The sequence below is a fragment of the Bidens hawaiensis genome, unplaced genomic scaffold (genome assembly GCF_021521415.1).
Source record: "Bidens hawaiensis isolate Kalapana, Puna unplaced genomic scaffold, B.hawaiensis_p1.1 tig00032427_1, whole genome shotgun sequence".
Classification (NCBI taxonomy): domain Eukaryota; kingdom Viridiplantae; phylum Streptophyta; class Magnoliopsida; order Asterales; family Asteraceae; genus Bidens; species Bidens hawaiensis.
In genome coordinates, this window is record NW_027495521.1 from 173,997 (window position 1) to 246,085 (window position 72,089).

At 38.1% G+C, this 72,089-nt stretch overlaps 3 protein-coding genes across 3 annotated transcripts; 1 reads left to right on the forward strand and 2 right to left on the reverse strand.

Annotated features, from left to right (window-relative positions):
• Positions 1 to 28,804: 28,804 nt before the first annotated feature.
• On the forward strand, positions 28,805 to 30,954 carry LOC143583493 (protein ABIL2-like). Its single transcript, XM_077065786.1, has 9 exons — positions 28,805 to 28,961; positions 29,040 to 29,122; positions 29,192 to 29,342; positions 29,436 to 29,535; positions 29,624 to 29,716; positions 29,799 to 29,841; positions 29,921 to 30,005; positions 30,165 to 30,347; positions 30,619 to 30,954. Exons 1-9 carry the CDS (start codon positions 28,857 to 28,859, stop codon positions 30,790 to 30,792), a joined length of 1,017 nt encoding a protein of 338 aa, XP_076921901.1. The 5' UTR covers positions 28,805 to 28,856; the 3' UTR covers positions 30,793 to 30,954.
• An 8,410-nt stretch (positions 30,955 to 39,364) lies between these two features.
• On the reverse strand, positions 39,365 to 42,910 carry LOC143583491 (importin subunit beta-1-like). The gene is made up of 3 exons (XM_077065783.1): positions 42,894 to 42,910; positions 40,178 to 42,610; positions 39,365 to 40,088 (listed from the first exon to the last, which is right to left on the reverse strand). Exons 2-3 carry the CDS (start codon positions 42,586 to 42,588, stop codon positions 39,890 to 39,892), a joined length of 2,610 nt encoding a protein of 869 aa, XP_076921898.1. The 5' UTR covers positions 42,589 to 42,610; positions 42,894 to 42,910; the 3' UTR covers positions 39,365 to 39,889.
• Positions 42,911 to 68,434: 25,524 nt separating this feature from the next.
• LOC143583492 (acyl-CoA-binding domain-containing protein 2-like) lies at positions 68,435 to 70,072 on the reverse strand. Its single transcript, XM_077065784.1, has 6 exons — positions 69,921 to 70,072; positions 69,507 to 69,612; positions 69,069 to 69,160; positions 68,869 to 68,903; positions 68,721 to 68,803; positions 68,435 to 68,629 (listed from the first exon to the last, which is right to left on the reverse strand). The coding sequence occupies exons 1-6, from the start codon at positions 70,070 to 70,072 to the stop codon at positions 68,489 to 68,491; spliced, it is 609 nt and encodes a 202-aa protein (XP_076921899.1). The 3' UTR covers positions 68,435 to 68,488.
• Between the last annotated feature and the right edge of the window lie 2,017 nt (positions 70,073 to 72,089).

A 72,089-nucleotide genomic window follows, 5' to 3' on the forward strand; every position in this document is an offset into this window, starting at 1 on the left:
TTGCATTATATAATACACACTATTGAATATATGCAAATACAACACTAATAATTGTATGCAATACACACTATCGCATATATATAATACAACACTAATGCATATATGCACTATATCAATTTTTTTTATTTTTGTATATAATATAACACTATTGCACATATACAATACAAACAATTGCATATATACTAATCAACACTATTGCACATATAAAAATACACATTAGTGCATATATGCATTAAGAAAAACCTGACGTATTGCATATATGCATTATAATGAGTTTTTTTTTAATTTTTGTTATTTTTATATTTTTTGTGGTTAAGAATAACAACATATAAGAAGGATGAAAGAAAAAAAAATTAAAAATATTTTTTTTAATTACATTAAAAATACTTTATTATTAGTTCTCTAGTTCTCTCTCTAAAAAAGAGTTATCTCTTGATCTTTTCCCTAGTTTTATATATATACTAAATTAACCAAAAAAATAAGTGGATAGATTTAAATCATATATTTTTAATTTAATTATTAAAAAAAGTACTTTGTAAGATGAAAGCATACTAGAGTTTTTATTTTTATTTTTTTTATTTACAATCTTCAACAATATGTCACACCCCAACCTAAGACGGAAATGTCAGGGCGTGAGCTGATTGCTCACAGCTCTCAATGTACTATCATACAATATTTAAAAGTGAAAATATCTATTTAATTCGATTAAATGATTCAAACAATTCAAGTACAAAATACAACTCATTAAACAAATAATAAATACAAATCAAAATTTTGATTATAATTTGTAAGGCCCCGTACCGGTGTCTCACTTCGGACGTTGGATTTACTCTTAAACACAGTTCTAAATATTAAAGTTAATTAAAAATTTTCACGGAATATAAAACTTCAACCATAATCCATTAAATAACTTTCAAATATTGTCTTAACAAACATTCATAGTCGTTTAAAAGAAAATCATAGTCTTTGAAACATCATAACATTTCCTTGAGATGCCAGTATCTTCAATTCCATGTCATGTGTCATCATCAAGCGAGCTACCTCATGCTACTCACTTGCGTGTATACTAAAAGTCAGCTACGTTGAGTGAGTTCTAATTAATCAAATAACTTACTTTACGTACCCATATACGTGCCCGAAGGTACGCATTGCATACTTATCCTGTTCATCATTCTTCCATATTCATTCATAACTAACCTTACATTATAAAGAACATTTCACCCTACATACCTCGTATATTGTTAGGGTCCGGTACCCTCCATCCTAGGATATTATCAGGGTCCGGTCTCCCTTCTTCCTCAGATATTAATAGGGTCCGGTACCCTCCATCCTCGGATATTATTAGGGTCTGGTCTCCCTTTCTTCCATACCACCATACCAAACCTTTCTATACGTATATAATTATAAGTTTCATACGTACATACATCATTCATTCATCATATACAACAATCATATCATCAACTATCACCACGCGGTACATGCAATATCCGAAGATCATTCACGCACCGTCAAGCAATCATTTATACAATAATCATACGAGGCATACACTTACCACTTAAGGTAAGTGTATTAACTAATCATATCGAGTATGTACACATCCCCGAAAACATAACAAGGAATGTGCTAGAAACTCACCTGGATTTTGTTTCGTTCTCCGTTAATCGTTAATCCTTTCCTTAGCTGAGCTCGGCTAACTGTATATTAATCACATGTATCAATACTCGCCCTATTCACATTATTCAAGTTCGGCCAAAATGGCTAAGTCTGGACTAATCTAATGGTCTTGTTTTATATTACAATCTACTTATAATATTTCATCCTTAAACCCTAATATATTTGAATACAAGATATTCCATTGTTTTAGTATTCTTTCTTTCTTTCTTTCTTTCTCTCTTTCTTTCTTTCTTTCTTTGGTATTCTTTTATTTTGTATGAAGTGTTCGGGTTACTCAACTCATTTGAATATATGTATAAGGTATTTAAATCACTTTAGGTCGGGTTGTATATATGCATGTGTATCACATGTGTCAGATCATGCAATGTAATCAAACCTTTTGATTGTATTCGAACGAGTCCCTTGTAATCGATCACATTGTAATTGAGTTGGTTCATTGTATTCGAACTAGGCTCGTGTAATCGAATCCATGGTGTAATCGACCTTAATGAATGTATTCGAACCATATGGGAATTCGAATACCACCTTTGTATTCGAGTCTCTTGATGCACGAGAGTAGATGCCTTGTATTCGAATAGTGTAATCGAATGTATGTGTGTATGCGACTTAGTCGATGTAATCGAGCATCATGTAAGGCCCCGTTACCGGTACCTCACATTTGGACATTGGATTTACTCATTCACATAGTTCTATTCATCAGAGTTAATAAAAACATTCGCGGAATATAAAAACTTTCATAAAACAATTCTTAATAATCCAAAACTTGTCTTAAACAAACAAATTGTATTTCAAAAACTAAATAATTAAAACATAACACGTCTTGAGTCTTCCGATGCCAGCCTCTTATTCAATGCCACGTGTTCCCCTCAAGCGAGCTGTCTCATTCTACTCACCTGCGTGCATACTAAAAGTCAGCTACGCTGAGTGAGTTCTAGTTAATAACATAACATACTTTACATACATACATACGTACTTTCATTCATACTTTCATAATCAAATTCTATTTTAATCTATCTTATTCTGCCTCGGATATTATTAGGGTCCGGTCCCTTTTTCTGCCCTGGATATTATTAGGGTCCAGTCCCTTTTCTGCCTCGGAAGTTATCATGCTCTGGTCCCATTTCTGCCTCGAGATTATTAAAGGGCTCGGTCCCTTTTCTGCCTTGGATATTATTAGGGTCCAGTCCCTTTTCTACCTTTCTATCTCTTACTTTCATATCATACATACATATCATCTATATCTCATACATAGCATTACCACTTGACAGCATGTGCAATATCCGAAGATCGTTCACGTACCGACAAGCAATCGTTCTTACAATTAACATAATCACATAAAGCATACACTTATCACTTAGGATAAATGTATTAATAATCACATCGAGTATGCACACAGACCCGAAAACATAACATATAAATGGGGCTAGAAACTCACCTGAATCCTGTTTCTTTCTCCGTTTATTGTGATTCCCTTCTTTAATTGTGCCCTGCTAACTGTATATAGGGTACATGTATTAATATCCGTGCTAAGTCTGGAGTAATCTATGGGCGTTGTATTACTTAGCTTATTTTATACAAATCCTAGTGTATACGGCTTTAAATATTTAATATCCCTTTTCCTTTCTTTAATATTTTAGCTTACCCCTTAGATTATCCTTTTGACGTATAATGACGTGGGTACGCGTATGCGTATATTTATACACACATATCTAACTCATGGGTAGTTATATGTAAATATAATGTATACGTGTCTTAATGTGATCGGGGTTTCTATTATTGTTAGTTACGTTATAAATAACCCAAGGCATTGTAAACGAGTTCGACTATCTATTTTGCGATCGATTTCATATGTTCTAAGTGTTATAGGGTTCGGGTTTATATTCGGGCCTGGTTAGAAATCGGTTTTGTAAGTGGGCTTGGTTAGGGCATTTGGGTTTGTATTTGGCCTTAGCTAGGAAATTTGGGTTTGTAGATGGGCTTGAGTTGGTGTTTGGGCCTTGCATCAAATAACAGCCCAACCTCCTTGCCTTAATCAAATATTAGATCTCAGACTATCTTCTTCTTCCTTCTTCATTTCTTTTTATCCTTTTTACTTTCAGCCGATCCAAAGTAATAGATTCTCCCAAAATCGATTACAATGTAATCGAGTATAACAGTGTAATCGATTAGCTGTTGTATGCGAGTCAGGTGTGTATGTATACGAGTCAAACAAACAGCTCCAAGGTATACAGTCTCTATTGTAATCGATTCCTATTGTAATCGATTGTATCTTTGTGTTCGAGGTTGTTATTGTAATCGAGTTTAGGTGTTAATGAACACAAAGTAATCGATGGGACTACTGTAATCGAGTATAGGGTTTGTAATTGAGCTCAGATTGTATGCGAGTTCCAGGTGTATGTATTGTATTCGAATGTTACGTGTAATCGAGTTTCAGATCTGCGATTGATTGTAATCGATTTCAATAATTGTAATCGAATTCCTCTAGGAATCGACTACAATTGTAATCGAGTGTGTATGTATAATGTAAACGAGTTTATATGTAGTCGAGTTTTGTAATCGGGTTCCATATTAGCGAATTGTATATATGTAGTAGTTGTGATTGTATGCGATAATCGAACCCAGGAGTAATTCAGGTCTGAGATCTAAGCGAGTCTTCAAAGTAATCGAGACTGTGGTAGGCTTGGCTGCGATGTAGTTGGTCTGAGGGTCCACTGAATTGGGTTTGGGCTGGGCAAATGGATTTTGGTCCACCCACTTCCCATTTATCCTCATTATTATTATTATTATTATTATTATTATTATTATTATTATTATTATTATTATTATTATTATTAATCATATAAACCTTTAACATGAATCCATCTTTCCCCTTAAACGCTTTTGTAACCATCTCCGGGTAAGACTTGACTCGGGAAAATCATAAAGTTTGGATCTTTAAGTTGAAAATGTTTAAAACTAGATCTAGGGTTTCTTAAAACGAGCTATATCCATTTTCGGGTTCGTTACATTCACTTTAACATCAAGTTTACAACTTTATGTCTCGTTTAGACCCGATCTACTCTAGATTCAAGTTTCAAGACTAATCTTTTATTAAAACATAAACTTTAAGATCAAGAACATACCTTTATGGGTTCGTTTGGTTTCGGCTAGCTTGATTATGAATCTTAAACCTTGGATATAACTTGTATATAGAAGATCTAGTAATAGTTAGCTTGATTTGGCCTCGGATCTCTTTCTTTCTCTCTTGGCCTTTTATGTATAATAAGGAAGGTGTGTGTGTGTTTGGAGTGTGTGTAGAGATTATGGAAAGGATGGAATGAGAGCTAGGGTTTTGGAATGGTTTAAGGGGTATTTATATCCCCTTTAAGCTCATGGACTCTAAGCCCATTCATCATCTTAATCCATTTTAATTAATCTAAGTCCATGATCCTTTCTTTATTTAATATTAAAATATTTATTTAACACACGATAACTTAACGAAATCTTTATTTAATATTATAATTTAACATTATAATATTTGGGATGTTACAAGTCTTCCCTCCTTAAAGAGGTTTTGTCCCCGAAACCTAACTATTACTTAAACAGATTAGGGTAGAACTTGCGCATCTCATCCTCAGCTTCCCAAGTGGCATCTGATCCTTTGCGATGCTTCCATATCACCTTCACTAAAGGTATGACTTTGTGACGAAGCTGCTTCTCCTTGCGATCAACAATCTCTATCGGTTGCTCAATGTAGTTTAGTTGTTCATCAACCTCGATGTCCATCAATGGCACGTGAGACGTGTCATCAGCTAGACATTTCCTTAGATGAGAAACATGGAAGGTTGAATGAATTCCTTCTAATTCATAAGGTAAATCCAACTTATAAGTTACTTCACCCACACGATCTAAAATCTTAAACGGTCCAATATACCTCGGACTCAACTTTCCCCTCTTCCTAAAACGAATGATACCTTTCCAGGGCGAGACTTTGAGCATCACATTGTCTCCAACGTTAAACTCAATCAGCCGTCGTTGCTTATCAACATACGACTTTTGGCGATCTTAGGCCGCTTTCATTCTCGCCTTAATCTGATCGAACTTTGAAGATGTTTCTTGAACCACTTCTAAACTCCCCATTTCTTTCTGGCCAATCTCACCCCAACACACCGGGGTTCTACATCGTCTACCATAAAGCATCTCAAACGGTGGCATACCAATACTTGAATGGTAACTGTTGTTATAGGAGAACTCTGCCAGATGCAGGTGATCATCCCAACTTCCACAAAAGTCTAAACACAAGCACGTAGCATATCCTCAAGGGTCTGGATCGTCCTTTTGGATTGTCCATCTGTTTGAGGATGATATACCGTACTGATGTTTAACCTCGTTCCCATAGCTTCATGGAACTTCTTCCAAAATCTCGAAGTAAATCGAGTATCTCTATCTGACACGATCGATAACGCTACTCCTGTTTAGTCACAACCTCTTTAATGAACAAGCTTGCTAACGTTTCTGACGAGATAGCCTCTCGTATGGGCAGAAAGTGAGCACTCTTGGTCAAAAGGTCCATAGTCACCCAGATGGTATCATGTTTCTTAGCTGTACGAGGTAGCTTAGTTATGAAATCCATAGTGATGTGTTCCCATTTCCATTCAGGTATCTCAAGCGGTTGCACTTTCCCATAAGGTTTCTGATGTTCGGCTTGACTTGTAATCAAGTTAAGCACTTACTAACATAATCCAGTACATCATTTTTTTATTTCTGGACACCAGTAGTCTCTTTTCAAGTCTTGATACATTTTTGTAGCTCCAGGATGAATCGAGTATCTTGACTTATGAGCTTCATCTAAGATTCGACCTCTAAGATCACCATGGCGTGGGATCTACATACGGTCAAACCTAATCTTAACACCATGCGTGTTTTCCATCAACTCATCTTGTTGGCCGTAAATTCTTTCTTTCTTCACTAGCTTATCATCTACTAACACCTCTGACTACACTTTGATGATTTCTTCAAAAAGACTTGAATTCATAATCAGCTGATATGACTTTACTGTTGCAAGGACTTCCTCATTCTTACGACTTAGCGCGTCAGCGAACATATTAGCTTTCCCAAGGTAGTACTTAATTTCGCAGTCATAATCCTTAATCAACTCCAACCATCTCCTCTGTCTTATGTTTAATTCCTTCTGTTCGAAGAAGTACTTTAAACTCTTATGATCCGTGTAGATGGTACATTTCGTCCCATACAGATAGTGCCTCCATATCTTGAGAGCATGTACTATTGCTGCTAGTTCTAAATCATGTGTCGGATAAGTACTCTCGTGAACTTTCAACTGTCTGGACGCATAAGCTATCAGTTTTCCTCGTTGCATCAACACGCAACCTAGTCCTTGATGCGAAGCATCAGCACAAACAACTAAATCCTCTTTACCATCGGGCAAAGCAAGGATTGGAGCTTGCGTGAGCCTTTTCTATAATTCCTCAAAAGCTTCCTCTTGATACTTACCCCAACTGAATACGACCGACTTTCGGGTCTTACCGGTCAATGGTGCGGCTATCTTGGAGAATCCTTCGATGAATCTCCTATAGTAGCCAGCTAACCCTAAGAAGCTTCGTATCTCAGTCGGATTCTGCGAAGTCTTCCAATTCGTTATCGCCTCAATATTAGCTGGGTCCATGTTAATCCCTTTAGGATTAATCACGTGACCTAGAAATTGCACTTCTCGCAACCAGAACGCGCATTTTGAAAGCTTAGCGTATAACTTCTCTTTCTTCAGAGTTTCCAATACTTCTCTCAGATGCTCAGCATGGTCAGACTCGCTCTTTGAATAAATCAGTATATCATCGATGAAGACGATAACTGACTTATCCAACATCGGCCGACACACACTATTCATCATGTCCATAAATGCTGCAGGAGCATTCGTTAGACCGAATGACATCACGAGGAACTCGTAGTGTCCATACCGCGTACGAAACGTTGTTTTAGGGATGTCTGCCTCTTTCACCTTTAGCTGATGATAGCCTAATCTGAGATCTATTCGTGAGAACCAACTCGAACCTTGCAGTTGGTCAAATAGATCATCAATCCTTGGCAAAGGATATCTATTCTTTACCGTAAGTTTGTTCAACTCACGATAGTCTATGCACATTCTCATGCTTCCATCCTTCTTTTTCACGAATAACACTGGTGCGCCCCACGGGGAAACACTTGGTCTACTAAAACCTTTGTCGAGGAGTTCTTGCAGTTGAGACATCAGTTCTTTCATCTCGGACGGTGCTAGACGGTAAGGTGCTTTCGGGACGGGCTGGGCTCCTGGTACTAAATCTATCTGAAATTCTATCTCTCGCTCTGGTGGCAACCCCGGAAGATCCTCAGGGAATACTTCTGGGTAGTCACGCACGATAGGAACATCTTTCAATTCCTTCGTCTCGGCCGTAGCGTTGACAACATACGCCAGGTAGGCACCGCACCCTCGCCTTAACAAACCCTCGGCTTTTATCATCGAAATGACATTAAGCCCAGAACTTTCCTTATCACCATAAACCGTCACCGCACTACCATCCAAGGACTTTTACCTTATCATTCTACTCTTACACACTATTTGAGCCTCATACTCAGACAACCAATCCATTCCCAAAACCACATCGAACCCTCCTAAGGTCATAATATACAAGGTAACAGGGAACTCATGTCCCTCTAACTCTATCTTACAGTCCTTAACCATTTTCATTATTTTAACCGAAGTGTCACTAGCAGTTTCTACTATAAAAGTTTCAGACACTCGGAAATATTTCATTTTAGCTAATTTACTAAAGGGCGGGCTACGAAACTTTTGTTCGCACCATAATCAAATAACACAGAAGCGGAAACACCGTTTACTAGAAACGTACCTGTGACGACATCGGGAATCTGCTTGGCTTGTTCTTGAGTCAGCATGTAGGCTCTGGTCTTTGGCCTTGTTGGTTCAGCATCCTTCTTCCCACTTCCTCCAGTTTCACTCTCAGTACATTCCCTTGCAAAGTGACCCGTCTTACTGCATTTGTAACATGCGGACTTTGCAGTACAATCGGGAGCGTAATGCCCCACTTTTCCGCACTTGTAGCAAGCATTCGTACCAAACTTGCATTCACCAGCATGACTCTTCCCACACTTATAACAAACATCCGAACCCTTACCCCACCTGCACACACCACTGTGTGCCATGCCACAAGTCTTGCATGACTTGTTCCCCAAGACTCTAGGCTGCTTGTTCTTAGGGTTCCACATTTGGGTGCCGGGTCGTTTAACAGGAGCGACCCATTTCTTCTCTTTCTTCTCGTCTTCCACCACTACATCATCCGCATCCAGGTCTGCATAAACCATCTCTGCGAGTTCGACAGCAGAGTCAAAGGTAGCAGGTTTACTTGCCCGGACTAGTATACGGACTTTCTGTGGCAATCCCCTCACATAGCACTTGATTCTCTTAGCCTCAGTATTGACCATATCGGGCACAGCCTAGACATTCGGTTGAACTCGGTGGTGTACTCACGATGTGTCATTTTCCCAGCTTTCATGTTCAAGAACTTCATCTATGCCCTCTCCATCTCGGCGTCAGCACAGAATTTCTTCATAACCAGTTCTTTCAGATCCTCCCATTTCATTGCCTTAATTTCTTCTCGACTCTTCCTCTGCTCAATCGATTCCCACCAGTACATCGCCTCATCTTCAAACGATTGGGTGGCATAACCGACAGCTTGATCAGGACGACACTCGCTAATGCGGATAACCTTGTCCATAGTGGTTACCATTGGAGAGTAGCGATTGCGTCTCCCAAACCGGTTAGCTTTGGCGGGTCACATCATTTGAAGGACTTGTAGTTGCACCCGCCTCGGCCTCTCTTTCTATTATCAATTTTCTCAGACTTATCCCTACTCGAGGCCTCTCTCTCTATTTCATCATCTCTTCCACCATCACCACCTGCCCCTTCAGCAGTTCTTTCACGGCTTCCAGCAGACCATCCAGGAGTCACATTCTTCACAGCAGTAGCTACATCATGAACAATAGCTGCTTGAATCGCGGGATCTAGTTGAACCCCTTCGTTGTTGTTCGCGTTTCCTCCGGCTGTGCTTCCTTCATCTCCGGTGTTGGAAGCTGTTTCGACTGAAGGTCGTTGGGCACGACGAGGCCTGCCACAACGTCCAGTGCGACCTCCTGCACCAACAACTGCTCTAGATCCAGCCATCGTATTCTTGAAGAGAAAACACAAACGTCATCACTCAAGAAACTGTTTAGTCCAAGGATAGTAAGGCTAACAGGTAATAACAATGGCCAGTTGTGATTAGCTGATCACGTTACTTTCCATGTCCTATACACTTCCTCTTATGAGTCTATTTGTGCCGATCTAATCTTAAGCAGTTAAACAATCAAACAATCAAGAAATCCTATCTCTATTACCCACATATCCTTTCTCTAGCAATTAACATATACTTTTACCTTTACTGAGCTTGCTTGAGTGACACATGGCATTTTTGAACTCGCATCTTCTTACTTAAATCCCATTCTCTGTTCGAGTCTAAGCATGTAGTATGCTTAAATATCTCAAAATTTGCTCTGATACCAACTTGTAAGGCCCCCGTTACCGTACCTCACATTTGGACGTTGGATTTACTCATTCACATAGTTCTATTCATCAGAGTTAATAAAAACATTGGCGGAATATAAAACTTTCATAAAACAATTCTTAATATTCCAAAACTTGTCTTAAACAAACAACATGTCTTTCAAAAACTAAATAATTAAACATAACACGTCTTGAGTCTTCCGATGCCAACCTCTTATTCAATGCCACGTGTTCCCCTCAAGCGAGCTGTCTCATTCTACTCACCTGCGTGCATACTAAAAGTCAGCTACGCTGAGTGAGTTCTAGTTAATAACATAACATACTTTACATACATACATACGTACTTTCATTCATACTTTCATAATCAAATTCTACTTTAATCTATCTTATTCTGCCTCGGATATTATTAGGGTCCGGTCCCTTTTTCTGCCCTGGATATTATTAGGGTCCAGTCCCTTTTCTGCCTCGGAAGTTATCATGCTCTGGTCCCATTTCTGCCTCGAGATTATTAAAGGGCTCGGTCCCTTTTCTGCCTTGGATATTATTAGGGTCCAGTCCCTTTTCTACCTTTCTATCTCTTACTTTCATATCATACATACATATCATCTATATCTCATACATAGCATTACCACTTGATAGCATGTGCAATATCCGAAGATCGTTCACGTACCGACAAGCAATCGTTCTTACAATTAACATAATCACAAAAAGCATACACTTATCACTTAGGATAAATGTATTAACAATCACATCGAGTATGCACACAGACCCGAAAACATAACATATAAATGGGGCTAGAAACTCACCTGAATCCTGTTTCTTTCTCCGTTTATTGTGATTCCCTTCTTTAATTGTGCCCTGCTAACTGTATATAGGGTACATGTATTAATATCCGTGCTAAGTCTGGAGTAATCTATGGGCGTTGTATTACTTAGTTTATTTTATACAAATCCTAGTGTATACGGCTTTAAATATTTAATATTCCTTTTCCTTTCTTTAATATTTTAGCTTACCCCTTAGATTATCCTTTTGACGTATAATGACGTGGGTACGCGTATGCGTATATTTATACACACATATCTAACTCACGGGTAGTTATATGTAAATATAATGTATATGTGTCTTAATGTGATCGGGGTTTCTATTATTGTTAATTACGTTATAAATAACCCAAGGCATTGTAAACGAGTTCGACTATCTATTTTGCGATCGATTTCATATGTTCTAAGTGTTATAGGGTTCGGGTTTATATTCGGGCCTGGTTAGAAATCGGTTTTGTAAGTGGGCTTGTTTAGGGCGTTTGGGTTTGTATTTGGCCTTAGCTAGGAAATTTGGGTTTGTAGATGGGCTTGAGTTGGTGTTTGGGCCGTGCATCAAATAACAGCCCAACCTCCTTGCCTTAATCAAATATTAGATCTCAAACTATCTTCTTCTTCCTTCTTCATTTCTTTTTCTCCTTTTTCTTTTCAGCCGATCCAAAGTAATCGATTCTCCTAAAATCGATTACAATGTAATCGAGTATAACAGTGTAATCGATTAGCTGTTGTATGCGAGTCAGGTGTGTATGTATACGAGTCAAACAAACAGCTCCAATGTATACAGTCTCTATTGTAATCGATTCCTATTGTAATCGATTGTATCTTTGTGTTCGAGGTTGTTATTGTAATCGAGTTTAGGTGTTAATGAACACAAAGTAATCGATGGGACTACTGTAATCGAGTATAGGGTTTGTAATTGAGCTCAGATTGTATACAAGTTCCAGGTGTATGTATTGTATTCGAATGTTACGTGTAATCGAGTTTCAGATCTGCGATTGATTGTAATCGATTTCAATAATTGTAATCGAATTCCTCTAGGAATCGATTACAATTGTAATCGAGTGTGTATGTATAATGTAAACGAGTTTATATGTAATCGAGTTTTGTAATCGGGTTCCATAGTAGCGAATTGTATGTATGTAGTAGTTGTGATTGTATGCGATAATCGAACCCAGGAGTAATTCAGGCCTAAGATCTAAGCCAGTCTTCAAAGTAATCGAGACTGTGGTAGGCTTGGCTGCGATGTAGTTGGTCTGAGGGTCCACTGAATTGGGTTTTGGCTGGGCAAATGGATTTTGGTCCACCCACTTCCCATTTATCCTCATTATTATTATTATTATTATTATTATTATTATTATTATTATTATTATTATTATTATTATTATTATTATTATTATTAATCATATAAACCTTTAACATGAATCCATCTTTCCCCTCAAGCGCTTTCATAACCATCTCCGGGTAAGACTTGACTCGGGAAAATCATAAAGTTTGGATCTTTAAGTTGAAAATGTTTAAAACTAGATCTAGGGTTTCTTAAAACGAGCTATATCCATTTTCGGGTTCGTTACATTCACTTTAACATCAAGTTTACAACTTTATGTCTCGTTTTGACCCGATCTACTCTAGATTCAAGTTTCAAGACTAATCATTTATTAAAGCATAAACTTTTAGATTAAGAACATACCTTTATCGGTCTGTTTCGTTTCGGCTAGCTTGATTATGAATCTTAAACCTTGGATATAACTTGTATATAGAAGATCTGGTAATAGTTAGCTTGATTTGGCCTCGGATCTCTTTCTTTCTCTCTTGGTCGTTTATGCATAATAAGGAAGGTGTGTGTGTGTTTGGAGTGTGTGTAGAGATTATGGAAAGAATGGAATGAGAGCTAGGGTTTTGGAATGGTTTAAGGGGTATTATATCCCCTTTAAGCCCATAGACTCTAAGCCCATTCATCATCTTAATCCATTTTAATTAATCTAAGTCCATGATCCATTATTTATTTAATATTAAAATATTTATTTAACACACGATAACTTAACGAAATCTTTATTTAATATTATAATTTAACATTATAATATTTAGGATGTTACACATCACATTGTATGCGACTTTAATCAATGTAATCAAAAATCACATTGTCTGGGACTTTAATCAATGTAATCGAAAATCACACTGTATGCGAATGTTAACAGTTTAATCGAACACCATCATTGTATATGAATAAGGGCTTTGTAATCAAAGGGCAACATGTACGCGAATGAGCTGAACAGCTTGGGCTCGTATATCACCATATTTATTATATTTCAAGACATTAATACCTTCTTATTGCTCGGTACTAACCCATAAACATTCCTTTTACCATTTTCGGCAAAAACTTGACCCGAGTGACCATAAAGTTTGGATCTTTATGGCTAAAACGGTCAAACTAGATCTAGGGTTTCTTTAAACGAGTCGTTCATAACCATAAGTTCATTAAGTCCATTTTAAACGTCAAGTTTTTTACTTTATGGTTCGTTTATATCTGATCTACTCTAGGGTTTGGTCTTATTGCAAACCGTTCATAATAACATAACCTTTAAAGATAAAGAACGTACCTTTTCTCGTATTTTGGTCACGATTTAGCTTGGTTATGAGCTACTATCTTGTATCTTGCTTGTAGGGTTAAGATTTATCAAGATTTAGGTTAGGTTTGATCTTGGTTCTTCCTCTTCTTTTCACGGCTATGTATAGAATGCTATGTGTGTGTTTTAGAGTGTGTAGAGAATAAGATGGAGAGAAATGAGGGTTTTAGGGAGGTTTAGGGAGTATTTATACTCTCTTAAATCCCATGGACCTATGACCCATTCCCACCCCTTTAGTCCATCTTTCATTCCAAGTTCATACTCCTTATTACATTTAATCTTAATCAAATATGAACATGCACTCACAAAACATAAATTTCTTTATTTAATATTATAAAAATTTAAGATGTCACAAGTCTTCCTTCCTTAAAGAGATTTCCTCCTCAACTTTCCACGTAGCGTTTAATCCTTTGTGATGCTTCCATGTCACTTTCACTAAGGGTATAACCTTATTACGAAGTTGCTTTTCCTTGTGATCAACGATCTCTACAGGTTGCTCTATGTAGTTCAGCTGCTCATCAACTTCAATATCCACCAATGGCACATGAGATGTGTCATCAGCTAGACATTTTCTTAGATGAGAAACATGGAAGGTTGAATGAATTCCTTCTAATTCCTCAGGTAAATCTAGCTTGTAATCTACTTCACCCACACGATTCATAATCTTAAACGACCCAATGTACCTCGGAATCAACTTACCTCTCTTCCTAAAATGGATAATTCCTTCCACGGCGAGACTTTGAGCATCACATTGTCACCAACGTTAAACTCAATCGGCCGTCGCCGCTTATCAGCATACGACTTCTAACAGTCTTAAGCAGCTTTCATTCTTGCCTTGATTTGATCAAACTTTGAAGAAGTTTCTTGCACAACTTCTAAACTTCCCATCTCTTTCTGACCAATCTCTCCCCAACATACCGGGGTTCTACATCGTCTACCATAAATCATCTCAAACGGTGGCATAACAATACTTGAATGGTAGCTATTGTTATAGGAGAACTCTGCCAGGTGCAGATGATCATCCTAACTTCCTCCAAAGTCTAAAACACAAGCACGAAGCATATCCTCAAAGGTTTAGATCGTTCTTTCAGACTGTCCATCTGTTTGAGGATGATGTGTTGTACGGATGTTCAACCTTGTTCCCATAGCTTCATGGAACTTCTTCCAGAATCTCGAAGTAAACTGAGTATCTCATGCTTAGATGCAACCTCCTTGATGAACAAACTTGCTAACGTTTCTGACGAGATGGCCTCTCGTATAGGCAGAAAGTGAGCACTTTTGGTCAAACGGTCCACTATCACCCAAATGGTATCATGATGCTTAGCTGTACGAGGTAGCTTAGTTATGAAATCCATGGTGATGTGTTATCAATTCCATTCTGGTATATCCAAAGGCAGCATCTTCCCATAAGGCTTCTGGTGCTCTGCTTTTACTTGTAAACAAGTTAAACAATTACTAACATAATTTACTACATCATTCTTCATCCATGGCCACCAGTAATCTCTTTTCAAGTCCTGGTACATCTTAGTGGATCCTGGATGAATTGAATACCTTGACTTATGAGCTTCATCTAAGATTCGACCTCTGAGATCTCCATGGCGTGGAATCCACATAGGGTCAAACCTAGTCTTAACACCATGAGTGTTTTCCATCAACTCATCTTGCTGACCGAAAATCCATTATTTCTTCATTAGCCCTTCATCTACCAGCACTTCTGACTGCACCCTGATGATTTCTTCAAAAAGACTTGAGTTCATAATCAACTGGTATGACTTCACTGTTGCAATGACCTCCTCATTCTTGCGACTTACGTGTCCGCGACCACGTTGTCTTTACCATGATAGTACTTAATGTCGCAGTCGTAATCCTTTATCAATTCTAACCACCTTCTCTGCCTCATGTTTAATTCTTTCTGCTCGAAGAAGTACTTTAAACTTTTATGATCCGTGTAAATAGTATACTTAGTACCATACGGATAATGTCTCCATATCTTAAGAGCGTGCACTACTGCTACTAGCTCTAAATCGTGTGTCGGATAAGTACTCTCATGGACTTTCAACTATCTAGACGCATAAGCTATCACTTTTTCTCGTTGCATCAACATGCAACCTAGGCCACGATGCGAAGCATCGGTACAAACAACCAAATCCTCGTCACCGTCGGGTAGAGCAAGGATTGGAGCTTGCGTGAGTCTTTTCTTAAATTCCTCAAAAGCTTCTTCTTGAAACTTACCCCAACTGAATACTACCGACTTTCGGGTCATACCGGTCAACGTTGCGGCTATCTTGGAGAAGCCTTCGATGAATCTCCTATAGTAGCCAGCTAACCCTAAGAAGCTCCGTATATCAATCGGGTTCTGCAGAGTCTTCCAATTCGTTATCGCCTCAATATTAGCTAGATCCACGATAATCCCTTCAGGATTTATCACGTGACCTAAAAAATGCACTTCTCGCAACCAGAATGCGCATTTCAAAAACTTAGCATACAACTTCTCTTCCTTTAGAACTTCCAATACTCCTCTCAGATGTTCGGCATGATCAGACTTGCTCTTTGAATAAATCAATATATCATCAATGAAAACGATAACTGGATTGTCCAACATCGGCCGACAAACCCTATTCATTATATACATAAATGCTGCAGGAGCATTTGTTAGACCGAATGACATCACGAGGAACTCGTAGTGTCCATACCGTGTCCGAAACACTGTCTTAGGGATGTTCGCCTCTTTCACCTTTAGCTGATAATAGCCTAATCTGAGATCTATCCGTGAGAACCAACTTGAACCATGTAGGTGGTCAAACAGATCATCAATCCTTGGCAAAGGATATCTATTATTTATCGTAAGCTTGTTCAACTCGCGATAGTCTATGCACATTCTCATACTTCCATCCTTCTTCTTCACGAACAACATTGGTGCGCCCCACAGGGAAACACTTGGTTTTATAAAACCTTTGTCGAGGATTTCTTGCAGTTGGGACATCAATTCTTTCATCTCGGGCGGCGCTAGACGGTAAGGCGCTTTCGCGACGGGCTGGGCTCCTCGTATTAAATTTATCTGGAATTCTATCTCTCGCTCTTGTGGCAACCTCGGAAGATCCTCGGGGAATACTTCTGGGTAGTCACGCACGATAGGGACATCTTTAATTTCCTTCGTCTCTGCATTAGCGTTGACAATATACGCCAGGTAGGCACCGCACCCTCGCCTTATCAAACCCTCGGCTTTTATCATCGAAATGATATTAAGCCCAGAACTTTCTTTATCACCATAAACCGTAACCGCACTACCATCCAAGGACTTTAACCTTATTATCCTACTTACACATTATCTGAGCTTCATACTCAGACAACCAATCCATTCCCAAAACCACATCGAACCCTCCCAAGGTCATAACATACAAAGTAACAGGGAACTCATGTCCCTCAAACTCTATCTTACAGTCCTTAACCATTTTCATTATTTTAACGGAAGTGTCACTAGCGGTTTCTACTATAAAGGTTTCAGACACTCGGCAACATTTCATTTTAGTTAATTTACTAAATGGTGTGGCTACGAAAATTTTGTTGGCAACTGAATCAAATAATACGGAAGCAGAAATACCGTTTACTAGAAACGTACATGTCACAACATCTGGAATTTATTTGGCTTGCTCTTGGGTCAGCATGTAAGCTCTGGTCTTTGGCTTAGCTTGTTTTGTATCCTTCTTCCCACTTCCTCCAGCTTCACCCTCGGTGCACTCCCTTGACATATGACCCGTCTTACTACATTTATAGCATGTGGGTTTCGCATTGCATTCGTTAGCATAGTGCCCCACCTTCCCACACTTATAGCATGCATTTGTCCCAAGCCTGCACTCTCCACCATGATCCTTTCCACATTTGTGACACGCATCGGAACCAGTACCCCACTTGCACTTGCCACCGTGCACCTTTCCACATGTCTTGCATGTCTTTCTCTCCCACACCTTCTGTTTCTTGTCCTTAGGGTTCCATAACTGAGTACTTAATCGTTTGACATGAGCGACCAATTTCTTATCCTTCTTCTCTTCCGCCACCACATCATCTGCCGACAAGTCGTCATAAACCATTTCTGTAAGCCCTACAGCAAAATCAAAGGTAGCAAGTCTACTAGCCTTGACCAAGACACGAACATTCTGTGGTAGTCCCCTGATGTAGCACTTAATCCGTTTGGCTTCAGTGTTCACCATGTCTGACACCAACCAAGACATGCGGTTGAATTCAGTGGTGTATTTGCGGCGTGTCATCTTACCCGCCTTCAGACTCAATAACTTCATTTCAACCCTTTCAACTTCCGCATCAGCACAAAACCTCTTCATCACCAATTCCTTCAGATCACCCCACCTCATGGCCTTAATCTCTTCCTGGGTCTTCCTATGTTCCAAACTTTCCCACTAGTACATAGCTTCATCACCGAAGGATTGGGTAGCATAACCCACAGCTTGGTCAGAACGGCATTCGCTAAGTCGGATAACCTTGTCCATCGTGGTTATCCATCGGAGAGTAGCGACTGCGTCTCCCAAACCAGTTAGCTTCGGCGGTCGCAACCTTTGAATGACTTGTAGTTGCACCCACCTCGGCCTCTTCCCTCTATCATCAACCTTCACTGACTTAACCACACTCGAGTCCTCATTCTCGCTTTCATCATCTTTCTTACCCTTCTCTGCCGACCCTTCAGCCGTTCTTCCATGGCTTCTAGCAGACCCTTCAGGACTCAAGTTCTTCACAGTTGCGGCTACAGCTTGAACAATGGCTGCCTGGACTGCTGGGTCAAGTTGATACCCTTCGTTGTTGCTCGGGTTTCGCCCAGCCGCACTTCCTTCTTCCCTAGTGTTAGAAGCGGATTCTACAGAAGGTTGTCGGACTGAGCGTGGCCTGCCACGACGTCCCGTGTGACCTCATGCTCCAACTACTTGCCTAGCTCCAGCTACCGTATTCTGGAAGGGAAAACACAAACGTCATCACTCAAGGAACTATTTAGTACAAGGATAGTAAGGCTAACGGGTAATAACAGTGGCCAGCTGTGATTAGCTGATCACGTTACTTTCTGTGTCCTATACACTTCCTCTTATGAGTCTATTTGTGCTAATTCTACTTTTAAACAGTTAATCAACCAAACAATCAATTTATCCTATCCCTAAAATTCACATATCCTTTCCTAAGCTAGCATTAACATACATTATTTCACCATACACTTTACCTACACTAAGCTTGTGTAACATCCTAAATATTATAAGGTTAAATTATAATATTACATGAAGATTTCGTTAAGTTGTCGTGTTAAATAAATATTTTAATATTAAATAAAGAAAGTTACGTCTAGTGATTCCGCGTTAATAATTAATTAATATCAAGTAAAGAAAGGATCATGGACTTGGAATAATTAAAAGGATTAGAGAGTAATGGGCTTTAGGTCCATGGGCTTTTAAGAGTTATAAATACCCTCTTAAACCATTCTAAAACCCTAGCTCTCATTCCATCCTTTCCATCTTAATCCCTACACACACTCAAAAACACACACATATCACCATACATACGGCCGAGAGAAAAGAGTGAGATCCGAGCTCAAACGAACGTTGGGTTTTGATAAATCTCTAATATACAAGATATACTCAAGATTTAAAGTTCATCAACAAGCTCACAAAACCAAACAAATTCAAAAGGTATGTTCTTGATCTTAAAGTTTACGTTTGTATAAACGGTTAGCCTTGAAACTTGAATCTAGAATAGATCGGCTCTAAACGAACCTTAAAGTAACAAACTTGATATTAAAAACGAATGAAACGAACCCGAAAATGGATATGGCTCGTTTAAGAAAACCCTAGATCTAGTTTTGAACATTTCAAACCTAAAGGTTTAAACTTTATAATTTCTCGGGTTAAGTCTTAGCCGAATGCGGTTAGGGAGGCGTTGCGAGATGAGTTAGGACCACAATGAAAATATATATGTGTCACATACTTGTATATGCTAATAATAATAATAATAATAATAATAATAAAAGGAGAAAAAGAGAAAGAAAGACGAACAGTGGCTTGGCCATTTATATTATATATACACACTCACATAACTCGATTACAGTATATAAGTCGCATTCAACACATAGAAAATATATGTCCACCTAACAATCGCATACAACCAGGCCGCCATGTGACTCGCATACAAGCCCATAGCCAGGTATAGAAGACATCGCATACAATTACACCCAAATTCGTTTACAAACTCCAGAATCGATTACAATACTGTTCGCTTACAATGTGTAGGAACACATACAAACTCGCATACATTGTATTCGATTTCGACAGCGCTCGATTAAAATTGGATCTAGAAATGAACAACTCGAATACAATAACTCGATTACAACCTGAATTCGATTACACTAGCACTCGATTATAATTGTAATCGATTCATAGAGGAACTCGATTACAAATGTTCAAATAGATTACAATCAGATCTGCTCGAACCCGATTTCAGTGCAAATGATATACGAGTCGATTACAATTATTCTCGCTTACAAACTCCAAAATCGATTACAATACTGTTCGCTACAATATGTATGAATACATATATACAAACTCGCATACAAATCTGAGATTCGATTACAATAGAACTCGCTCACAAGCAAGGTCGATTACAAGAACTAAATCGATTACAATACATACACAGTCGCATACAAGGGAGGATCGATTACAATGAGTTTGTCCTTATAATCAGTTGATGTCATCATTATCGATTACGTTGTAATCGATTCAGGAGAGGGGGACTCGTTACTGGGAATGGCTGTCAGGAAGAACAAAAAAAATAGAAGAACAAAGAAGGAGGGTGAACAGATAAGAGAGGATTGGGCCTTATAATGTTTATATGTCATCCTTACACGGCCCACTTTCTAGCCCAAACCCAAACACTAGCCCAAGCCCAATTTACAAACCCGAACCCCATTACACTCCGAACACTCGATCACACCGCCACTCAAACACTTAGACTTGATCACAAAATGGATAGACGAACTCGTTTACAATGCCTTGGGTTATTCATAATGTAATTCACAATAATAGAAACCCGAACCCGTTAAAACTCGAATACATTATATTTATATATATATATATATATATATATATATATATATATATATATATATATATATATAAGTACCCCGCGAGTTAGATATGGATGTATACATATACGCATACGCGTATCCACGTCATTATACGTCAAAAAGGAGAATCTAGGGTGTTAAAATAAAATATTAAAGAAAGAAAAAGTAATAGTATTAATTAAAAGCCGTATACCTTGGATTTATACAAAATAATCTAAGTATAATATAATCTAAAACAATGCCCATAGATTAATCCAGACCTAGTACGAATATTAATACGTGTATCCTATATACAGTTAGCAGGTCACAATTAAAGAAGGGAATTACGATAAACGGAGAAAGAAACAGGATCCATGTGAGTTTCTAGCCCCATTTCCTTGTTACGTTTGCAGGGCTGTGTGCATACTCGATGTGATTGTTAATACATTTATCCTAAGTGATAAGTGTATGCCTTATGTGATTATGTGAACGGTAAGAATGATTGCTTGTTGGTATGTGAACGATCTTCGGATATTGCACGTACTATCAAGTTATAATGCTATGTATGATATATGAATGATATGTATGTATGTTATGAATGAATGTAAGAGATAGCAAGATAGAAAGGGACCGGACCCTACTAATATCCGAGGTAGAAAAGGGACCGACCTCTTTTAAAAATCTCGAGGCAGAAAGGGACTGAGCCCTAATAATACTCAAGGCAGAAATGGGACCGGACCCTAATAATATCCAAGGCAGAAAAAGGGACCGGACCCTAATAATATCCGAGGCAGAATAGAATAAAGTAAAGTAGAATTTAAATTATGAAAGTAAGAATGAAAGTATGTAAGTACATATGTAATGTATGTTATGTGATTAACTAGAACTCGCTCAGCGTAGCTGACTTTTAGTATGCACGCAGGTGAGTAGGATGAGGAAACTCGCTTGAGGGGAACATGTGGCATTGAATAAGAGGCTGGCATCGGAAGACTCAAGACGTGTTATGTTTTAATTATTTAGTTTTTGAAAGACAAGTTGTTTGTTTAAGACAAGTTTTGGATTGTTATGAAATGTTTTATGAAAGTTTTTATATTCCACGAATGTTTTTATTAACTCTGATGAATAGAACTATGTGAATGAGTAAATCCAACGTCCAAATGTGAGGTACCGGTAACGGGGCCTTACAGCTTGCTTGAATAACACATGGCTATCTTCAACTGGCATCTTCTTTCTTTTCTTACTTAAATCTCATTCTCTGTTCGAGTCTAAGATTGTAGTATGCTTAAATCTCTCGAACTTTGCTCTGATACCAACTTGTAAGGCCCCGTTACCGGTGCCTTACTTCGGACGTTGGATTTACTCATAAACACAATTCTAAATATCAGAGTTAATTAAAACTTTATGCGGAAAATAAAACTTCAACCATAACCCATTACATAACTTTCAAATATTGTATTAACAAACATTCATAGTCGCTTAAAAGTAAATCATAGTCTTTGAAACACCATAACATTTCCTTGAAATGCCAGTATCTTCAATTCCATGCCATGTGTCTTCATCAAGGGAGTTGCTTCATCCTACTCACCTGCATGCATACTAAAAGTCAGCTACGCTGAGTGAGTTATAGTTAATTAAATAACTTACTTTACGTACCCATATACGTGCCTGAAGGTACACATTACATACTTATCATGTTCATCATTCTTCCATATTCGTTCATAACTAACCTTACATTATAAAGAGCATTTCGCCTTACATACCTCGGATATTATTAGGGTCCGGTACCCTCCATCCTCGGATATAATTAGGGTCTGGTCTCCCTTCTTCCTCGGATATTAATAGGGTCCGGTACCGTCCATCCTCGGATATTATTAGGGTTCGGTCTCCCTTTATTCCATACCACCATACCATACCTTTCAATACATATATAATTATAAGTTTCATACGTACATACATCATTCATTCATCATATACAACAATCATATCATCAACTATCACATGGCGGTATATGCAATATCCGAAGATCATTCACGCACCGTCAAGCTTTCAATCATACAATAATCATACGAGGCATGCACTTACCACTTAACTTAAGTGTATTAACTAATCACATTGAGTATGCACACAGCCCCGAAAACATAACAATGAATGGGGATAGAAACTCACATGGATCATGTTTCGTTCTCTATTAATTGTCAATCCTTTCCTTAACTGAGCTCGGCTAACTGTATATTAATCACATGTATCAATACTCGTCCTATTCACATTATTCAGGTTCAGCCAAAATGGCTAAGTCTAGACTAATCTAATGGTCTTGTTTTAGATTACAATCTACTTAGAATATTTCATCCTTAAACCCTAATGTATTTGAGTACAAGGTATTCCATTGTTTTAGTATTCTTTCTTTCTTTGGTATTCTTTTCTTTTGTATGACGTGTTCGGGTTACTCAACTCATTTGAATATATGTATAAGGTATTTGAATCACTTTAGGTCGGGTTGTATATATGCATGTGTATCACATGAGTCCGATCTTGCATCAAACATTTTGATTGTATCCAAACCAGTCCCTTGTAATCGATCACATTGTAATCGAGTTGGTTCATTGTATTCGAACTAGGCTCGTGTAATCAAATCTATGGTGTAATCGAACTTAAGGTATGTATTCGAACCATACGGGTATTCGAATACCACCTTTGCATTCGAGTCTCTTGATGCATGCGAGTAGATGCCTTGTATTTGAATCCAGATATTGTAATCGAATGTATGTGTGTATGCGACTTAGTCGATGTGATCGGGCATCACATTGTATGCGACTTTAATCAATGTAATCGAAAATCACATTGTATGCGACTTTAATCAATGTAATCGAAAATAACATTGTATGCGACTTTAATCAATGTAATCGAGAATCACATTGTATGCGAATGTTAATAGTGTAATCGAACACCATCATTGTATACGATAAGGGTTTTGTAATCGAAGGGCACCATGTAAGCGAATGAGCTGAATAGCTTGGGCTCGTTTATCACCATATTTATTATATTTCAAGACTTGAATACCTTCTTATTGTTCGGTATTAACCCATAAACATTCCTTTAACCATTTTCGACCAAAACTTGACCCGAGTAACCATAAAGTTTGGACATTTATGGCCAAAACATTCAAACTAGATCTAGGGTTTCTTTAAACGAGCCGTTCATAACCATAAGTTCATTAAGTCCATTTTTAAACACCAGGTTTGCTATTTTATGGTTCGTTTATACCCGATCTACTCTAGGGTTTGGTCTTATTGCAAACCGTTCATAAAAAAATAACCTTTAAAGATAAAGAACGGGCCTTTACTCGTTTTTAGGTCACGGTTTAGCTTAGTTATGAGCTACAATATTGTATCTTGCCTGAAAGGTTAAGATTAAGATTTAGGCTAGGTTTGATCTTGGTTCTTCCTCTTCTTTTCACGGCTATGTATAGAAGGTTATGTGTGTGTTTTAGAGTGTGTAGAGAATAATATGGAGAGAAATGAGGGTTTTAAGGAGGTTTAAGGGAGTATTTATACTCTCTTAAGCCCATAGACCTAAGGCTCATTCCCACCCCTTTAATCCATCTTTCATTCCAAGTTCATACTCCTTATTACATTTAATCTTAATTAAATATGAACACACGCTCACAAAACATAAAATTTCTTTATTTAATATTATAAAATTTAGGATGTTACATAATTCTTCTAACTTAAATTATTTACTAAGTCTTCACCAAATCTTGCAACTAGTTCAAACAATAACATGTATATGCGTATAAAATAGAAAGGTTTGTCAACAACATATATTGAGTGAGTAAAACATCAGTTTAAGACACAACAATAATAATTTATAATAAATAAAGAAATATGCAAATTGTTTCTGTGAGAATAAACAGTTAAGCCATATCACATAAACAATCAATCAAACCATAAAGAAAGAGCTCAACTAATTCCATATAAGTGGACATTGGTTACCAAGTAAGGACCAAACTGTTGCCATAAAAATGGACATCGGTTGCCGAAGAAAGTCGTATGATCATAAGGATTAAACAGTTGCCAAAATGCATTCAACTATAGCAAGTTAGGCATAAATATACACACAAGGATTAAACAGTTGCGGTTTTGAATAATAGATAATATATAAATACTGTAAATACTCATATGTCCCCAAAAGGATTTAAAATAAGTAAAAAGGGGAGTGATTACTCACATTAACAAGTAAGCAAGAGTAAAAGTACGCGATAAGAATGAAGATATAAGAGACGTCACGCTTGCCGAGATGTAGCAAAGACAATCCTAACAAGTGTAATAACGAGGAATACGACGTATCAATTACTATTCTAATAAAGAAACGAGATATGGACGGGTTTTAAGGGTATAAATTAATTTATTTAAAATTTATTATTAAAAAGGATTTCTTATAAATTAAATTCTATAAAATATAATTGTTTATGAATATTTGAACTTATACTATTAAATGTATAGAAATATTTATAAAAATTACCTTTGGTTTATAAAATACCTAACCAAATAATTATTTATAATAATAATAAGGTATATTTTCTATTTTAATTATGAATTTTAAATAAACAAAACCTTTTTAAATGTTTATTATATAAACCTTTATTAATTTTTAATAAGTTCTATATATACATACATACATATATATATATATATATATATAAAATTCTAACCGAGATTCGAAAAACTACGAGTTCATATGTCGGTTTTAGTAAAATACCGGCTTTAAGAGGGTTCAGGATACCACTCCAAACACGACGAAAATATAATTAATTACGGGGTTAAGAATGGCGAGGGTTAAGTGAATGAATCTGGAAGATTAATTGTGTTTATATAATCGTTTATATGTATAACTACTTAGGGTTAGGGTCGGCTCGAATAAAATGAGTAAGCAGGATCCTTTTGATCGAATTAACGTAATTACATAGACGGTTAGGCCGAAAATAGCGTGTACAATCCACACCTTGATATAATTTCCATAAGAGTGACGAGAATTAAGATTCAAGACATTCCAATTGTAATCGGGTGGGTAAAACGGGTTTGGATCGGATCTTGGTCAAGCGGGTATGGTGATGAAATAACAATAATTATATTTTGGTCCTTGTGGTTTGAAGGGGGGAACACGTTTGAACAATAGTTTAATTTTTGGATGATTTTTGCCAAAGTAAGAAAGTTATATATATGTTTTATATAATTAATTAAATAACAATATAATAATAATTTATCTTCTCGATAAATACGATAAAAATAACCCAAACGTCAAAACGGGTCGGCTATTTAATATAAAATATTAATTCGAAAAGCCCGAGTTGTTACACAATATATATAGTATAATATGTTAATGATAACATTTAAAATTATATTTTTTTTAATCTTTAACAAACACGATTTGTTGTTAATTTTTGGATTTCACCAAATATGTTATAAAACATACTCTAACAACGTATGATGGTATAATATATAAATATTTATTTTTTAAAAGTGTATAGTTATAATATAAATAGAGTTTAAAGACAAACGAATAATTTAATATAAATTGAGTGTAAAAGGAAAGTGAATAATTATTCATATATGACATACTAGTTTTTATCCCCCGTATTACGGGGGTTGTTTTATATTGTTTGTTTTAATATTTATTTATTTTTTGAATTTATTTTTTTTTATTGTATGAAAATTAATGATATACTTATGGTTTGATGATAAATTGTTTCACAAATAAATGAGATGTTATAACCCGGTTTAAAAGCTATATGGTTTTGATGAGACCCAAGACCCGTTTATTTTTTAATATAAAATTGGTTTTTTTAATTATAAATAATATTTATGAAAGTTAATAATATACTTATGGTTTGATGAGACCCAAGACCCGTTTATTTTTTTACTATAAAATTGGTTTTTTAATTTAAATAATATATATAGTTTATTTAAAATAACTAAGATATTAATTTTTAGTATATCCTATTTTATAGGATTTTTACATCAATAATTTGGTGAGAATATTTTTTTATTTAATGAGATGTTATAACCCGTTTAAGGAATATCTGGGTTTGGTAAGACCCATACCCATGAATTTGGGTCAAATGCATGAGAAGCCTCCATTTAAAAATCAAGCAAATCTAGCGACTCCAAAAAAATGGAGAGCGACCACATCGTGACACGTAGGATTTTTATGTTTTCGTTTATATATATTATAGATAGATATATTAGTTTGGAGAGAACAAAATTATGAAAATTAATCACAAAGGGATACGTGTCTATAATTGTTTTATTAGAATAGGTAGATATTTATTTAAAAAAACAATCAGATCTAATTAACCAAACTATATTGTTAGATTCATCAATTAAAAATAACTGAATCCGTCAACATACAAGGTCTACAATTAACCAAACTATATTTTTCAATAACTGAATTATTACTCAAATCATTTATAATCGAAACGGACTGATTATTAAAATTTAAAAATCAAAATGTTAGTTATGTAAGAAGCCGAAATCACAACAAATACATAAATTATTGAGTCCTGTGACACATGTTATTTTTAATTGTTATAAATGATGCAGTCCTAAACGCATGCTAATTTTTTATTTACGTGATTCAGCCGATAACGAAAGAGACGTAATTTGTTATTTGTTAGTAGTCAAATTTAGACGAACTGTTTATGTCTAAAATTCTTTATTAAAAAGTAGCGAGGTTAAATTTGTGTGATGCTACCTAAGTAAAGTTTTGTCGGTTTCAATGTACTCGCTATAGCAAACGAAAAATGGTAACTCAAATTTATAGTCTAAGTAGTATAAATAGATACCAAAGGACGTTCATTTTGTTATTTTTTATTTTGTAACGTCAAACTCACGGTATTAAACCCGAGTTGTAACGGATACCAACGAAATATAATATCTAAAAATACGTGTACGGTTAATTGATAACTTAAAAATATGTGAGTTAATTGACTAAAGAAGAAAAAAAGTAATAACAAATCAAAAGGTAATTCCTTATCATATAACAAAACCGCGCGTTGCGACGAGTATCAATCGAAAGATTAAATCCAAAAAATAAATCATATTTGTTAACTGGTTAGTAGGGTCTGGAGAATATGGGATATAGCTAAATGCGTACGTCAATTACGAAAGAAATAGAACTAATAATGATTCAAAAAGTAATCTAGAAAAAAAATACAGAAAATAAAAAAGAAAGATTGCATAAAATAAAAACATAATATTTTAAAGTCAAAATATCATTTTGAAAATAAACATGTTATGCGATGTCTCTCTCTCTTGTTGTTCCCACTTTAAAGTCTTAATCTTCAAGTTTTCTGCTTTTCTTGAACTCCACAATCGCATACATACCCCAGCTGAATAATTGTTATACTGTTTTAGTCAAATTCCCTTTTTAATGTTATTATTCTCTGCTAAATAAATGCAATGCCCTTCATATTCTCATTTGCCAAATTTAAACATCCGTTACTAATAATTCTAATTCTTTAGCCGGCTGGCTCTTCTACTTCTACTCTTAGTTCTAATCATCAGGTCAGACAAATCTTTTAATTCTAATTCTTGTGAAATTGTGTAAAAGTTTGAATCTTTATGCAAGAATTGTAATGGGTGTTGGTTTTTTAGTCTGTTCTTGGTGATTTTGTTCTTTTTCAAGTGTAATGTTATAAGTTTTGATGTTTTGGTGGTGGGTTTTTGTTGGTTTGCTGAGAAGTTGAAGAATTATTATGTTTTTCAAGAATCTATAGGGAAAGATGCAAACTTTTTTGTTTCTGTTAAGGAGTCTACATTTGCTGTCTTTTCTTTATGATATTCTGTTCTTTGTTAAATATATTATTATTTTTCTTGAAATGGTTCAGTTCTTCAGCTGTTTTAACTTTTAACAACCAAATCTTTACATAGTGTTTTATTAACTATAAATTGGAAAATGGCCACTAGGAACCTTAAACAACATCAGATGTTGGTTTTTCAACTTTTTTTGAATTTGTGTATTTGGTTTGAAATTTGAAAACTCAGTATTTTGTATTGTTTTAGGGAATGGAGACACTAACATCGTCTGATGCGTTGACGGTCCCACACGAACCAGCCAACTTCGATGAGATAGCGATGCAGCAGAGCTTATTATTTTCTGACAGTCTCAAGGCAATTTCATCATATCATATTTATAGATTTATCATTTTTATACAATATTAAAATATCATATGATTATATGTGTTACAGGATTTGAAGAATCTGAGAAAACAATTGTATGCAGCTGCTGAATATTTTGAATTATCCTACACTAATGATGACCAAAAACAACTGTAAGTATTTAGTTAAAGAAAGTAATAATTTGGTTTGTACTTGTAATTGCATCTTTGTTTTTACTGCAGAGTGGTTGATACATTAAAAGATTATGCCATCAAAGCTCTGGTCAACACAGTTGACCATTTAGGGGCAGTGTCCAGTAAAGTTAATGACTTGTTAGGCGAAAAAGTTAATGAAGTATCCCAAACCGAGCATCGCGTGTCATGTATTCAACAGGTGTGTTACAAACTTACAATTCCATTATTATTTAAGCGTGCGTGGCATTTGGATTGCTGTTTTAAAGTATTTACAAGATTATTTGTGTTTCAGAGACTAGGTATATGTCAAGGGTGTTTTGATCACGAAGGTCTTGCACAGCAGTCTTCGTTAATTAATGTTCCCAAGTACCATAAAAGATACATTTTGCCAGGTAATTAACATTTGTTTTTTTATTTTTTTTTATGGTTATGAAACGAGGTAATGAATTAATTATTGTTGAACAACAATAAACACTTCAGTTGGAGAGACTATGCAAGGTGGGATTAGGACTAAATCAAAGTACCAAGGGTGCAGTTTGGATGATGAAGATGATTGGCATGAATTTAAGAATGGTAAATAAATAATTTTATTTTACAAAATAATTAAATATGCCAAATGTGCTTATTTTTTCGGTTTTTGGTTGTTGATGTCTAGCTGTTCGGGCTACAATCAAAGAAACACCTCCATCTTCATTTAGGTAAATATATGTTTTTCTTTCACTTGTTTATTATATTCAAGATTCAACTTATTTTTAATATTTTAAAAAAAAAATGTAGAAAAGGGCGGTCCCTGTCACCGTCTCCACGAGGGTCCCACCAACCTGGATCGTTCACCTTTACAGGCGCGGTGACCAGAAAAGATTAGGTATGAATGTTTTCATTAAGAATTATCATAATAGAACGAATAACAAAATTGGAATATGTTTTATCTAAATATTTAAAGCTTATTATAATTGGTTTCTAAAGAAAATTCAAATGCCCTTTTACCGATGAATCTAGCTGATATTATTTGGATGATGAATCAGAAAAGAGATCGGTTACACCACGAAGATTCTCTCTGCTGCGTATTGGATCTTTGTCGAGGCCCACAACGCCCAATTCACGAGGAAATACAAGGCCAACAACGCCCAATTCACGAGCAAATTCAAGGCCAACAACGCCCAATTCCCGTAGGCCCATGACGCCTAATTCAGTTCAACAAAAGGTAATTCTAATACTTTGGTCAAACATTCTAAACTCAACAGTAAACACTCGAACGGATTCCGGTATAAATTGTATAATAAAATAATTTAATCAGTTTCAATGGTCTAAGATCATAGTTACTTTTTAGTAGTTATGAAATACTTGTTGAAAACCTAAGTAATGTTACTAATTTTGAAATTGGAAAGTAGCCCGTTTGACCTCAGAAGTGAACCATTTTTTGTTATGAAGCTGGAAGTAGTAATCATTTGAATATAACGGTTGATTTTGTGTAGTTTTCGGAGTCTCCAAAATCAGTTTCGATGCGTGTTATTAGCGATAGAGATAGATATAAAGAGAGCGATCAGAATCAGATACCAAGTAAAAGTAAACGTTTACTCAAGGCATTGCTAAGTAGGCGCAAGTCCAAGAAAGATGACACGCTTTACACTTATTTGGATGAATATTGAATCTTATCTATCATCGCATGAAGAAGAAAGTCGGGTCCCCTTTACATTATCAGAGGGTAAGTGATGCCCGATCGGTTTTGTAAATGATTTCGTTATGGTTCAATTTACATGTTAAGTTTTCTTGGTAACTGTAGAGCATATGTAAGATGTATTTGTTATATTTATATTGCAATATGTGTATCTTGGTTGTTAGAATAGACATGCACAAACAAATAGTCTCAAATGGAATCTTGAAGCTTTGGTTTACTCAACAAGCATGGGATAAGTATATACTAACTGATAAAATACTTTTTAAGGGGATGTGTTTAATACAAAATAACTTTTTAGTCAAATAAACATACAAGTGTAATGCTTGATAGTAGAAATATAAAGAGTGGATTATGTGGTTATAATCACTATACATTCAAACAATAGGTAAAGTGTACACATATAAGTTTCTTATTTAAAATAAAGAAATTATAGTTAAACCATAAAGGTCACTGCAACTCAATTATGAGTGTTTTCATTTAAGAGGCCAAATTACTGATCACCCATATTGTATACAAATATGTGAACTTTTCACTAAGTTAGTTGGAAACAAAATGATGACAAATAAAGCCAAGCTTTAAGTGCCCTTTTCTTTATATAGAAATAGAGTGTAATAATACCTCAAGCATGAATTAAACCTAATCATATCTGTTTGGTAAGAATATCCTATAAACATATTTTTGGTGTTCGGGAATGTTGGTTCAACATAGCCATGTCTTGACGAACGAGAACATTCGATAAAATTAACCATGTTGGTGATGATGGTGGTGTTGTATCATGCTAGTTCCACAGTTCAAAACTGCTTTGAGTGACTGTGATGTTGATATTGCAATTATTCAATTGTGCGCCACTTGTCTCAGAAGGTCAAAAGAGTTGGTAGTTATTGTTAGGAATGTTCAGTGGCTTGGTCCAATGGCTCCTACTAATTGATGGACAGAATATTTAATATGTATGACCTTAATAATGACATTTAGTGTATGGCTGGTTAAAGGTTAACAAAGAAAGCTCACAATTAATTACTTGTTGCCCAAGTGTGATTTTTTCAACACAAATTGCAACCAAGTGATCTTAGGATCAGATCACCATCCTGGTGACAAAATTAACTCTAATTAACTCAAAATAATCTATAGACATCCAATTTATACCTTATTGTAGATTTTAGTTTAAACAACTTAATTGTATAATTATAGACAAGACAACTCGTTATCACAAAAACTATTAAGATGTGTTTGGGCATCTTCCATACCGATATAAGTTATTTAACTAAAAACCATCATCCTTTATATTTATATATCTAATTTTCCAGAAACCTCCCACATCCCATTCCTTATTTTTATCTTTATATTCATTTTTTTTCTCTTTCTTCCATTTACAATTTAAACTATCAAGTATATTGTCTTGTTATCATTTACTTCTAAAATTGATATTTAATAAATTTTATTGAAGTTTTGACTATTTGATTTTTGGGTCATTTTGCATATAATTGGTTCGGGTTAGGACGGGTTCAGATCGAGGCTAGTCCATTGAAGAAACACTAACCGGACCCCGGGCAGGTTACTGGTAACCTGGGGGTTGGAGAGATGTTTCCCACGAGGGGTTAGACCCTTGGAAGATGGTTCTTCTGATAACCTGCAAAACAGACACCGTGAGCTCGTCACTGAGAAGGGGGGGGGGTTCCTCCTTGTGACCACCCTCCGGCGTGAGAATCAGACTAGATTGCTCTTTAAATATAAAAGTATATTAAGAGATTGCTAGAGCAGATATCAGGTATAATATGATGATAATGTAGTAAGATATGATCATACCATTTGTGGTATTTATAGCCGAAGGTAGGTTTCCAAGGGGTTTAGCCGGCCCAACACGCTACCAACTGTAACCTATGCACGTGCCCTGCCTGTGAGTGGTGGATAGGTAGCGGCTGACACAGAGCAGGCGTGTCGTGCACTCTTCCTCTTCTGCCAACTACAGGCTAGGCACGTGGTATGGCAGGAGTTGGTGGGTAGGCGGCGGCTATTGGTCACAGTGCTGTGGCGTGCTGTCTGCCATGCTGCTGTCAGTGAGCTGTCGCATCTCTGATCAGATCTTTTGCCCATACCTCGTCAGGTACAGTAAAAGATCCTTCAGTATACGGACTGGCTTATTTGGGCGGGAGTATTCCCCCTCCCGCCTCTGTGCGGGATTGCTCCCGGCTTGGCTCATTCCTTCAGGTGACACTGAACGATTGAGAGCTAAGTGCCTTGTGCGTGTAGCCATGCTGCGCGGGTGGCCTTCCCTAATGGCTTGTATCCGAGGCTGCGGGGACAGGCGGAGTCCTTCACCATTGGGAGGCATTTCCTGCGGGACCAGCTTGCGTACTGCGCGTAAGGACGTCACGTCTCTGAGCATGGTTGGTCCTGCGGATCCATTTGGTCTCTGCGCAGACGTCCCTGTTTAAGGTGAGTCTTGCGGGTCCAACTGGGCTCTGCTGGGACCTACCTCTTCAAGTCCCCCCAGTCCAATGTTCTTCTCATGAGTGTTTAATGAAGTGAGGTGAACTTTTGGACTTGAGCAAAGGGTTTTGAAAAGGGTTTTGTAAGGTTTTCCATGGGGATTCTTTCCGCGGAAGTCCTTGTCACTTGCAGAAATGCCCGAGTTTCCTGCTTGGTCTTTGGGTATGATGCGGGTAGGTCTGTAACCTCCTCGCTAGTCAGGAGCATTGAGTCCCAGTTGTATGTATTTTCCATGAGGTTTTGGTAGTTTTGAACATAGTGATCAATTATGTTAAGACCACCAATTCCATCCTGGAGCTTCAAACAACGTAGTTCTCGATGTTCCCGCTATGCGGGGATGCTATTTCCGTTTCCGCAAGCATTGCCCAGAAGATCCTTCTTGGTTTCAATTCCCAGCGGAGCGCTAGGTATGTGAAGGGTTTTGCCTTAACACTGTACCTGCGCTCGTCTTACGGTTACTTTACTCTCAAGGTATTCCTGGCGTCAATTCCCTGCGGGTGTTAGGTATGTGAAGGGTTTTGCCTTAACACTGTACCCGCATCCGTCTTACGGTTACTTGTTCACCAAGGTTCTTGGCTTCAATTCCCTGCAGGTGCTAGGTATGTGAAGGGTTTTGCCTTAACACTGTACCCGCAGCCGGCTTACGGTTACTTGTTTGCCAAGGTTTATTTGGCTTCAATTCCCTGCGGGTGCTAGGTATGTGAAGGGTTTTGCCTTTACACTGTACCCGCATCCGTCTTACGGTTATTTGCTTGCCAAGGGGTAAGGGGTATTTTCCCGCTTACTTTTTAATACTTTCGAATTTTGAATTTTGAAATTTGAAGAGTTGGTGAATGGATAAGAGCAATCCAATACCTCAAACGTCGTGCGACGGTTTCTTCTGACTGTGTCAGGACGTGCAGGAAGTTATGGTGACGTGACAGAACATGGTCATTCTAGTCGCTTTTTCAGGCGCGTGGGAGCGATTTTTCGGGCGCGTGGCCGCGAAATTACTGGCACACGTCCTTTCAACAGCTGTTGCCAGCTTGCTTTTTGCCACGTGTCATAGTTTCATTGCACATTTGATTTCTCTCTCCTCCGCATTAAATTCACCGCATTAATTGCGATTACTATATAAAGGGGGAGAGGGTTATTTGCAATTCACACTTTCCACTTTCATCTCTTCTTCTCAAGTAATTTCCGGCGAATTTTTCTGTTCAGTAAAGCATTACCCTGAAATCTCTTTTCGTCTTTCTTCCACCATGTCTTCTCATGATACTGATGACCAGAAGACTGCTGGCGAATGCCAGTGCTCTCTTCCTGTCGATCTGTACCAGTATATCATCAGGAAGTTCATGCTCGAGTCTCTCGAGCCTGAGTTTCCTGAACCCCACCATACTGTGTACGATGCCCCTAGTGGCAAGTTTTGACTATTTGATTTTTGGGTCATTTTGCATATAATTGGTTCGGGTTAGGACGGGTTCAGATCGAGGCTAGTCCATCTAAGAAATGATCACTTTATCTAGGGGACTAGACGTGTACAAGATTCATTTATTGGCAAATTTTCGAGTTAAAAGATTCATTGTTCGGGCTGCTATATAATAGTTTGTTGAATTGAATATTTGAGATGCCCCACACAAATATATGCGTGTAATTCAAGCAATTTGTAATAGGTACATGACAAACTAGAAAAGAGATGTAGACTGAACTAATTTTCACGTGTCAAACAATCTGCAGCAGATTTATGTAGTTCAGAATTACAAATGTAACCTTCTTAACCAAGTGATTGCAATCTATAGTAGCTTCTTAAAAAATTACTATGACTTTCATTGACTTTTGTGATCATTTTCAAATTAATCCTCAAGCAATCAATCTAAATTCCACTGTATGGCCAATTTACCTTCAAATTGCCTCTTGTACCACAAATTGCAATTTTTTCTGTTAACTCATAATCAACACCACAAATCAGCTTACTTATTTAATCCTTTCGCAAAACTACTTAGTGATTTAATTAACCTTTTTTTTATTGGTTTCTAATCCTAACCAAGGATAGCATGATCAACTTGCATTATCTGAAGTAGGCATGTTCAAAACGGTTTGGGGCTAGGAACCGGTTCCTATATTCAAAATCTCCTTCTAAACCGGTTCCAGGCTCGAACCGGTTCTCCCACCCTCGGACCCCTAACCTATCTAACCGGTTCTTACCGGTTCCTAACCCGGTTCCTGTACTGTAACCAGTTCCAACCGGTTACAGTGTAAAAATTTTTTTTTTTTTTTTTCGTTTTCCATTTGCGATTTGGATTCTAAACTACGATTCGTATTTGTATAACATGAAAAATAAAAAAAACAATTAACATAAAAATAAACAATTAACTGATGAAGAAAAGACAACTACTGAAGATGTTTGCCACTGAAGACAACTACTGAAGGTTGCCACTGAAGACAACTACTTAAGGTTGCCACTGATGACAAGTTGACAACTACTGAAGGTTGCCACTGATGATAACTACTGAAGGTTGCCACTGATGACAACTACTGAAGGTTGCCACTGATCACAACTACTGAAGACTGCCACTGATGAAAAATACTCATCAGTGGGAAAGCTACCACTGATGAGGAATACTCATCAGTGGGAACAGTCATCAGTTGAATCAGTGGGAAAGCTGCCACTGATGACAACTACTGAAGGTTGCCACTGATGAGGAATACTCATCAGTGGGAACATTCATCAGTTGCGACTTCTTCCTCGGAATTACTTGTAGAAATGCCTTCTTGTTCGTCGTGCACTCGAACATCAAGTGGTGTTTCATCTTCGAGACTGGTTACGTGTTAAATACGATCGATTGAGTCCAAATGATCCTTTAAGCAAATGCACATCTCCACCGACTCCGAATTTAGTCTTGTTCTTCTCACCGATATTACCCTGCCACTAAGAGAAAAAGCGGATTCCGAAGCTACCGTAGAAGCTTGGACGGTTAGTAAATCACGAGCCATGGTGGCAAGAATCGGAAACTCGGTTTCCTTTACCTTCCACCAAGCCAAAACATCAAAAGTGGCATATTCCTCTTCGGATAAACCGGTAGAGTAATCATTTGCACTATACCTTCCTAGTTCGCTTGAAGGGGTGTTACCCCTTTGTTTTTTAGCCGTTACGTTGCGAACGGTGTTCATAAGGCTAATCATGGGATCTCGTACTCTAGTAGCACTTGAACTTGATGAAGACCCCCCCGGCATAGGCATGTATATGTTTGACCCATATTTATTTAAATAAAAGTCATACATAAATTTAAAATTTAAGTTAAAATCATTTTTTGCCTCTATTGAAAAGTTTGGGTCAACTTCATGCATATCTAAAGATGAAAAAATTACGTCTATCACACATTCAACCCCCGTAACATTTAACATTGGGTTCGGCGGCGCAAGTAAAAACCGGTGGCAATTCAAGAAAGTATTTTTTTAATTTAAACTTCATTGGTAATATGATGTTTGAAAACATTGGACTTTTATTTTCAAATTCTTTAAGATTGTTAACGATTAAAAATAACTCCGAAAGAACCAAGGGACTTGTCGGATAATACGTTCCCGATAGTTTCGTAGTTGATGTTTTAAAAACTTCAAGAAAAGTCGATAAGTCATTGATAATTTCCCATTTCTCATTTGAAAAGGGGATTGCCAAATCATTCTCGGCAAGACTAGAATGAAATATTTGTAAAGTTTCTCTTTGTTTCAAAGCACTTTGAAACATTATGCAAGTGGAATTCCATCGATGAGGTAGATCCCAATTAGCTCCCAAAGCTTTTCTTCCCGTATCTTTACAAAATTTTCTATATTCCATTTGTCTTTTTTTACTTTTCTTAAAAACTTCATGTATCATTAGTCTAAAATCGTTTATAACCGATGTAACCTCATCCGAAGCAAGTCCGTCTTGCACGATTAAATTAATGATATGTGCAACACACCTTGAGTGAAAAAATACACCATTGCAAATCGGCGTATTTTAATTTTAATTTATCAACCGCCGATGTATTTTTCGACGCGTTATCAAATGCCATTGAAAATATTTTATTTTCTAGTTTATAAGTTTTTATAACATAATCTAAAATTTCAAACAAATTATCTCCCGTATGTGGATACTCAAAGAGTTCGAAAGCAATGGTTTGTTTCATCATTTCCCACGATGACGGGTCTACCCAATGAGCGGTGACACAAAGATAAGATTCGGGTAGACCATGTGGAGCCGACCAAACATCACTAGTTAAGTTTATTCCCGTATTTATATTTTCAAAATATGCAATTAGTACCTCTTTGGCCTTCTTCCACAATTTTAAACAATAACGTTTAAGAGTATGACGACTTACGTGAGTGTATTGTGGTTGAAGCGTATCTCGAATCATGGCGGTTAAGCGAGGGTTGTCGAAGTGGCTAAACGGCAAAGCTTCTTGAATCACAAACTTCGCCATACGATCTTGAACTCGATCAATTTGGTATGTAAATATTCCGCCTTCACTATCCATTTGCGTTTGTTGCGAATCGACGTTCTTTTTCAACGCCTTGCAATACGGTTTTTCGATGTGTTTCTTCAAATTTGAATTCGAAAGTGGGTTTAAATAAATCCCACAAAACTTGCACCGAGCCTTCAATGAATGGTCACTCAATTCAACCAAATCCCAATTGCACCAAATCTCTTGATTACGATTATGAGGTACAATACGAACGAAACTTGGTTCGGCGTTGGAACCTTGACCAACCGATGATTGTGAGGCAGCCATAACAACAAATATGAATATAGAAGAAGAGAAAACAAGAGATTAGAGAACTCAAAACGTTGTAATAGCGTTTTTTTGTATTTTTTTGCGTTCGAGTTTGCGTTTTGAGTGTTGTGATGAACCCATGACACCAAATACCTATTTATACTAGTAGTGGGGTGCTTGGGGGAGCCAAAAAACGGCTATTTTTGACCCCAACGGTCAAAAAACGGCCAAAAAAAACGATTTCCAACGGCTATATTCGATCCAACGGCTAGAACCGGTTAGGAACCGGTTCCGGATGGTTCGGTTCCAGAACCGGTTCCGGTTCCTACTCGCCCCCACTCAGAAATGCAAGAACCGGTCACAGATCATCGGGTTGAATCAGATAGGGTCCGGTTCCTACAAAAAACGGGTAGGAACCGGTTCGGGTCCGGTTCGGGTCCACCGGTTCGGTTCCAGGAACCGGTTTCGTTGAACATCTCTAACCTGAAGTCAGGTATTCATTCCATTCCTTACATTAAATTAAAAAAATATATATATTATGGGCTCAAGCAGTTGGGTCAATTGCAATTGGTAAAGCTCCCAGAACATTAGCCTAAATGGGGGAAGAGAAATATCACTACAATCCTTTCAAACAATTACGGGTTCAAGCGTATCGGAGGCCATTTGCTGTTTACTCGGCAACATGAGACGGTGAATGTGACGAAAATTCGAGTAGAACTTGAAGGAGATGGAAGAAAACCGTATGAAACCGGAGCTGTCTGCAGGAAATTATGCTAAGGTGTGTTCTCACGTTTTCCGACAGGTGTGAGGATCGGACATGGGATTGGGTAAATATACCAATTCACTGTAGCAAACTTATATTTAGTTCAAATATAAATATAAGGCCAAGTTTAAAGAATGGGATGTACATGGTTTTTCAACATATAAATCAAAATATAAAGATAAAGCCAGGTATACAGATTGGGATGTGAATGCTTAACATAAGTAACCTTTCATAAATTTTCACACCAACTCAAATTCGCTTATGAACATCGATACTCATATTCATAATTAAGTTATGTTATTAAACCTAAGCACCTAACCAAAGCATTCACATTAGATGTTTCTATGCTATTGGTGACATACATGGAACTATAAATTTGTGTATTGGATTCAAAGCCTACTACATGAATTAATTTGGAGACTGATTGCTAATCCAATGATCAATTCTTCACTAGTTCACTTCTAATAGGAAAGTAATAATAGGAAAGTAATAAAACAAACAATAAATATAATGCTTGCGTTCACAGAAATTTATATCTGATAGTTGTGAAGTTTCAGTTCTGAAACCAAAAATAAATAAATAATAATAAAAATAGCCACAAACAAGTTTTACAAAATGAAACTATGAAGATTTCAAATCCTACTTCAATGACAAGTTGTGACACACACACCACTTGCATCATGACGATCATGATAAAACACTATATTTACTTCACCTTTGACCAACAACCCTTTGTATGACCCGTTGACTTGAAATAGAAGATGCAATCTGACTTAGGCGGTAACAAGACACCGACTGATGCATGATTCAAAATCGCTCCATCCAAAAAATGAGAGAAATAAGGAGAAACATAATAAAATAAATTGATGCGGTAAAAATGAGGGAATAACCGACTTGTGTATATAACAAACAGAAGAAAGACCCGAGGCCAAGCTGTCACAAACATGACAGCCGACTGAAACCGATGCAACACTCAAAATTGACCAGGATGACACAGATGAGTTTAGTTTCAAATCAGACATTACTCACCCATATGCATGCATGCAGGGACTTATAAATAAAGAAGCAAGAAAGTATGTACCAAATGCTCAAATGGCAATAGCCCGACTGATTGCCAACTTGGCCCACTCAGCAGAATCCTTAATCAGATGATCATCTGAAGATAAACATTCGTTCAAGAAGTCTTTGCTTGAAAGTGACTGCTGAATCAATGGCCCAGCATTAGTTCCGAGTGTATCAGCTAAATCTCCAAGCACTCCAATTGCAGTTTTCATCACCAATTCATCCCTAAGAAAGACAACATAAAATTAAGTCAGAAACAAAATAAAAATCAAAACTTTGCTATACATCACAAATAAACACTCGGAACTACTCACATGTCTTTCTCCATATATATCAGATCAAGAAACTGGACAATATGAGGAGCATAAGGAATCAGCAGCTGAGTTTTCGGAGAGTTCTTAAAACCCTGAAAGATTCCAGAATATGCTTCCAAGATTCCATTTCTCAAAAGATTGGTGTACTCGATCATTTCATCATCAGCACTTGATGTGTGAGCAGATAACTCTGCTGCGCTTTGGAGCATTGGCATAACGTACATCAAATACTTCTCAAAGTTCTCACCTATCGCCAATGCAATATCACCAAAACATGAAAAAATTGGCGGTTTGACCGATCGGTGCAGCTGGTTGCTCGAAAGATCTTTGAGAAGCTGAGTCATGATCCCATCACACCACGGCAACACCTTCTCTTCCAAGGCCCGACATATGTCACCCACCACACCTACAGTTACCGCACACACTTGATACTCTTCAAAATTCTGAAGGCCCATCTCCAAATACTTGTAAAACTCAGGCATATATTTTGCAAAATCCGGGCCTGTTGAATAAGCTAAAGCTCCAATGGCAAGCATTGCTTCTTCATGAACGGTTGCACTTCTGAAAGCAAAAACCCTAAGGAAAAGATTCATGATTTGATCTGCATACTGCATGAAGAGAGACTTAGTATGCTCTGACGATCCTAACTTCTGAATAATCACCTGTAAGCACCCACAGAGTAAGCCTTGTAACTCATTCTGTTTTTGTCTTTCTTCAGAAGAAAGGTTATGGTCTTCAAGGGTTTTATGGAGTTCCATCATGATAACAGGAACAAGCTGTGAGACAATGTTTGCTGTTTCATCAGTAGAACACCGCACAACTTCATTCAATGTTTCATAAGCAGCAGTCCTTAATCTAGACTCACCAGCATCTTCCCTGTGAGTAACTGATAATAAAGATTGTGCTATTTCTTGAAAGTAAGGAGTCAAAGGAGAAGTTTGACCGATATCCCCAAACCCTTGTGCAAGAAAATAAAGAGCACCACATGCTTTCTCAGCAACATTTGGGACATCCTTCATGCTCTGTAGAAGAACCGCAATGATCGGTTGGCAATTAGCTTGAGTGATAATTGGTGTCTCCATAGTTGAACCATGAAGAAACTCAAATATTCTTCCAAGTGTCCAAGCAGTTGTGTCTTTTACATGGTTGTTCAGGTCTTTCGTCAAAGCCGTAAGCATGAAATTAAGAGCAACATTAACAAGCGGAGTTAACTTATTAGGCGATGGGCCATCCAAGATTGAACCAAATGCATAAGTGGCCGCTTCTCTTTGTCTCCAGTCAGGTTTTGTTATATTCTCTTCAATGAAAGGCATCACAAGTGGAACAATGTCATCCCCAACCGTTCGAGCCACCAACCCTAGGCACGTACCACCAGCCATAGCTAGATTCCAAGCACCTTCATCTAGATCTTGATCTTCCTCTTGCTTCAATAACGTCTCCAACAACATCGGTACAAGTGCAGGTAAAGCTTGTTTTATAAAATAAAAGCAAGGAATATCAGAATCACCGGTGTAATCACCACCGTAGTCTTCCAATATATCAATTTCCTCATCACATATCGAGCTCCAGAACTCAATAGCTTGTAGCGCAACCGGCTCTTCATCTTCTTTCACCGCTTTTGCAGTAATGTTAAATATATCCTGCATGTACGGAGCTATTTTCTCATAGTAACTTGATGAAATAGACACCAAACACTCAAAAGCCGCCTGCCTAATCTTCACTTCCGGTGATAACGTCGCCTCACAAACAACTTTCATAATATAATCTCGCTCCATATCGTTTGAGAAATTCGCTTGAGCAAAACTAAGGGCGTTATACAACGCACGCGTGGCAGCAAGCCTGACATCATTACTAGCCTCAGACGGATTCATACCTTGAACGACAGCCGTAAGTATCTTATTCACATTATCTTGCTCAACAGCATCCGGTGAAACTTCTTCACACAGATATCCAAGCGTTTCTAAAGTCGCCTGCTTGACATGAACCGGAACCTGGTGAATGCTCGATAGAAGCGAACCGATAAGTTCAGGCCATTGCTTCTGCGATAGCTCTATACCAGCAACTTTGGCAATGACTTGCGAAGCAGTCGATCTGGCGTCATAAACAGGGGAAGACAGCGTCTGCAACAAACACGTCTTTATCTGCGCCTTAACGCCCGTGTCAAGCGACAACCATCTTTGAACAAGCTCAAACTTCCTGTGCTGTTCTTTCGCATCCAAGGCGTTTTTAAGTATCAAACCGGCTAACTTGCGGCTGTCAACGGGCTTATCCTCACTAGAAAGCTCTGCGGAAAGGGACAAGAGAAAGGCGGCAAGATTTTCGTCCTGAAAGCGCTTGATGCTCTCTTCGGCGTGCTTACGAACGGACCCATCAACGGATTGTGCATTCAACAGAATTTGAGTAACTTCCATTGTCACACACTCTTTCGGATCACTGTGAAATATCACAAAGTCAACACTGATTATAGAAAGTCAACGCAATTCATGAAAATTAAATATAAAAGCTTCAATCAATCAATAAATTGTTCTATGTAAGTTAATTAAGCATAAAGTAAATCAAGAGATGAATGATTATTGAATAGAAAACCCATGATCCAATACATATTACAGAGATGATTGAAGGAATATTAATTACTTACGGCGGATCTAGAGAGAGAGAGAGGCGATTGATTGATCGAAAAAGAAAGAAAAAGGAAGAAGGTGAATTAGTTAGTTACCTGGTGATGAATTAGAATTAGAATTAGAATTAGGGATCCGTAATAAAAATAATAAACGTACAAAACGTTGGTAACAATACAAAACAAACCCTAGAGAGAGAACTGGTGGTGGAACAACTGCAAGTGCATTATTATTATTATTATTATTATTATTATTGGATTTGGAAATATATGTGTACGTCACACACGGATAATTTCATATCGTAAAATTACAAGTAGCGTATTTGGAAAAATTTATTACATATATGATTACTAGTCGAGTGCCCGTATGATGTAGCGGGAATAACGTTTTAAGTTAAGGTTGTTAGCGAGCCAAGGCTAGCTTGACTCGAATTTTACATCAAGCCGACTCGACTCAGCTCTAAACTAAAGCTGAAATCTTAAAGTCGAGATTGTCTTGATTATTTTAATATTTATATAACTTGAGTATTATTAATTATATTTTTGTAAAACATATAAAATGAATATAAAAAAAAGAATAAAGTTGAGTAATTTGGATATACACGAGGGGTCAAAGTTATACATTACATAGTATAATATTTAATGAATGAACTTTTTTTAATTGTAACAAGTTTATTTATATTTGTTATCAAATAGATAAAGGGTTAAATATGTAACTAATGAGATGAAATTGTAACCATTTATGTTTAAAAAACTTGTATATTTATGCAGTAATAACTTGTACATTTCAAATCGTTCATCCGATTTGAAAAAAAGTTATATTGGAACGTAGACAAAAATAAACCCGTCTAAATAGGTATGCTCGGAGTTTTTTAAATCATATTTTTGTAAAACATATTAGTTCAAAATAAAAAAAAATATAAAGTTGAGTTAAAAGTGGGTAAACATGAAGCGTCAAAGTTGTAATTAGTTCTTGAATTACAAAATTTGAGTAAAGTTGGGATACCATAATTGTAATTCGTGGGTTAATTATGTTGAAAAGACTACTTTAACCCTTATAGTGTACCATATGCATTAAAACTTGTAAATTACTTAAAAATTTACGTCTTAATTTACCCCTCTTTGATATATTATATATAGTAAAGATATTTATGCTATGTGTGCATAAATTGATTTTATTTATATCACAAAATGATTTTTTTTAATAAACTTAATATAAAAATGCACGTGCAAAAACGTACCCAATAATGTTTATTTCTATTAAAAATTTCATTCTTAGTGTCATATATGTATAATTGAAATAATTTTGGTTATGAACCAATTTCAGAAATAAGACTTCTCATATGATAGTAGTTATAACCACTCGGCCTAAATACAGAAGGAACGTTATCTTTATTGATATATTTATCATTTTACCACCCATCGAAGGAAATGAGAGCATTAAATTGGAACGACGGATGTTCTTCAATAACTATGTTTTACTGAGCTACACCATGAAAAAGATTTTGATAAGTTTCAGGGTGCTTCTCGACTTTGTCATAATGACAACATAAAAATATAAAGTATGTGTTTTGAATTACAAGTATTTGCTGATATTTGTTATTTTTATTTTGTTTTTTATTTTGATTCTTTTGTTGTAATTTTTAGGTTTTTTTCTTAGTTATTATAAATCATTGTTTATGTAGATTGGTATTGTTTCTTACGCTATCATTTTTTATGAATTAATATTATTTCCTACATTCTCATATTAAAATTAAAATGCACATGAATCTTCCTCATGTTATATATACCCACAAGCTCTTCAAAAATTTAAGCACACCGTTATAGTTAATCATTATTATATCAAGTACCCTATTTCCTCATTTTTACTAAGCATTAATCTATATCTATCTATAATATAATAATATATATAAACGAAACCTATAAAATCATATGTGTCGCGTTCTGGTCGCTCCTCACCCTCTTTAAAGTCACCAGATTGTTTCATTCGTAAATAACGGTTTTTCATGCGTTTGACTCGTTTTGACGGATATGGGTTTCACCAAACCTGAATAACCCTTAAACACGTCATAACATATTATCTATACTATATATAAAGAGAATTTTAATGCCCTCTAAACTTTTAAGAGGTTCAAACCCCATATTGTACTACCATTATTACATGTCTTAAAAATGTTAAATGGAAGTTAAGAGCATATTGTGGTATTTTTAATCAATAGCCTTCCACAAATGTTTTAATTGTTAAATTATAAATACAATTTTTATCCCTTAACTATAAACAACTTTTGTTAATTTTAATAATTATTACTATTCCACCCCTTAAGTTTACCCATATATTCCTCAAGTTTATTTTTATTTTTGTTTTTCTTTTATATCTTTGAATATATAAACTTTCAAAAAAATTTGAAAAATTGCTACGAAGTGTTTACTTTTGTCTACGTTTCGATATAAGTTTTATTGAATATTGAGATACAAATAATAAGATACAAGTCATAGTTGAATCAACGTACAAATCTCTTAAAGGTACTTTTTGGTAAATTTGGAATTTTTTTTTTCTTGAATAAGTTATCAAAATACATAGGTTTCCTCCATTTTAGCTATAATTTTAACCAAGGTAATTAATAATATTTTAGCTACAAAGGCTTTTAAAGACAAACGCCATTATATAGTTTAGGAAAAATGTGTACCATACTACCATCGGTTCATTTAAACCGCTTCACTTTGGCAGGCTGGTTTTTTACGAGTTCCAGTTAAAGTTTGGTATTTTTTAATCAGAAAGATAAAGATGATAGAACTTGAATGGAAGATATCTTTTGAAACTCTTCACTTCTTTTCAACTTTTGCATTTTTGGTTTGTTTTTCATATTTCTAATATGTTTTTTATCGTTTAAATATTAAATTAGTTATTTTTCTATAGAGGTTTTAAGATTAAGATGACTAGTCCAGTTAAATAATTATTTTAATTTTAAACATTGTTCCTAGTTGTTGTGTGATACCAATATATTTTGTAGTTTAACATTACTGAAACTTATTAAATTCCTTAGAAATGTTTAACTAATTATCAAATATGTGTTTTATAAACTTTTAATTTTATAGGATTAAACAAAATAAATATAAATATTACCTAAATTTTAACGGGCAAATATGACCTAAATGAATTTTTTATATCATGGGCATAGAATTAATAATTTAAAGGAAAATACCAAAAGAACCCTTTTCTAGAAGAAGAAGAAGAAGAAGAAGACATAAAGAGTGTTAGATAAGAGGACAAAAGGTTGTTTCTCAAAATTTGAACCGTAAAGACAAAATTCACTTAAAATTTGGATCGGAAATACGAGATCACTTAAATTTTGGACGGGAAAGACGGGATTCATTTAAAAATTCGACGAGAAATACATGATTCACTTTAAATTTAGACGAGAACGAAGGGATTCACTTTAAATTTGGACGGAGCAAACAAGATTCAAATCCTTTGAATCCCGTCAGAATGTTACCTAAAGCGTCGCCACATTCCAAATTCCATTTTGGGAATATTGAAGATTAGTGGGCCATTTTTGTTTTTCTCTCTCTAAAAAAGGCACTTTTCAGAATTTTCTTTTAATTTAATCTCATTAGATATAGATATGATTAAAAGTACACAAGTTCTATAGATATCGTAATAATAAAGACAAACTGGAGTATAAGGTTTCAACTTTAATTTCGAGCTGAGTTGAGCCAACTCGGTATGAAATTCGAGTCGAGGTCGAGCTAGCCTTGACTTGACTATGTTTAACTCGCTAACAACCTTTAAGTGTTGTTACCCGCTGCATCGGGCGGTCACCTGACTAGTTAAGTTAAAAATTAATCTCACCAAATCCAGATAACTCTAAAACGAGTTATAATATCTCATTAAGTTAAAAAAAAATAAACAGATTATGGGTCTCACCAAACTCCTATAGCTCTTAAACGAGTTATGACATCTCATTTATTTATGAAACTCTTTCATTAACAAGCTCTAATTTAATTTCTCTATAGATTTAGTTACATTAATGATTGTTTTTTCTTTATGTTTAACTTAAAGAAAACGTTTCACAAAATAATATCCAAATTATAACAAATGAACATAAACGAACAAATATAAACATAAAGTGGATGATTCATTCAATGCTAATCAATAGATGTAAAACAACCCCCATATGACGAGGAATAAAAGCTATTACACTATAATTCAAACATTTTTTTGTTTCTTTTTGTCGTTTTGTTATCTTTTATTATTATTGTTTTTAAAACCATGTTTTAATTTTTTAACTTTTCTTTTAATATTTTAGGAGCGATTTTTTATAGAGAAAAAAACATTTATCATATTTAAAATAAACATTTTTTAATTATTTAAAAGTAGGTTTTTTCTAAAATTGTTTAATGTTTTTAAAGAGTGTTTTTCAAATAGTTTTTAGGTAGTTTTTGATTTGGTATTTTAAAGAGAAAATATAAAATAAAATAAAATCTTATAGGAACAGAAAGTTATGATAAGTAGAGGAGGAAGTATGTGTAGCCTAACTCATATTTTGGTCTAAATCTTATACATAGTTGATCCAAATTAAAACAAAGATACAATTAAACAGTTAGTCGTCGACGTTTCTCTAAAGTAACAAAATTGGGTACTAAGGTTTCAATTTTATAACAATGTTAGGTACTAACTTTAATTTCTGTTAAAAGTTAACAAAATTTGTGTCAACGTATGATTTTTATCGACCGAACATTAGCAATTGGTAAAGCTCCCAGAACATTAGCCTAAATGGGGGAAGAGAAATATCACTACAATCCTTTCAAACAATTACGGGTTCAAGCGTATCGGAGGCCATTTGCTGTTTACTCGGCAACATGAGACGGTGAATGTGACGAAAATTCGAGTAGAACTTGAAGGAGATGGAAGAAAACCGTATGAAACCGGAGCTGTCTGCAGGAAATTATGCTAAGGTGTGTTCTCACGTTTTCCGACAGGTGTGAGGATCGGACATGGGATTGGGTAAATATACCAATTCACTGTAGCAAACTTATATTTAGTTCAAATATAAATATAAGGCCAAGTTTAAAGAATGGGATGTACATGGTTTTTCAACATATAAATCAAAATATAAAGATAAAGCCAGGTATACAGATTGGGATGTGAATGCTTAACATAAGTAACCTTTCATAAATTTTCACACCAACTCAAATTCGCTTATGAACATCGATACTCATATTCATAATTAAGTTATGTTATTAAACCTAAGCACCTGAAGAGGTAGGTCCCAGCAGAGCCCAGTTGGACCCGCAAGACTCACCTTGAAGAGGAACGTCTGCGCAGAAACCAACTGGATCCGCAGGACCAACCATGCTCAGAGACGTGACGTCCTTACGCGCAGTACGCAAGCTGGTCCCGCAGGAAATGCCTCCCAATGGTGAAGGACTCCGCCTGTCCCCGCAGCCTCGGATACAAGCCATCAGGGAAGGCCACCCGCGCAGCAAGGCTACACGCACAAGGCACTTAGCTCTCAATCACTCAGTGTCACCTGAAGGAATGAGCAAAGCCGGGAACAATCCCGCACAAGGGCGGGAGGGGGAATACTCCCGCCCAAATAAGCCAGTCCGTACGATACGGGAAGATCTTCTGTACTGTACCTGACGAGGTATGGGAAAAAGATCTGACTAAAGAGACGACAGCTTACTGACACAGTATGGCGAGCAGCATGCTCCTGTACTGTGTCACTATTAGCCGCTGCCTACTCACCAACTACTGCCACACCACGTGCGTAGCCGGCAGTTGGTGGAAAAGGAATAGTACACAGCAGGCCTGGTCACTATCAGCCGCTGCCTACCCACCAACTACCAGCAGGGCACGTGCGTAGGCCACTGTTGGTGGAACAGGAACACTGTTGCAGCCGGCCACACCTCCTTGGAAACCTACCTTCGGCTATAAATACCACAAATGGTATGACCATCTCATCTTATCTTGTATCATCATATTATACCTGATATCTGCTCTAGCAATATCTTAATATACACTTATATTTAAAGAGCAATCTAGTCTGATTCTCACGCCGGAGGGTGGTCATAAGGAGGAACCCCCCCCCCCTTCTCAGTGACAAGCTCACGGTGTCTGTTTTGCAGGTTATCAGAAGAACCATCTTCTCAGGGTCTAACCCCTCGTGGGAAACATCTATCTAACCCCCAGGTTACCAGTAATCTGCCCGGGGTCCGGTTAGTGTTTCTTCATTGGCGCCATCCGTGCATAAAGCTAGAACTTTATTTTTCTCCAGTTTTTTCAAACTTCTAAGATGGTTAAAGAAACTCCGGTAACCACAACCCCAGCTACTGGGGGGAATACCGGCAACACAGTTTTTACAAACACTACCCCGGTTGCCCAAGCCGGGGCAAGTGAAGTAAATTTTACGAACACTACCCCAGCTACCCAAGCTGGGGCGAGTGCAGTAAATAATCGCTCACTGGGATTCACCGATACCCAGTTAGAGAAACGAACAAGACTCCCCCGCCAAACACTCGATGAAGTTAAGGCATGGGCGGAGGCACGTCAGAGGGAATTCCAAACCGAGTTGGACGAACGCTTGCGTTCCGTCCAACAGGCTGACGAATTCGAGGATTACTTGGATGACTCGGAGGAATCCGACTCCGACGCGAACCCTCGCCATAGGGCAAAAGGGAAGCGTAAGGAAACGGATCCCCAACCGAGAAGGCATTTTGGGCAAACCTTCAAACCAAAAAGCACAGGTGGAAGTCCACGAGACTTCTCCAAAACATTCAGACCAAACGTTGCAAATGCGGGAACGTCCAAATTTGCAAGGGACATTGCGGAAGCAATTGCCCCAAAAAGTGCCAAACAAATGTCCAGCATAGGCACATATGATGGTATATCCGACCCAGATGACCATTTGAACAGATTCATAGCGGGGGCAACCGTCAGTAGTTGGACGGAACCCACGTGGTGTTACATGTTCCAAATGACGCTTGTCCGGGCTGCTAGAGCGTGGTTCGATCGTCTACCGGTCAACCACATCTACGACTGGGCAGACTTCCAACAGAAGTTTAGCCAACACTTTAGCCAGCAAAGAAAGTATACCGAGGAGCAATGGACAATCCTCAAGTGCATTCGAGAAAAAGATGAATCTTTGCTGGACTTCATCACTCGCTTCAACTCGAAGAAGCTAAGTCTGGGTAACATTAGCGAATATCTTGTTCGCGCTGCCTTTATTCAGGGCGCGAACGACCCAGAGCTCATCCGCACCTTAACGGGTAAAGATGGCATGCCATCCACATGGGATGCCATCATGACAGCAGCTAAACGCTTTGCGGAAACGGAGAAGCAACTGGGTAGAGATCTCCCACAGAGCACAAACCTCTATACCCAGAAAACAAGGGAAGACAACGTCCTTACCGCCCGATTAAACAAAAAGCGAAAGCTAGGCATTTGGCAGTCAAGGGTAAACTTTGACACCTCATCCGGCTTGCAGCATCGGTTAGGCGGAAGGGATAACGAACAGTCAAACAGGAACTCCAGATGGACGCCGCTCACCAAAAGCGTCACCGAGATATTCGCCACCAAGGAGCTCCCATGGCCAAAGCCTCAAATAATCCGACACCGTCACAATGCTGATCGGAGCAAATACTGTGACTTTCACAGGACAAAAGGCCACAACACCGAAGAATGCATAGACGTGAAGGACATGGTCGAAGCTTTCGTCAGAGATGGGACGCTCGCGCACCTCGTGGCGCAATGAACGCTGAGCAGGCTGATGCGTGTAGAACCCCAGCTGGGGAAAACACGAATAAATTTCCAGCTTCAATGTGGAGACTACATGCTGCGTAAAGAACGAGATCCCGAACCAGGTGCGTATCGGCTCGATGGCACTCCCATCCCAACAACATGGAAGGGAGCTCATTTACACAGTTTGCATGTAAATCAATTCCAAATATGTAAGGAAAAGGCCAAGAGCCACTTCTAATGGAAATGATTCTCCTTAAAACATCGACGCTGATGATTTTACATTTATACTTTTATGAACTATCAACACTAATGCCGGTTTTCACCGCATACATAAGTGTGAAAGTCGTTGCGTGGGGAAGGCGGCAAAACCCGCATAAACCCAAAAAACGACAAACCTTCACGCAGGTCAGTCGAAGGGGAAAAGTTCAGTCCTCCAATTAAATGAAAGTGCCGGTCTATCCGCATGAATCATGAAAAAGGGAACTGAACACTAACCTATTGACAACCGCACGTCGAACGGTTAATTTATTCAACACGGATATGCCGGTTTTCACCGCATAAATACGTGGAAAGTCGTTGCGTGGGGAAGGCGGCAAAACCCGCATAAACCCAAAAAACGACAAACCTTCACGCAGGTCAGTCGAAGGGGAAAAGTTCAGTCCTCCCATTAAATGAAAGTGCCGGTCTATCCGCATGAATCATGAAAAAGGGAACTGAACACTAACCTATTGACAACCGCGCGTCGAACGGTTCAAAACAGAATTTCTAACAAAAGGATGAGGAAAACCTACACGCAGGACAGATAAAGGTAAAGTTTAGCCATCCTACTACGTGCAAGTGACGGTCCTACCCGCACAATCACGAAAGAGGAAGCAAAACTTCACCTATTATCTACCACGTTCAAAGGTTAACTTATCCCCAGAAAGGATGAGGAAAACCTACACGCAGGTCAGATGGTAAAGTTTAGCCATCCTACTACGTGCAAGTGACGGTCCTACCCGCACAATCACGAAAGAGGAAGCAAAACTTCACACCTATTATCTACCACGTTCAAAGGTTAACTTATCCTCAAAAGGATGAGGAAAACCTACACGCAGGTGAGATATAGGTAAAGTTTAGCCATCCTACTACGTGCAAGTGACGGTCTTACCCGCACAATCACGGAAGAGGAAGCAAAACTTCACACCTATCTACCACGTTCAAAGGTTAACTTATTCTAAACACTTGGAAAATTGCTAATTTAAACTAAAGTATGCAAGTCATATAACGTTTATAAAGCAAGGAATCCAATTAAAGAAGCGGTCTTACCCGCACAAAGATTTATATTTCATAAGTATTCATTACAAGAATGGCCGGGTAACTACCCGCCTACAAGAAGATAAATCTATACAAGCTAAGTCTATCCTAGCAGTGGGAAGGGATCTTCGGGATCAGGCTTCAGGGCCACTTCCACTTGGACCAGCACCATCAGTAGATCGTGGCAGTTCAAGGAAAGCTTTAAGGATAGCTAACCCATCATCAGCAGCAGCAACTTGATTCACCTTCTCCACCACCGGATGCGGGAAGGCGGCGTACTGATTCACTGCTTGGTCGTAAACAGCTTCAGTATCAACATTGTACAAAGGGAAGTTGGAAGGCGGGATGCCTTTCTCAACGAACCCTAGACCAAGCAGGAAGCCGACCTTTTCCCCATCCTCGTGAGAAGCGTTGAGGGCTGCGCTCATAGCATCATCGTAAGAGGTCTCAGCAAAGACCCGATGCACAACCTACAAGAAAATATACAAGTGTCAAAACCTTTTCTGTTTACAAAGAAAAGCGTAAAGACATGAAAAACATACCTGAGACAACGCTTCTCGAAGAAGCCATTCCTTGGCAACCAGAGCTTCTTGGAGGGCAGCTTGAGCTTCGTTACGGGCGCGTTCGGCTTCACTCTTGTTGAGGTTGGCAAGCAACACTTCTTTAGCCGCAGCCTCTTCGACGCCCTTTAGCTTCCGCTCAGTATGGTCAAGCACCCCCCTCTGGTCCAAGATCTCCTGGAGCTTTTTGGCGTCTTCCATCGCCAAGGCATCATGAGCCTGCTGGAGAGCCTCTAATTTGGCTTTAAGTTCTTCATTCTCCACGCGTAGAGGCTCAGCAACAGCTTCATCCTTGGTGGCCCTCTCAGTTGCGTTCCTCGCAGTTTCCTTGGCCAGCCGAAGCTGTTCATTAACAGCTTGGGCAGCCTTGGAACGGGCCTCGAGTCGTGCCTGAACTTCAACCTCGAGGGCCTTGAAGGCCTTCTCCTTCTCCGCAGCCACTGCGGTAAGTTTTTGGTTCTCCTCCCGGACAGCCCGCGCCTGAGCTACTTCCTTAACGCGAGCTGCTTTTAACTTGTCGTTTTCACGACAAAGCAGCTCGACGCGCGGCTGCATCCGGGCCAGGAGAACCCGAAGCTCATTGCTAAGCCTACCCTCCTGGTAGCTAGCCATGGCTTCCCCCAACGCACCACTGGGAGCAGCGTGACGAGCCCATTCCACGCACTCCACAGGGGTACGAAGGGTTGTTCCTCGGCGAATGTTCCATCGTGGAACATACACTTCATTGGAATCCGACACTGCAAAAACACAAAGCAGTTAGGAAAAGATGATAAAGAAAAAATATATAAAAATAGGCCAAAAGAACCCTACGCACCTGTAGGGTCAATTACAGGCCGATAGCCGCCGAACCCATCACCTGAACCCAACGGAAATCCATCCAAGAGGTCAGGCAGATGGGAAGGTGGCAGAGATTGGCGAGAAGCCCCATGCGTACCTGATGGATCGGCCGTCGTTGCCGATGGCGGGGGCATGGTAGCAGCCGCCGCGGTCGCCGCCGCGGAATCCGCAGCAATAGTAACCGCCGGCTCGGTGAAGGATGCTGTAAAAATAGCACTCACAGCCGGCGGTGACGTCATCTCAGCTGGAACAGTCGGCTCAAAGGAGTGAGCAACTGAACCAGCGGAAGCAGGCGCAGGCGCCTGGGTCGATGCCTCAGGTAGGCTGACCAAGCCTACCGTCATTGGCGGGGAGATACCACTCTGCGCTCCACCCTGGAATGCGTCAACATCCACGCCTGCACAAAGAATATAAGTGTTAAATGATATTAAGCTATGAAGATAAAAGCTAAAGGAAAGTTGTACTTACGGGTTTTCTTGAGCCTGAAGGTACGGAGAGGCGGGGACGGACCCGATGGAGCCGGCCTCTTTGCGCCGGTCACCGTCGTCTTCTTTGGCTCTCCGGAGGTGACAGTCGCAACCTCTGGAGCGGTGGTCTTATCACCACCGGGATTCCCCGCCACCTCTTCGCTCTCGGTCTCCGAATCAGACCGAGGCGCTGGATCGGCAGTGGAGGCCTTCTCCTTCCCCTTCCCGCCGGCAGCCTTCTTCTTCCGCACCAACGGAGGACCATCTGCGGATTCCTCATCAGAACATACGATTAAATGAATTCCAGCAGAGGTTTCAACATTGAGGGGTCGAGGTCGAATAGCGCCTTACCTGGCCGACGGGCGCTAAGGATCTCATGGCCTAGCGGATAGACCTCCACGAACCGATCCGCCGTTTGTTCCAGGATGGGCAACTCGTTCTCGTCCAGAGCACGAGTACCCATCCGAGCGGGACCGCCAGCCTCCCGCGGGTTCAGGAGCGACTGCAAGTCGTTCCCCTCTGAAATAAACAGGAAAAAAGTTAGAAGAAATTCAAAATCAACAATAAGAAACAAAGCATACCGTAAGGAACAGAGTTCGAACCGTATTCAAGGACGATTGGGATCTTTTGCGCATCGGCAGCCTTCCACACCCGGCTCATCCCCAGCATCACCATCCCGGACTCCGCAAACCGGTAAACCGGAGATTGGACCCGAGATATCTTCGAGAACCATTCCGCCTCCTGGTAGCTGGAGGCGTGAAGGCTTGGGAGAGCTTGCCCATTCTTAAACTTCATGGCAATGGGGATGGCGCGAGCGGATATGAAGAAGAACTCCCGCTTCCACGAGCGAAGACTGCGCTCGATCGCGCAGATCTTTAAACCCTTAATCCGGGTTGTCAGGGTATACCACCCCTGGATGCACCTCCAAGTGTAGAAGGTCATCAGGCGGTCAACATAGGGCTCAACGCCCAAAACCCGGCACACCCACTCGAAGTGGCGAATCTTGGCGATCGCCATGGGGTGCAACTCGGTCAAATGAACACCATGCCTCTCAAGGACACGGTAAACAAACTTTGTCAATGGGAACCTAAGATTCCCATAGACAAAGAATGCAGCATATACCCCGATCTTGCCTCTGGGGGCATCGTACACCGTCTGGTGGGGTTCAGGAAACTTAGGCTCGAGAGACTCGAGCATGAACTTCCTGACGACGTACCGATACAGATCGCCAGGCAGAGCACACTGGCACTCGCCAGCAGTACTCTTGTCATCGACTGCAGATTCGAGATCACGAGACATCTTGTAAAAGAAGAAGAAAACTATTTCGGGAGAATGCTTGCCTGAAAAGGTGAGTATTCGCCGGAAATCGCAAAGAAGATGAAGAGAAGAGTGAAAGTGTGGATTACAAAGAGCCCTCTACCCCTTTATATACTAATCGCAATTAATGCGATGAAATTAATGCGGAAGAGAGAGAAAACGAATGTGCAATGAAACTATGACACGTGGCAAAAAGCAAGCTGGCAACAGCTGTTGACAGGACGCATACCATTAATTTCGCGGCCACGCGCCCGAAAAATCGCGCCCACGCGCCTGAAAAAGCGTCTGGAATGACCATGTACTGTCACGTCACCATAACTTCCTGCACGATCTGACACAGTCAGAAGAAACCGTCGCACGACGTTTCAGAGTTTTGGACTGTTCTTCTTTCCACCAACTCTTCGAATTTCAAAATTCAAAATTCAAAAAGATCAAAAAGTAGGCGGGAAAATACCCCTTACCTTGGCAAACAAGTAACCGTAAGACGGATGCGGGTACAGTGTTAAGGCAAAACCCTTCACATACCTAGCACCCGCAGGGAATTGAAGCCAAGAAAACCTTGGCGAACAAGTAACCGTAAGACGGATGCGGGTACAGTGTTAAGGCAAAACCCTTCACATACCTAGCACCCGCAGGGAATTGAAGCCAAGAAAACCTTGGCGAACAAGTAACCGTAAGACGGATGCGGGTACAGTGTTAAGGCAAAACCCTTCACATACCTAGCACCCGCAGGGAATTGAAGCCAAGAAAACCTTGGCGAACAAGTAACCGTAAGACGGATGCGGGTACAGTGTTAAGGCAAAACCCTTCACATACCTAGCACCCGCAGGGAATTGAAGCCAAGAAAACCTTGGCGAACAAGTAACCGTAAGACGGATGCGGGTACAGTGTTTAGGCAAAACCCTTCACATACCTAGCACCCGCAGGGAATTGAAGCCAAGAAAACCTTGGCGAACAAGTAACCGTAAGACGAGCGCAGGTACAGTGTTAAGGCAAAACCCTTCACATACCTAGCGCTCCGCTGGGAATTGAAACCAAGAAGGATCTTCTGGGCAATGCTTGCGGAAACGGAAATAACATCCCCGCATAGCGGGAACGTCGAGAACTACGTTGTTTGAAGCTCCAGGATGGAATTGGTGGTTTTAACATAATTGATCACTATGTTCAAAACTACCAAAACCTCATGGAGAATCCACACAAGTGGGACTCAACGCTCCTGACTTGCGAGGAGGTTACAGACCTGCCCGCATCATACCCAAAGACCAAGCAGGAAACTCGGGAATTTCTGCAAGTGACAAGGACTTCCGCGAGAGGAATCCCCATGGAAAACCTTAAAAAACCCTTTTCAAAAACCCTTTGCTTAAGTCCAAAAGTTCACCTTACTTTATTAAACACTCATAAGAAGAACATTGGACTGGGGGGACTTGAAGAGGTAGGTCCCAGCAGAGCCCAGTTGGACCCGCAAGACTCACCTTGAAGAGGAACGTCTGCGCAGAAACCAACTGGATCCGCAGGACCAACCATGCTCAGAGACGTGACGTCCTTACGCGCAGTACGCAAGCTGGTCCCGCAGGAAATGCCTCCCAATGGTGAAGGACTCCGCCTGTCCCCGCAGCCTCGGATACAAGCCATCAGGGAAGGCCACCCGCGCAGCAAGGCTACACGCACAAGGCACTTAGCTCTCAATCACTCAGTGTCACCTGAAGGAATGAGCAAAGCCGGGAACAATCCCGCACAAGGGCGGGAGGGGGAATACTCCCGCCCAAATAAGCCAGTCCGTACGATACGGGAAGATCTTCTGTACTGTACCTGACGAGGTATGGGAAAAAGATCTGACTAAAGAGACGACAGCTTACTGACACAGTATGGCGAGCAGCATGCTCCTGTACTGTGTCACTATTAGCCGCTGCCTACTCACCAACTACTGCCACACCACGTGCGTAGCCGGCAGTTGGTGGAAAAGGAATAGTACACAGCAGGCCTGGTCACTATCAGCCGCTGCCTACCCACCAACTACCAGCAGGGCACGTGCGTAGGCCACTGTTGGTGGAACAGGAACACTGTTGCAGCCGGCCACACCTCCTTGGAAACCTACCTTCGGCTATAAATACCACAAATGGTATGACCATCTCATCTTATCTTGTATCATCATATTATACCTGATATCTGCTCTAGCAATCTCTTAATATACACTTATATTTAAAGAGCAATCTAGTCTGATTCTCACGCCGGAGGGTGGTCACAAGGAGGAAACCCCCCCCTTCTCAGTGACAAGCTCACGGTGTCTGTTTTGCAGGTTATCAGAAGAATCATCTTCTCAGGGTCTAACCCCTCGTGGGAAACATCTATCTAACCCCCAGGTTACCAGTAATCTGCCCGGGGTCCGGTTAGTGTTTCTTCAGCACCTAACCAAAGCATTCACATTAGATGTTTCTATGCTATTGGTGACATACATGGAACTATAAATTTGTGTATTGGATTCAAAGCCTACTACATGAATTAATTTGGAGACTGATTGCTAATCCAATGATTAATTCTTCACTAGTTCACTTCTAATTATTAAAGGTTTTATTTAGGATCATCAAATTACCAAAGCACAAATAGCAACTCAAAAAGTAAAAGCGTCTACTTCACTTTGTTCTAGTCAGCCGGGGGGGGGGGGGGGGGGGGGGTTATGTTTCAAGAAATGGAGTTGTTAACTTGGTAAGAGAAGCCACAAAGAAAGATGAAACGTTGGACACTTCATCTTGGCCTTGTTTCATAAAAGTTGAATTCTACAGCCAACTTTTTGATGTTTTATAAAAATTTGATTAGAGCTGATTCTGAATGTGTATAACATTTGAACAGCCCAGACCAGACCAGAAAGACTAAACATCTTGATGAGGTATTAACCGTATTATGTATAACATGGCTCGGGTTTTACCAGCGTATGATTTTTATCGACCGAATAATCAACGTTTTAAATATTTTATTATTTTCTTTGTATGTTAATATTTTTATATGTCAATTCAACAAATGTATATTTTGGGTTTTCTTACCATTACGAAAGTAATCAATGTCTGGTTGAAACTCTTCGTAAATTACCCCTAAAAGAATATGTGTCAACTCGCCACCGCAACACAACGTCCGGTTTTATCGACCGAATAAATATTATCTTAAATATGGTAATTTTAAAAATAATACGCTATACGAGCGCCGCCAAATTTTTTTCTTTTAGTTTTTTATTTTTAAATATGTTAATTTGATGAATTTATTTTCTATGTTTAGTTCCGCTACCGTAATGAATGTAGCCAATACAAACCGAATTCATATTGACTCGCATTTTACTGATCAAATTCGTTGCCCAACGCACGGGTAAATCACTACTTGCCATACTAATCAAAACATAAAATTCCAAAATATTCCAATACACAAATGTGTTAAAAAAATTTAGTGAGAATGTGTAATGACAATAATGCTCTGAGCTTTTTTTCACTTTCTATTAATAATTAACATAAGTTAAAGTTAATACCTATATATGTGACTTTTACACCTTAGTACCTAATCTTGTTACTTTAGGTATACGTCAGGGACTAACAATGTAATTAAGTCTTAAAACAACCTAATAAGCTAAAATCCAAATCATCTACTCACCTATATGTAATGAAATCACAATGAATGTTGAAAGCGACAAGTAAAAAACCCTCCTAAAATCAAAGCGCAAGGCTTGTTTGTTTGGAATGGAATCGGAATTAATGTTCATTCCTTAAGGTTCTATATTGACAAAACTGTCATTTCATAACTTCTCTCGAATTTTGTACCACTCCCCAAACTCCTAAAGTTTAAAAAAAATCATCATAAAACCAAAAAAATGCAAAATTAAAAAATGTAAAAAACACAAAATGTTTATCTAGAATCCTGTCACACCCCAACCTAAGACGGAAATATCGGGGCGTGAACTGATTGTTCACAGCTCACAAGGTACCATCATGTAATTGTAAGGTGACAATATTTAATTAATTATTTTAAATAAACAATTTACAAATAAGTACATCAATTCATAAAATATTACAAAAATCTAAACCATCTTGCATACATTTTATCCTAGAGGTTATCACTAAGTGTTCTTCACCTTGATAGATAATCCGACCTGCAAATGTGTACAAAATAGAAAAGGTTTGTCAACACGAGGTTGAGTGAGAAAATCACCAGTTTTGACACTAACAATAATATATATAAGAAAACCGCAAAATTGTTATTCGTGAGTATAAACAATCAAACCATAACATGTAAATATTTCAAACAAATAATGATGTGTGGGCTAAACTATCGCCATACGAATCGGGCATTGGTTACCATAATAGAATAATTGAATTGTCGGTGAAACCATTGTCATGCGATTGGACGCCGGCCACTACGACATGATGTGATTATAATGATAAACGATGGACCTCTCTGAATGCGTAAATAAACACATAAACAAATAACAAATAACAAGTAGTTATTCAATTGATACACAACACAAATATTAACTCTTGCATCTTGAGAATATAATTAAATGTAAACTTGATAATAAGTACACATAAGTCCCCAAAATGTTTGAAAACAAAAAAATAGTGGAGTGATTACTCACCTTAACGGATGATCAAAAGATCAATGGATGATGTGAGAAAGTTAAACCTTTCGGGATATATCATCAAGGATACCTAGATAAATAATATAATATTAATTAATTGCAATGCTATAACACTTACAAGGAATTAGAGTTTCAATGTGATTTGAATTGTGTTTGTGATTAGTATGTTATTGATTGAACGATTGATCTCTATTGTTATCATTATTGTAAATCATTATTAACGTTTATCATTTATAAGATGATTATTTTTTATTATTTATAAAATACCATTGCTTATACTCAATGTTGCAAAAGTCGCTAGGCGGTCCTTAGGTGGCCGACCCCCTTGGAGGGAGTACTCGGGGAGTAATCGGAGAGTACTCGGACATGGTAAATATAAAGAAAATTAATATTTGGTTATTATATATATGTCAAATATCATAAGTTTACTAATATTTATAACAAAATAAGTGAATATCAATATAAATAAAAGAAATACATTTTTAAATATAAAATATTTTAAAAACTACTAATAATTAATTAAAAAAATGATATTTGTTCTTTAATATTATTGAAATAACAATTATGTTTTATTTTTTTTTTGAGTCAAAATAGGTCCAAGTTCACCGATAAGATGTGATTCTGGCTGAGGTTAACCACATTTGACCGATTCTTAGTAACTAGGCGGGTTTACAGAAACTCGCCTCTGTGACATACCTTGTAGCGAGTACTCGGAGAGTACTCGGCCTTGTAATCCTACTTTTACAACATTGCTTATACTTAATATAATATAAAATCAAATATATAAATGAAATAATTTAAAATAAATAGATTTAATATAAAACATAGTTATGATAATAGTATTTAGATAAATATATAATTAAGTAGATAAATAAAATAATTTAATGAGATATACATGTAATATTCAATACAAATATATATAAATATTAGTTAATACATTTAACACATGATGGTTGCAGAAGGCAGGGGAGATTCTTTGTTTCTAAGAGAAGTTTACATTGCCAGGTGGGAAACAGTACACCTTTGGTTTGGTTTTGTGAGAGTTAGGGATGTGGGTATTCTTGAAGAAATACTGAAAAATGGGTTCAAATAAGTTGTTTATCAAAGTGGCAATGTTTGCGGGAGAAAACGATGGAGAAGAATAACGAATGGGTAAAGGAACAGCCAGAGAAGATTATTTTACTCAGGCAGAGTATGTTCCGGAGGAAGTCAATGGCCTAAGCCATCTACACCGAAGAGCTCTCGTTGACTACCCTAAGACACTTCAAATCTTTGTTTAAGGATGTAGGGGTCTTTGATGTCAACATTCATTACATTGGAGGTTTATTGGTTTTGGTGTCATTTGACGAGGTCGCAAGAGCTACTGAATTTATAATGAAAAAGAAGATTTGGGAGAATTGGTTTGTTAAGGTGGATGAATGGAGGGAGCAGTCCCTTCCATCTGAACGAATTCCTTGGATCCGTATTGCGGGAGTCCCCCTGTGTTCAACTCGATAGGAACTACATTAGGAAAAATCGTGCATAAGTCTCAAATAACTTGGAACAACGGGGACCTTTCGGTCGACTGTATTGGTCTTTTAGTCGAGGACGGGAAAAGGATATCTGAGGTGATAAAATTACGCTGGAGAGATAAGGTTTACAGAGTTTGGATAACGGAGGAGCTTGGAGTTTGGGAACCAGAATGTACTGGGGGGGGGTCGAGTCTCTGTAGGGGGTTGTTAGAAACTCTTGTCAGAGGTCACCGGAAGCAGATGTAGAAGACTGTGCGCTCGATATCAGGGTGTCGGAAGTGTATAAGGTGCAAGGGAGTGTTCCCGAAGTTAACAGTGAGCATAATGGTCAGAGGGGAGAGAATGGCTTTACTGCCGAGGGTACACATGGGATGGAATATGTTTTTAATGCTAAAATCATGGAAATAGGTGGTTCTGTAAGACCTGATGGTCAAGTCATTGAAGGCCCAATGTCTTGCAAGCCTAGATCGAGAAAAAGGCCTAGATATGACGACCCTTTTGGTTTAGACGAGTTGTTGGGCCTGGACAGAGACTATGCTAGTCTGGTGAAGCCTAAACCTCACTCTTCTAAAGTGGTGCAGAGAAGAAACGAAAAAGGAACAGGAAGGAAATGTAGAGTTAGGTCTGATGAAGGGGAATAGGACAACAGAGAGGAGATAAATCAAGTTTGGGAGTTTAATCTCGTTGTGAGAAGTTTGGAGAGGGAGGGTCAGATGGAGGAGGTGGGAGGGGTAAACGAAGATCTGGAGAAGGAAGTTGAAGCCACGATTGAAGTCGGGGTCATGGTTGGAGCGGAGGTGGGGGAGGAGGGTAATATGGTCATAGACTCAATAATGGGAGAAGGAGTTGCTACAGTTAATAAATGAATTTCTTAACTGTGAATATTAAAGGAATGGGGGCAGACTCAAAAGCTAGATGGGTTAAGGAAATTAAAATTAAGGAAGATATTTCGTTCATGGCGATGCAGGAAACTCTTGCTACTGATTTGGATATGAAGTGTGTCGCCAAATTCTGGATAATTCGGTTTTCGGGATGGAGTATTCTGAAGCGTCGGGCAGGTCTGGGGGTTTACTTTGTGTGTGGGACCTGAATCTGTTTAAGCCCATAGAGAGGATCAAAGAGAGGAATTTTGTCTTCCTCAAAGGGGAGTTGAAAGGTAGCTCGGGTCAATTATGTATTTTGAACGTGTATGCTCCGCAAAAGACTTCAGAGAAAAAGGAGTTGTGGGCTCGTATTGGGGAGTTAAAAGACAAATATGCGGGTAATTGGATTATGCTTGAATGACTTTAACGCGGTTAGATTTCCAAGCAAAAGAAAAAATTCCAACTTCAATCCGAGGTGCGCTAGTGATTTCAACTCGTTTATTTTTTAGAATGAGCTGGTTGAGTTCGCCATGAAAGGGGGTAAATTTACATTTTTGTTGGAAATAAGTCGAGTAAAATAGATAGATTTTTGGTCAGCTCTGGTGTGGTCAATATGTGGCCAGGGGCTTGTCTTAGAGTGCTTCCTAAAAGGTTGTCGGACCATAGACCTTTAGTATTAAGAACTAAGGAGTCTAATTTTGGTCATCGTCCTTTTCGGGTGTTTAACTCTTGGCATGGGAGAGACGGATTCAAAGATGTGGTTCGCGGGGTGTGTAAAAAGTTTAAGTCAGTGCCCTCCCTGATTTGAGATTGGTGAAGAAGCTTAGAATGCTTAGAAATGATATCAAGTTTTGGCGGGATAAAACTGAAGGCAAAGAAATGGAAAGAAAACAAACTATATTAAATGAGATGGAAAAGTTAAATGCTGAATTGGAGGTCAGGGAGTTGTCTGAAGAAGAAGAATGGATTAGAACTAAATGCCTAAAAGATTTGGAATAGATGGATGACTTTTTAACAAAAGTCCTCAGGCAGAGATCCAGATCCAGGTGGGCCTTGGCTGGAGATCTTAACTCGGCTTTCTTTCACGCGATTATAAATAACAAGAAAAGAAAAAATTCTTTTCCGGGGCTGCTTATAAACAACGAGTGGTGCAAAATTCCTAAAAGAGTCAAAAAGGATGTTTTTTGTTTTTTCAGAGATCGGTTTAAAGAGGATCGGACTAATAGGCCCAATCTTGTGTGTCACGGAGTCAAAAAAACTAACAGAAGCAGACTCTCTTTGGTTGATAGCAGAATTTTCTAAGGAAGAAGTCAAAGAAGCGGTGTTTGAGTGTAATGGCGATCGTGCGCCCGGGCCGGATGGGTTTAATCTCAGGTTCTTTCAGCGTTTCTGGGGGTTGTTTGAAGCCGATTTTATGAAGATTATGGTGGATTTCCACCAGGGAGGAATAATTAATAAAGGTTGCAGCTCGTCGTTTATTGCCTTAATCCCAAAGGTAATTGACCCGGCTTGCTTAAACGAATTCCGCCCGATAAGCTTGGTGGGGGTTATTAGTAAGATAATCTCTAAGATTTTAGCGAATCGTCTAAAGAAGGTGCTTGGCTCAGTTATCTCTGAGTCACAATCGGCTTTCCTTAAAGGGAAGTCAATCCTTGACGGGCCTCTTATTGTCAACAAGTTGTTAGCTTGGGCGAACAAAGTTAATTATAAAGGGTTTTTTTCTAAAGATTGATTTCGAGAAGGCATACGACAATGTGCATTGGAATTTTTTAATTTCCATAATGGATCAGATGGTTCACGGATAGATGGTGCAAATGGATATTTGGGATAATCTCTTCGGCTAGATCCTCGGTTCTTGTTAATGGGTCTCCGACGTTTGAATTCCAATGCTACAAAGGTCTCAGACAAGGTGACCCTATTTCCCCATTTCTTTTTATCATTGTTATGGAAGCGTTTTCTTGTATGTTGGGAAGGGCGACTGAGGTAGGAGTTTTTAATGGCATTAAAACTCCTAGAAATGGGCCCTCTCTTTCTTATCTTTTTTACGCTGATGATGCTATGATAATGGGGAGTGGTCTCCTGTTTATTTGAAGAATGTGGCTAGGCTCTTGAGGTGCTTTCACTTGTGCTCTGGGCTCAAAATTAATTTCCATAAGTCCTCTCTACTCGGGTGTAATGTTAACGGGGAAGAGTTGGGGTGTATGGCCGAGATTCTTGGTTGCAAGGTTGGCAGTTTACCTTTTTCGCATTTGGGGATTTTAGTTGGGGCTAACATGAATAAAATCCACAATTGAAGAATGATTATAGATTTATTCGAGAAAAGGTTGACTTTATGGAAGGCACACACTTTGTTTATCGATGGAAGGGTGGTTTTAATTAACTCAGTTTTAGAAAGTTTACCGGTTTATTATTTTTCCTTGTTCAAAGCTCCGAGTAAAGTGGTGGAAAAACTAGAAGGAATTATAAGAAGATTTCTTTGGAGCGGGTCCAATAATAATAAAAAAATTCATTGGGTGGCGTGGGAGAGGGTTACTCTTCCTAAAGATAAAGGGGGGCTCGGTATATCGAGAATTAAAGATATTAATAATTCTCTAATTGCTAAATGGAGTTGGCGGTGTAAAACTGAAAGAGGGGGGCTTTGGTACAAATTGGTAGAGGCGATTCACTAGAAAAAGTTGTGGTGAGATATGGTACCGGTTAATAAAAATTATAGTGGACCTTGGAAGAATATTGCTAAGGATGTTAACACTTTAAAAGTGGATGGTAGGAAATTGGAAGACTTGATTAAAGGTAAGCTTGGCGATGGTAAGGGATTAAGAGTTTGGAATGATATATGGGTTGGGAGCTGCACTTTAAGGTCAGCTCTTCCAAATTTGTTTAAATTGGAAAAAAAATAAACATTGTTGCGTTAGTGATCGGTTTTGGAGGCAAGATTACAACTTCAGTTGGGCGTGGGAGTGGATTAGAAAACCATCTACGAATGAAGAAACAATCGAATGGGAGCGTTCTTTTCAACTCATTGTCATCGCCTTTCGGGCTGGTGGTTCGGACTCGTGGGAGTGGCTTGGAGATAGGGCTGGAGATTTTTCGGTCAACTCGGTTAAAAAACTTTTAGCTAAGAATAGAGATGTTGGTTGTAACTATGTTATGAAGTGGTGTAAGTGGATCCCGGATAAATGTAACATTCATGCTTGGAGGGCGGAGATGAACCGCGTTCCAACTTGGGAAGCGTTGGCCAAAAGGAACATTCAAGGTGTGAGAAGGTTATATCCCCTGTGCAAAGAAGGGCTGGATACGATCGATCATATTACGACATGGTGTTTGGTGGCAGCGGTGGTGTGGGATCATTTAAGTCAGTGGTGCAAGGTCCCGTCGATCTTTGGGTTCTTAGTTAGGGATGTCCTGGAGATGCATAAGATGGTGGGGCTCCCGGATAAGGTTAAGGAAGTCTTCCACGGGATTGTGATTATAGCGTGTTGGAGTTTTTGGAAAGCGAGGAATGAAAGAATTTTCGAAAGAAGAGAAATCAAGATAGACTCAATTATAGGCGAGATTAAATCGTCAGGATTCCTTTGGTACACTCATAGATCTAAAAAAGATCCTATAAATTGGACAAATTGGTGTAAATTTACTTTTTTGTAATGTTGGTTAGGGGTGTTCTGGTTGTTCTCTAGCTTGTTGAGTGGGTCTGTTTCGGTCTTGTTGCCGGTTGTTTATAAAAGTTCACGTTTCGGAAAAAAAATACTTATAACGAGATTAATTGTCAAGAAACGTAAACTTAATGGTGTCAGTTTAATAAAATAATGTTTATTTTATAATTACGATCAATTATAAATGAATTTATTAACCTTTTAAACCATTAAAACTCTTTAAAGAATAAATAACAAAAATACTGCGTCCAGGGGCTCAAACACGCGCCTTGGCCGGTTCACTATTTTGAACAATCACACACACCAGCCAGTTGATCAATATATGAAACCAAAATTTTAAATACAGAAACTGATTGCAAAACCCAATTGAATAAGAACCCTAGAATTACAACTGATCAATCTACGTTATGTTTTTTAATTAACGTTAGGGTTCTTGTATATGGCTTAAAGACGAATCAGGTACATGTATGAATTACCAGAAACAATGATGGATGGATGGATGGTTAACTTGATCGTAATCTGGACGGCCAAAAGGCGAACACAAATTGATACAAGCAGGCTGTTACACTTCAATTACTTTTTGGGTTTGATTCGCGAGGTCCTGAAGACGGTGTATACAAGTTTAATTGAATTTTCATTATGTCTAAATGGTATCATACGATATAGGTTAAGACAATTTGTTAATAAGTAATTTCATATCCTAATGATCTTGATTTCCAAATTAACTATGTCGGTATAATACATAATAAACATGTAAAACGATCTTAAAAAATCAATTTCATTTATAATCCGTGAAGTACGGTACAAAAAAACAAACGGGTCATGGGTTACGGGGTTGGATCTAGAAATGGGTTTGGGTTTTATATTATATAATTATTAATCAGATTTTGCAAACTGGTCCCTTAACTTCTTGTGTGGACACAAAATGGGTTAAAACTAATCTTTAGGGTGTAAATTGTATTTTTAACAAAGTTAATAGAATATAAATAAAGAAAATAAATAATTTGAATATTTTATTGATTAATTTACCCGAAAACGAAAACGGGTCTGGTATTGGTATATAATATATAAATGAAAAACCCGGGTCATTACACATCCCTAGTTCCATAAAATAAAATCTTGGTTTAGCCTTCGAGCTAAAGTCATTATTAGAAAGCTCTATGGCTAAAGTATCAATAGCAAAAAGTTTAAGGGCTAAAGTGTTATTCTAGGAAAGTACAAGGGCTAAATTGTCAATGTGTGAGAGATCAAGGACTGAAGTGTCAATTGTTGAAAGTTCAGGGGATAAACTGTTATTAGCTGTAATGTTAAGGGCTAAATTGTTATTTGTAGAAAATTTAAGAGATAAAGTGTCGATAGTTGATATTTTAAGGGCTAAATAGTCATTATCTGAAACTTCAAGGGTTAAAGTATCTATAGCTTAAAGTTCAAGGGCTAAGGTATCTATAACTTAAAGTTTAAGGACTAAAGTGTCAATAGATGAATGTTCAAGGGCTAACCTATCAATAGCTGAAAGTTAAATTGAGAACCGAACAAAAAACAGGGGGACTCAACCGTCTTCCGAAAAGAGATGCAACTATGTTGAAAAGAAAATTATCACATTTGCATACATATCTGGGCGTGTGTCTTTAACAGAAAGTTCAAGGGCTAAAGTGTCAACAAATAAAAGTTTAAGGGCTTATGTGTTAATAGCTAAAAGCTTAAGGGTTTGAGTGTCAATATCTAAAATTTCAAAGGCTAAAGTGCCATTAGCTGAAATTTCAGGAGCTAAATTGTCATTAGCTGAAAGGTTAAGGGTTAATTTATAATTTGTTGAAAGTTTAAGGGCTAGAGTGTCAATCGTTGAAAGTTTAAAGGCTAAAGAGTCATTATCTAAAAGTTAAGGGCTAAAGTGTCTATAGCGGAAAGTTCAAGGGCTTAGTTGAAAGTTTAAGTGCTTAGGTTAAGTACCTGTTAATAGATTAAGATTCAAGGGCTAAAGTTTTCATTAAAAGAAAGTTCAAGGGCTATAGTGTCTGTAGCGTAAAGTTCAATGGCTAAAGAGTCATTATTTGAAAGTTTAAGGACTAAAGTGTCAATCTTTGAAAGTTTAAGGGCTAGGTTTCAGTATTGGGAAGATTAAAGGCTAAAGTGTTGATACCTGAAAGTGTAAGGGCTAAATTGTCATTAGCTGATATTTCAAGGGCTAAACTATCGTAGTCAGAAAATTGAAGGGCTATTTTGTCAAATGTTTGAAATTTAAAGGGCTAAAGTGTTAACTGCTGAAAGTTAAAGGACTAAACTGTCAATATTTAAATTTTAAGGGACTAAAGTGCCAGTTGCTGAAAGTTAATAGCCTAAAGTGTCAATCTAAGAACGTTTAACTGAAGTTGATCTAACGCCATATCAATTTTTGATTCATTATTATAGCTTTTTTTTAAATAATCTAAAACCCAAAAATGTGAATCAACAATTAGTTCGCTATTGATTATTTTTTTTATTCAGAGGAGCAGATTGAGTTAAGTTGATTTTCAAAAGGTCATGAACTGACTAGCAATATCAGGCTAACAACCATAACAAATCACTGTTTAAAGAAGATAAGCTTTCTTCATCGAGCTATATAGAAAATTGCATCGTTTATTAATATGCGAATCATTCTTTATGGTATGGAGCCATTAATTCATCCATGGAACTGAAACCCACTGAAGATACTGAAATGTGCAATTTCCTGTAAAGAACGAAGAGTGTAATTGTCTTTTGCAATTAACATACAAGCTAGAAAAAACTAAATGATTGTTATGGACTTGTGGGAAATATCAAGTCTGTACACATGAATCAGACAGAGATCATCAGTGTTTTTATGCGACGGAATGCCAGTTTGATTGAGACAGATCAGATGGAAAGCTACTTCCCTCATCATCATCACCTGTTGCAGCATTTTTCTTCACACCAGTCTCATCCGCCTCACCCACAGCAGCGTTACCCAAGCCTTGGTTCTCCTTTTAGACATACAATAAACAAAAACATCAGTTTAAGCCAAAAACATAGCTTCTAAGTTTTTCTACACGCAAATGCGATTTATCTTTTTACCTTTAGAATCATATCAGCAGCATTCGTGCTCAACGGTACTTCTGCAACATCAATTTGGTCATGATCAACAGCCTGCGTTTGATCTGCAAATATTACATGAACACTGTAACTAAGAGTAAAGAGTTTGATATATTTGAGCATGTTATACCTTCTCTTGAAAAGTCATGCATACCATCCAATTTACTGAAAAACAAAGATGATACAATAAGCACATTTGAAAATCCAACTACATATACTGACTTTATGAGCAATCAAATGACATGGGTAGCTGAACAATTAATATAGGATGATGGGCCAAGAACCTTTAATCACTAATAATATTATACAAAAAAGGTTCAAGAATCTTACAACTCTTCCCCATGCACAAAAGAGCTCAACTCAGGTCCCATTGGTTTAGTATCCTTACTGGTTGTCTCATTATTTTCTCCACCTCTTCTCTTCTATGAGTTATTGAATCAACAAAAACAGAGAATAAAGGTCTCAAAAGTTCCATGATAAAAAAAATAATAATAAAAATGAAAAGGTGGTGTTATTTCCAACGAGCAAAACAGGTCAACAGGCCAATAGTACACTAAAGTTTGTGTTTCCTAATTTGTTATGTAGCACAACCTTTTGTTCAAATAAGTGTGTTATTATTGACAATCATTAAGTAGAAAACTAATAAATAACATTGGACAAACAGAACTTTAACAAACATATAATCCGTTTTGACCCGTTACCCAAAATCGCCATCCATTTTGCCATTTTTAGGTCTTACTGTGATAGAGAAAGTGTGAGAATACTCACAAAAGTAGAACCGTCAGCCCAATTAAGGTATAACTCTGTAATAATGTCAAGATATTTCTGCATTGCTTCTTCTTGAGACATTGCACCCAATTTATACCATGCATTCCTGGCCCAACACACACATAATTAAAACACAAAATCAACCACAGATGGTTCATAATAACCAGTATTAGAAAACTATACATCATTTTGTACCAAAAATCATTTCCATAACAAAATTACTAGCAGTGTGCACGGTTCTGTTTATTCGGTTAATATTTAGGTTTTCAGTTTGGTTAATTTCGTGAAACGGATGCATAAATACATGAAATGAATATATGAATTGGTGATGAAATACATAAAATGAAAACAGAAATTGTTCGATTCGGTTAATGTCTTCTAACCGACAGGCGGTTAATTCTGTTATGAACTTACCACTTAGCTCGAGCAGTGATCTTAATGGCAGAAGGTATTGGAACACTACAAGCACAAAACGCCGCATCTAACTCCGTGGTCTCCACACCTTCCCAATCACTATCACCAGCAGTGGCTGCTGCAACTTCCTTCCTTCCTAGTAAACTCCGCATCTGATCGCCTAACATTCTCCGCCGGTTAGGGGTTGAAATGAGAGTGTTATTATTGAGAAGAAATGAGAGCTAAGAGTATCGATTGTAGTGGTGATCGCCATGATTGATTGAAGAACAGAGTACAGAAGACTGGAATGCTGCATATTGTTAGTTTGTTTTATGGAAAGAAAGAGGAAAGTGTAGTGGTAATTAGGGTTTGAAAGAGAAATTGAGGAAGACAGAGCGGATGGATAATCGGAAACCACAGGGCGAGAGAGAGAGAAGACGTACGTAACAGTGTTTGCTTTGTTTCAACTTCAACTTCAACTTCAACTTCAACTTCATTTCCGTCCATTTTCAAACTACTACTAACTTGTGTAGAAAGATAACACTATGAGTATTTTTAAATGTTTGTTATTATTATTATGGCATTTTTTTTAAATATCTGTAGATACATGTTATATATAATAATATAAGGCATAGATTCGTCTCCGGCTTTCTCCGGGGCGTTACCAACTAGCCGTATCAGTAGTTCGACAATGTCTCCAACAGCTAGTCAAAGCAAATGGAACACCCGCAGAGGGGAAGGGGTGGCATAACCTTTTTTTATCTTATCTTACATGATGTGTTAACACCCTAAATCACAACTCATTAGGGTCTACCTCCAAATACACCAATTAAACCTTTTTCTATTTAGTTGATGGTTTTATGCCTATGTGAGTTTGACATGACGCTTTAACTAGAGAACTCTAGTTAACATACAACACGGATCTTTATAAGAAATTAACTATTGCAGTAGGTTTAAAATCTTGATGAATTGGTGATGTAGAAAGAGAGGTCCAATATTCCATCAATTTTAAATGGTGTTGATTGTGAATTATAATTTTCAACTTCTATTATTTCATCTGGTCGACCCAAAACTAGTGTGGCTTGGGTCCCTCTCGAAAACTAATAATTGGTTTTTGTGCAATTTCATCCAAGGAGAACTCTCAACAATACATGGTATGTTGACAATGGGTGTTCTACGCACATGACAAGGTGCAAAGACATCCTAGTTGATTTCAAACCAGTAAATGGTGGATACGTGGCGTTTGCTGGTGATAAGGGATGAATGATCAATGGTGAATGAACTATAACAAATGGAAGTCTAAGCATTGACCATGGCCATTATGTTGAAGAAATGAAGTACAACTTGCTAAACGTCTCCCACGTACGTGACAAAGACTTTTCAACTCATTTCACCAAGACTAAGTGTTTGCTTTTGAAGCCATGGTTTGTTATTCTAAGGAGTGGATTTTGACAAGGGCTAACATAAGGAATGACACTTATATCCTTGATATGGTTGCCAAGGCAACTAAAATGGATGTTCTTGCCTGTTTAATTAGTAAAGCATCAGAGAAAGTGTCTATTTTATGGCATCAAAGATAGGGGCACATCCATCTATGCAAGATGAATTATTTGGTCCGACATGACCTTGTGGTTGGAGTTCCCAAACAATCATTCGCCTTGAATGATCACTTTATTTCGTGCAAGATGGGAAAGCAAAAGAAGAAGTTTCACAAGTCAAGCTTGTCAATTCTATCAATACTCCACTGAAACTGCTTCATAGGGATCTCTTATGTCCTATTGGTGTCCAAAGTATTGGAGGCAAGTCTTAATGCTTGGTTGTTACTGACGATTATTCTAGGTACCAAAGATGAAACAACTGAGATTCTGAAGTATTTGACCATGAAGTTGGAGAACCTCTATGACTTGCATGCCAAGAAAATCAGAAGTGACAACAACATGGAATTCAAGAATCGTTCGATGGTGTTGTTTTGCTTACAAAAGGGAATACGTTATCAATTCAGCGCACCTTATTGCCCCCCAGCAAAACGGAGTGATCGAATGGAAGAACCGAACATTAGTTGAAATGGCAAGGACCATGCTAGCTGATTCAAAGCTTCTTGTCACTTTCTGGGCAAAGGGGGTGAACACAACTTGTTATGTGTTAAACAGGGTTTTGACTGTTAAAAAGGCATAACAAGACTTGTTATGA

What these genes read in the sequence shown, in the direction of transcription:
- LOC143583491 (XM_077065783.1), bottom strand. Translation starts at nt 42,588, where the DNA reads ATGGAAGTTACTCAAATTCTGTTGAATGCACAATCCGTTGATGGGTCC. An exon ending in ATATATATGGAGAAAGACAT is followed by an intron (nt 40,089 to 40,177) that starts GTGAGTAGTTCC and finishes TGTCTTTCTTAG; the next exon opens with GGATGAATTGGTGATGAAAA.
- LOC143583492 (XM_077065784.1), bottom strand. Translation starts at nt 70,072, where the DNA reads ATGCGGAGTTTACTAGGAAGGAAGGAAGTTGCAGCAGCCACTGCTGGT. An exon ending in ATCACTGCTCGAGCTAAGTG is followed by an intron (nt 69,613 to 69,920) that starts GTAAGTTCATAA and finishes GTGTTGGGCCAG; the next exon opens with GAATGCATGGTATAAATTGG. An exon ending in TTTGTGCATGGGGAAGAGTT is followed by an intron (nt 68,904 to 69,068) that starts GTAAGATTCTTG and finishes TTTGTTTTTCAG; the next exon opens with TAAATTGGATGGTATGCATG.
- LOC143583493 (XM_077065786.1), top strand. Translation starts at nt 28,857, where the DNA reads ATGGAGACACTAACATCGTCTGATGCGTTGACGGTCCCACACGAACCA. An exon ending in GCGCGGTGACCAGAAAAGAT is followed by an intron (nt 30,006 to 30,164) that starts TAGGTATGAATG and finishes TTGGATGATGAA; the next exon opens with TCAGAAAAGAGATCGGTTAC. An exon ending in CTAATTCAGTTCAACAAAAG is followed by an intron (nt 30,348 to 30,618) that starts GTAATTCTAATA and finishes GATTTTGTGTAG; the next exon opens with TTTTCGGAGTCTCCAAAATC.